The sequence below is a fragment of the Rana temporaria genome, chromosome 7 (genome assembly GCF_905171775.1).
Source record: "Rana temporaria chromosome 7, aRanTem1.1, whole genome shotgun sequence".
Lineage (NCBI taxonomy): Eukaryota > Metazoa > Chordata > Amphibia > Anura > Ranidae > Rana > Rana temporaria.
Window position 1 is genome coordinate 23063500 of NC_053495.1, and position 72089 is coordinate 23135588.

At 43.6% G+C, this 72089-nt stretch overlaps 2 protein-coding genes across 2 annotated transcripts; one reads left to right on the forward strand and one right to left on the reverse strand.

The window, feature by feature from the left end:
* Nucleotides 1-21272: 21272 nt before the first annotated feature.
* Nucleotides 21273-23153, reverse strand: GPR27 (G protein-coupled receptor 27). The gene has a single exon (XM_040358595.1). It carries the CDS (start codon nucleotides 22942-22944, stop codon nucleotides 21850-21852), a length of 1095 nt encoding a protein of 364 aa, XP_040214529.1. The 5' UTR covers nucleotides 22945-23153; the 3' UTR covers nucleotides 21273-21849.
* Nucleotides 23154-35026: 11873 nt separating this feature from the next.
* Nucleotides 35027-53693, forward strand: EIF4E3 (eukaryotic translation initiation factor 4E family member 3). The gene is made up of 7 exons (XM_040359071.1): nucleotides 35027-35258; nucleotides 44412-44484; nucleotides 46833-46927; nucleotides 47091-47151; nucleotides 49552-49618; nucleotides 50971-51126; nucleotides 52689-53693. Exons 1-7 carry the CDS (start codon nucleotides 35047-35049, stop codon nucleotides 52733-52735), a joined length of 711 nt encoding a protein of 236 aa, XP_040215005.1. The 5' UTR covers nucleotides 35027-35046; the 3' UTR covers nucleotides 52736-53693.
* The last annotated feature ends 18396 nt before the right edge of the window (nucleotides 53694-72089 follow it).

The following is a 72089-nucleotide window of genomic DNA, read 5'->3' on the forward strand; positions in this document are numbered from 1 at the left end:
GTCAGGAATGGCTCTTTGTGACCAAGAGACCCAATCTCCGACACTCTTTTGGCCGAGGTGATAGCGACCAAGAATGCCACTTTAGCTGAAAAGTCCTTTATAGAGGACGGGGAAGGCCCCGTCGTACTGAGACCACTCAGAAAATCCAGGACTAGTGGGAGATCCCACTTGGGAAATCTTGGCTTCCTTTGAGGTTTCAACCTTGATGCCCCTCGAAAGAATTGTTTAACTAGTGGGTGTACTGCCCACGAAATTCCAGAGAAGGCCGACAGAGCCGAGATTTGAACTCTCAGTGAACTTACGGATAAGGGAAGATCTAACCCTGTTTGGAGAAAACTCAATACATCTTGGATTTCTGGATTCCTAAAGGACCTGCCTGAGACCGTAGAGAATTCCACAAATTTAGCCCAAATTCTTCCGTAGACTTTATTCGTGCTTGCCCTTCTCGAGCTCATCAGCGTGGAGATCACTCTAGAGGCGCAACCAAGGGATTCCAGCCTCTCCCTCTCAAGAACCAGACCGTCAGTTTCATCAGAGCCGGACAAGGGTGTAGGAGTGAACCCTGAGAGAGAAGGTCCGGTCTGACTGGTAGAGGTACTGGGTCCCGGTAGCTCAGTTGGACCAGGAGAGGGAACCATGGTCTGTTCGGCCAGTAGGGGGCCACTAGTGTCACCTCGACATCTTCTGCTTGAAGTCTCTGTAGGAATCTCAGAATTACTGGGATCGGGGGAAAAGCATATGCTCTCTGAAAACTCCACCGATCCGTCAAGGCATCCGTCCCGATCGCCTGACTGCAATGACCTCTCGAGTAGAACTTCACCATCTTGGTATTGTGCTGTGAAGCAAAAAGATCTACTTGGGGACTGACTCCCAGAGACAGGATCCATTGGAATGTTTGGATGTGGAGAGACCACTCGTTGATGTCCACCTGAGTGCGAGAAAGAAAGTCTGCCTGGGAGTTCTGTATTCCGGGAATAAAGACTGCTGTCAGGTTGACCAGGTTTTCCTGTGCCCACTTCATGATGGGTTCGACTTCCCGTAGAAGAGACGAACTCCGTGTCCCTCCTTGCCTCTTGACATAGGACACTGCTGTGGTATTGTCCATCCTTAACAGTACCGACTCTCCCTTCAGGAGTTGGGAGAAGGACTGGAGGGCACACCAGGCTGCTCGAAGCTCTAGGATGTTCGAGCCCGGATTGCGGAGGCGAGCATCCCATCTGCCCTGTGCCATGTTTGTACCACACAGGGCCCCCCAGCCGTAGCCACTGGCATCGGTCGTCACTGTGACCCAGGAGACCGGGGCGATGGAATGACAATTCCGTAGATTTTTCGGCTGGAGCCACCAAAAGAGGCTGTTCCTCATGGAAGTTGAGATGCGAATCTGCTGATTCTTGTTGCCTGACTTCCACTGCTTGAGGAAGCCGGACTGGAAGGGACGTAGTCTCCATAATGCCCATTTCACCATGGGGGTTGTGGAAACCATTGTTCCGATGATTTTTAGACACTGGAATGCCTTCAGGTGGTGGGTGTCTAACGCTCGAGAAATCCTCTCTTGAATCACAGGGATCTTTTCCACCGGAAGAGAGATGGTTTTCTTCACTGTGTCGAACTGGGCTCCCAGATATACTAGGTATTGAGTTGGTTCCAAATGGCTTTTCGTTAGATTCAGGAGCCAACCGAATTCGGACAGGATCGAGATTACCTGATCTCTTTGCGCTAAGAGCTGTGTCTTGTCCTGGGCTAGGACAAGGAGGTCGTCTAGATAATGATAAAGTCTTATCTTTTTCAGTCTGATAAAGGCCACCACTGCTAATAGGGTTTTGGTGAAGACTCGCGGTGAGGTTGTCAGCCCAAAGGGTAGGCACACGAATTGAAGGTGTTCTTGCCCAACGTGGAACCTGAGATATTTCTGTAGCTCGATTGCCACCGGAACGTGGAAATAAGCGTCCTTCAGATCTATCGAGATCATCCAATCGCCTGGCTGTATGGCTTGCTGGATTGTCGACAGAGTTTCCATCTTGAACCTTCTGTGTTTTATAAATTTGTTTAGATAGGTCAAATCTATGACTGGACGCCAAGCACCGCTTTTCTTCTGCACCAAGAAGAGGGGGGAGTATATTCCATGAAACTGTTCGTCCTTTGGGACGCATACTACTGCTCCTTGGGATTTGAGTAGATCCACATATGTTAGAAGAACCTGTCTCTGTTCCGCTGACTTTGGGAGAAGGGTGGAAATGAATCTTGGAAGAGGAATGCTGGAGAATGACCATGCGTGGCCTGATGTTATTGTTTTGATGACCCAAAAGTCTGTGATCGAGGCCGCCCAAACATGCCGAAAGAGGAGCAGTCGAGCTCCCACCCGATCCGCCTGGGCGGGCGTTGTTTCAAAAGGACTTAGGCTGATCGCGTCCACTCGACGCTTGGTTAGAAAACGCTGGTTTGCGAAAGGATGCACGGCCTCTACCCCAGTTTCTTCTGAAGTTCCCGCCAGGTCTGTAGGCGCGAGCCTCTCTAGTGCGGTCCGGACTATACCTTCTGAATTGCGGTTTCTTCTTACCGGACTGACGCCTGTCCTGGGGGAGAAAACCCGATTTACCACCTGTAGCCTTAGAAATGGCGTCATCCAACTTGTTGCCAAACAAGGATGATCCCTCAAAGGGAATCTTACACCAATTTTGTTTGGATGATGGGTCAGCGACCCAGGGGCGCAACCACAAGGCCCTTTTGGCTGTAACAGAGGACAGCATAATTCTTGCCAATAGGCGAATTAAATCAACGGATGCCTCCCCCAGAAAGGCAACTGCTAGTTTAAGTTCTGAAGTAGCAGAACTACTGGCCAGCTCTTCAGAGACACCCTTAAGGAAGGAGTCCACATTTTCCGTCCAGGCCTCCATTGCTTTGGATAAAGCTACCAAGGCCAAAGCAGGTTTGCAGGCTGTACCAGCCAGACCGTAGATTCTTTTGAGGTCTTGATCCATCCTTCTATCAAGACCGTCCTTGAAGGACACTGAATCAGCCAATGGAAGTGTAACATGTTTGGCCAGTCGTGTCACTGCTGCGTCTACCACAGGAATATTCTCCAGGTGTTTAACGTCATCTGCTTTGAAGGGATACAGTCTGGAGGCCTTATTGGCCATAGAGGACCTCTTGTCCACTTTACTCCATTCTTCCTCGAAGATGCCCTTCAATTCGGTTAACAACGGAAAACTCGGACGTTCCTTCCCCAGACGTTTGAAATACTTCTTTTGCTTAGCTGGAGAAGTAGATTGCTCTTCCCACAAGAGAGCCTCTTTGATTGCTTTGATAAGTGGTGTCACTTGGGAGAAGTCGAACTCTAGACTCTCCTCATCGCTTTCCGGTTCACCCTCCTGGGAATCTGGAGAAGCAGCGCGAGGCTGGGAAGGACCGGGATCCTCAAGGACCTCAATGGCCTGAGAACCAGACCTGACGGTACTGGCTTGATTTTGCGTGTGGGAGATATTCTCTCTCAAAGATTTTTGTACCACACGTTCCACAAGAGACTCGATACGACGATCTTCAGTCTCCTTTTCCCCAACCGCCAGGGCATAGCATTGGTCACATAATGATTTGCCCTCCGGGACATAAGTATCACATCCCCAGCAAGCTCTGCGATCAGAGCGGCTTTCATGGCGGTGGGAGCGGTGTCTGGAGGAGGAAAGGGAACTTCTCCTCTGATGGGAAGATGTAGACGGAGATCTTCGTTTACTCTTTGATTTAGATTTAGAAGAAGAACGATGATGTGGCCTGGCAAGGTCTGCGGACTGGATAGCGGCATAAGGATCAGGACCGGAAGGGCTAAGGAAAAGGTGAGACATACGTATAGGGGGAATAAGTCAGATATAAAAAACATACAGAGTATGAATTCCACCCCTATGCCCCTCTCACCCGCACATACCTTGTGCGTGAGGGCTGGCCACCTGTAGACGGTGACTGGTCCGTGGTTTCTTGGACCTGCATAGTAACGTGATATATATATCCAAAACAACTGAAGAGATCCTAAGATGCCAGATAAAAAATAACAATATAAGAGTACTGCCCCTTTAAGAAGAAAAAACATTTTTAAAACCATATAGAAAAAAGTTCAAAATGTTATGCAAGAAAATAAATACATTTTAAAATCGATTTAAAAAATTAATCTATGCAGCATAAGATACCAGCAAAGACAATAAGCATGTAAGCAAGTTTAATAACAGGGGGGATCTATGCCTATAGCGTAGGCAGATCCCTCACTAACCTGGTAGAATGTCAGAGGATCAGCTGCTCGCCTGACAGGAAGAACCCCAGTGTACATCGGCGAGCAGCTGATTTTTGAATCCCCCGCCGATGACGTCAGACGCTGCCCACGTACGCGCCTGCGCAGTGGTGGATGGCTCAACGGCGCCTGCGCGGCCGCCGCGAGTCCCGTCCGACTGCGCATGCGCGAACCAAGCCTCGCTCTGGGATTGGGTACTGCGCATGCGCGAAGGGCTCTGGTGCTTACACCAGGAAGAGAGCAAACGGCGCTGGAACGCAGAAGCGCTCCAGCCGCCATACAGGCAGGAAAAACACACATGGGGACATACAACATATAGGTGACTGCCATGGAAAAATATATATAAGACCTTGCCAGCCAGGAAGTCCGGATCTTCAGCACACGCAGCTACTACCGCACAGCGGAGGGGAAGTTTCTGCAAAGCTCTCCACCCGCCCATGGCTGGGATCCGAGCTGCACCGCTTAAAGTGTGCCATCCTATTTCAAGTAAGTCCTTGTCTTGCACAAATCAGAATTTCCTAAAGTTGGTCCATGGAGGAGGACAAAAAAGGAACACCAGTACTGGGCGGTGAGTAAACCTTTATGGGTATGGGGTCCTATCAATGGAGAGGAGGAGGCGGGATTAACCCACACGTAGGCTGCCATGGAGTCAGTCAGGAAAACCTCCTTTGAGCTCTCACCCGAGGGGGTTACCTTGCGTGCACGCTCCTGTGTCATTTACTCGGCGTATGATTGACAGCAGCGGGAGCCAATGGCTGCGCTGCTATCAATCTATCCAATGAAGAGCCGACAAGACGTGGGGAAAGCAATGCGGGATCGCGTCCACTGAAATAAAGGGGTTGTAAAGGTAAAAGTTTTTTTTTATCTTAATGCATCCTATGCATTAAGGTAAAAAAGACATCTGACAGCACTGCCCCCCCCCCCCCCGAGCCCCCGTTTTACTTATCTCACCGTTCGAAAGTCCCGGGCGCATGCTTGTCATCTTCTTCGGTTCCCAGCCTGGCCATTGATTAGCTAGGCTGGGCTGATTGATAACAGCGCAGCCATTGGCTGGCGCTGCTGTCAATCACAGCGGATGATGCGGCGCGCTGGGGGGCGGGGCCGAGTGATACAGTCGGCGGCTATGGACGCCGCTGTATCACGGGAGCGCGCTCGCAAAAGCTTTCCACCATGCGAGCTCGCTCGCATGAACGTGGAAAGCTTTTGCGAGGAGGAGTCGAGACAGCTGCCAAGGGACCCCAGAAGACAGGATTCGGGGCCACTTTGTGCAAAACGAGCTGCACAGTGGAGGTAAGAATAACATATTTGTTATTTTTGAAAAAAAATATTTCTGCCTTTAGTGTTCCTTTAATGCATAGGATGCAAAATACAAAGATTCACAGACAAATGTTACAAAAGGAAAGAGCTTGAAACATTAAAGGCGAATGTCAAGAATATGAAAAGAGAAACACTCCTTCAAGATAAAAAAAAGATGGTGTGAACATTTGCCTTCCTAACTGGGTTCAATAGACAATAGAAAAAAGTGGAAAGTATTATAAAAACACTGGCCCATATTGAAATCAGACAAGACACTGAAGAAGCTACTCCCACAAAGACAAGAGTTTATTTACAGAAAGGCATCTACCTTGAGGAACAAATTAGTTCACATTGTTTTGGACAAGGAATACAAAATTAAGGCATTAAAAGCATGTACAAGGGGGAACAGAGTGTGAGCCTCCAGGGAACAGAGTGTGAGCCTCCAGGGAACAGAGTGTGAGCCTCCAGGTGTAGTGAACATCCCTACAAGGGTATCAGAAGAAGAAAAATGGGAGCATGGATAGGTGGGTGATCTCCGGAGTAGGTGTCAACTACTCCTCAAATATTTTATTGTATAAAGAGAACATAAATTAAACAATGTAGAGTGGATGTAAACTCGAAATTTTGTATTTATTTATTTTGATGTCACAATGTATAGTATAAGATTTCCTATCATCTGTACCCAGTCTTGCCACACAGAGTTAATCCAGCTCTGAGCAATCCTCTTTTATTGTTCAGTAAAATAAAACGGACTTACAGAGAAAAACCTTAGTCCGTTCCGCCCCCTTGCTGTGAGAGACAGGTTATTTACATATCACATGCACTAGCTTGGAGACAGGCATTATTTTTTCATTCCCACCCCCACTCCTTTTCTGAAGTCATGTGGTTACTTTTCTGGATTTTGCCTGGATGTTAGTGATCATAGCAGAATTTAGTGTAAGGGGAGTGTAGAGGTGGGCGGGGAATCTACTGACATCACGACTCTACCCACAGAATCTGCAGTTTTTCAGTTCTTATAACAGACAGGGGGGAAACATTTTACAGGTAAGGATACATGCAGGAGGCATCTATATCCTTATAGATCAGCACTATGGGAGTAGTTTAGAAAGGATGAGAGTGGCTTTACATCCACTTTAAAGAATACAGAACAGCATTCATATATATGTGCATTTTATATCTCTCTTAAGTTTTAACTTAACATAAAAAAAGCAATACACACTTAAAGCCACTCAAGTCAATAAATAACAACACAAATTTGTTCATTTGTAAATTGTTAAATTATTTTATTGAAAATGCATAAATTTGAAACAGCATTACAATGGCACAGTTATTAAGTACGGTTTATAATATTGAAAAAAGTTTTTCATATTCAAAAATGTATCCTGGTAATAATAAGTTACATTTCAGGAGAATATATTTCCAGCTTATAAAAAAACGTCAACTCATTCTAAAAACATTAGCAAATATCGTTTAGAAAACAGCAAGTCGTGGTTTCCTTATAACAATGCATAAAAGTAGAAGAGAAAAGAGGAAAAAGTCATTGAAATCCAACAAGTGAAAAATATTTGTAATGTTCTTTGATGTAATGTTCACTAATATACACTCAGTTACATATTTACAGTTATCAAAAGCATATCTGCAAAATTTTAAGCATCACTATACTGAATAGATATTACATTTACTGTCACAACAGGTCACATTGCACAACACAATTGTATGTTTAAAAAAAAAAAATCACATATGTATGGTACAATTTTTTTTTTAAAGGCCAGTAAACATAATTTTAAATCAGTGCCTTACAAAAAAGTAATAAGTAATGTTTTAAAATACGGTATATTGTATAACATAAAAGGGTCAGTCTACCCAACTGAAAACTGGTAAGTTGGGTCAACTATTGGTGACTTATATCTCAAGGGGGTCTGACATTAAATGTTTGGAGTGTTCTGAAATGATAGGGAATAATGTCCCAACCCTATCAATCATTAACTCAACACCAACCCATTCCTTGCAGTGTACAGAAGATTAGTATTACCAGTACGGTGGCCCTATACAGGCCACCGTACTCTCTGCATATCATCAATCAGCCTGTGAAAGAAATGCACAACAGTGTAAGCCAGTCTAAGGCATTGCACAGTGCTATGAATTAAAAATAAAATGAGCATGCAGAGATGTCCTCATCAATGAGCTGATGCTCCTTCACTATCCAATCACAGACTTGGAAGAGCGCGCCACTGACCTAAAGAGGAACTTCGTCCAAATTGTAAAAAAGAAACCATTAAAAGTGTTGTAAAACATCAATGTAATGCCAAAATGATGTTTACTGCTAGACTACATTTACACCAAACAAGTGCGACGGACCACTGCACATTTCCATGCGTCAAATGTAGGGCAAGCCCAATTATTTCAAGAGACTGCCCTACGTGTGAGAAATACACACAAGAATTCCCTGACCCTTTTTCAAAATCAAGCCACCCTAAACCATACATGAAAACACACATGTTAGCAGGTGAGTGGGGGTGTCATTGTGGGGGAGTCATTAACAATGGTACCACTGGGCCTTAGCTAAAGGGCAGAGCATTTCCATGCTCGTTGGGAAAGTGCATGATTTTGCACATGTTCCTGACATGCACAAAGTGTAAACCTAGCCTTGAATGCATCTTTTTTTTGTAATACTTTTAAACTGTCATATTCCCTGATCGTAGCCTGGCGGGCATGTGTAGTATGGGCAGAGAATCCAAAAGAGCAGCCATTTTCAGTAAGGGCAAAGACCTGAAAGGTACCCATGATTACATTTTTACAACATTTGTAATGGTGCCTTTACCAGGAAGTAAAGAGAGTGACAGATAATCATCTGTTACTTTACTTCCTGGTATTCTGTGCCACCCCCAACGAGAGGATGAGTTTAACAATCTACTGCCTGTTCAATCGCTGACCCAGCTGGTGAACCATGTTATTTTCTATTTTACTGGCACTGTGTTAATAATATATTTCCGCAAGTAGAGTGCTGGGTTTATGTGCAAAGGCTTAGCGGAGCTTGTTCATTCAGTGCTCTAGTTGGGGAATCATATTGTTTACACTTGACATGGTATCAGCCTTTCCCAACTTTTTAACAGGAACCCTTGAAATAATTTTCAGGTCCTAGGAAACTGATAAAGATGTTGGGATCAATGGGAAAAATGTCCCTTATATTAAGGATCAGTAGAGAATGCTCCCTACGTTGATGGTCATTGGGAAGAATGCTGCTTATATTGGTGATCAATAGGAGGAATGTCCCTCTTAGGCTCCATACACACCTAGGCGTATTTACGCCCGACGCTCGATACACTGGAGGGGAGAAATACCATTGCCCTCTATGGAGATGGTTCACATCTCCACGCTGAACGCCTGAAGCTCAAAACAAGTCCCGGACCCTTTTTTTCAGGCGGCTTCAGCGTTCGGCATAGGACATGTGGACCTGGGGGTTAATGGGGGTTAAAATCGTGGCGTTTTGTCGCCGCAAATCACGGTACGAAACGCAGCAATTTGTCGCCGCAATTCGTGGGACAAAACGCAGCGATTAGGTGTGAATGCAGCCTTAGAGTGATATTTAGAATGCCACCCTTGCAGACAGCTAAAGAAATGATTGGTGTCATGCAGTTTGGTCTGCCAAGTGGCATTGGCCTGGGAACTATTTAGAAACCATCAGATGGGAGGTCAATAAGCCACAGTTCAAGGAACCCCTAGAAACCTCTGGAGGAACCATGACTGAGAATGGCTGTAAATAATAGAATTTTGCTGAGTGCACATGCATGGGATTGCAATCATCTGCTCACGCAACACTCTCAGGCCCCATACACACGATAGAATCCATCCGCTGAAAAATCCCAGCGAATGGGTTTCACCGGATAGATCCTATGGTGTGTACACTCCAGCGGATCTGTTTCAGCGGATATTTATCCCCTGGGATGGATTCCAGCAGATCGAATATTCGCTGACATGCTAAACAAATCTATCTGCTGGAATCCATCCCAACGGATGGATCCGCTGGTCTGTATAGACTCACCGGATCCATCCGTCCGAAGGGATCCCCCGCATTCGTCGTAATGATTCGACGCATGCGTGGAATTCCTTATATGACAGCGTCGCGCACGTTGCTGCATCATAATCGCGGCGACAGCGCGACACGTCATCGCCAGAGGATTTCGGCGCGGATTTCAATGCGATGGTGAGTACACTCCATCGCAGAGAAATCCGCTGAAATCCTCGAGAGGATTTATCCGCGGAATCGGTCCGCTGGACCGTATTCGCAGATAAATCCTCTCGTGTGTATGGGGCCTTAGAGTTGCCTGAAACTCCAGGCATATATGACGCTGATATGCCAGGAGTGTGCGGACAGTACATTTAGATGAGAAAGGTAAAAGTACCAGGATGAAAATGTCAGAAAAGGTATTTATAAAATAAGATGAATATGCAATTATGTTAAAGGAGGGGATAAGAAGTACGATTAAGGAATGTGCAAAATGAGGGCAAAAATTTGCTTAAGTGGAGCGAAGATAATAGTTAGGGCATGGTTATGGTGTTTGGCAGAGGTGCGTGAATTTCAAAAATGACTGAACAGAATTACTTCTATAATACTTTATAAATAGGGTCTCCTTGCTCTTTACTTCTTCTCCAGCTCTAGGCATTAATGATGCAGAGAGCTGTTTTTTTTTTTCCTCTTGTAGAGGTTGCAGCAGGCATACTGCATATTGGCCAATGTCAAGAGAGGCAGAGTAAAGATTCACATTTTCTGTAAGAAATTATTGCTACTATACTACCAATACTATTAAAAATAAAACATATTAATAGCTGTAGCAAGGACAATTATCTTAACAATGGTATGTACCTCTTACATACCGAATAGTTAATTAAAGTACTGCTACCTTTGAAGCTGAAGGCAGGGTGGTGACATCATGAATACAAGATGTTCTGTGAATGGTGCCATTGCCCACTGAGCAACCCCCTGTGGTTACTATGCAGAAGAGAAGCTGCTCAGCCCTGGACCTTTGAGACCACCACGGCTATCACTGCAGTAGCGCCAACTACTATAGTGATTTGCAGCTTCCAAAGGGATCACTCAGTTCTGAGATAGGCATACTTACATTGATCCAAGCTGGACCAATGTAGCTATACAATAAATTCATACCTAAAATTCAACTTTGAAGACGAATCCCATGCAAACATTTAAATACACAGATAAAATGGAAATTAAATGAAAGATTTACATCTGTTCAGGCAGTTTTATGATCCAGACACTTCTACCACACAGCACTGCTATATCCTGGACCTCTCTGCTAATTGAAATTGGAGTTAGCGATATTCAATATACCCTACTCCAGGGCCCATCTAGCCTGTGACTAGACAATGAAAGAGCAGCAGCATACCATGCTATCTCCTCCTGTGAGCATGTTCACATTGATAGGGCTTGTGTCAATGGGCTTTTAAAGTGTCAAAAAACTGCTTCCTATACAAGCCAATGGCAAAGACAAAGCACTTTGTAGCAGGTTGATACCATTTAAAAGATGCAGGTCAGAGGGAGGCCAACTGTAGGTCAAATGTGCTTGTCCAACTCTCAATGATCTCAGAATTGTCTCAAACTGATGTCAGATGCAGGTGAAATGCACTTAAAGCAAGCTTCATTCGCTTATGGACACAAGCCCAAAGCGCACCAACAAAGACCCTTATGCTAACCATCAGGGATGAGCTCAGCCCTGATTGGACATGAATCTGAACCCAGGAAGCTGTCACTGCAGGCAACCAATCGTATGTGGCCATAGCATTCCCTGCCCTGCAGCCGCACATATGCTCTCCACGTTGATATGTGCAGTTGCAGGTTGGGAATTGCCTTGGATGCTTATGATTGACAGCCCGCTTCCTAGCAGCATAGCTCATGTGGGTTGGGAGTGGGACCCATGTCTGAACCCATCCAAGCTCATCCCTATTTACATGGCTAAAATTGTTCAAATTTCTGCTGAATTGGCCGAAAATCGAACTGTGTGAGACCCAGGTTGGCACAATTCTGCTCAATAAAAAATTGGCTAGTTTTAGAATGACAGCACTATGCAGAACAATAGGGCCATGACTAGTGCTGTGCATGACATTGGCCATCCTTCTTCCAGTGCTGTGCAGGAGACTATGGGGAATAACATCAAGATCGATTCAGGTACTTATGCCAATTGTATGTATAAATAGATTTCTTTAAATACATAATACATTACTGGTGGAATGGTAATTTGAAATTTAGAACTCTATCTATCTATTCATCTATCTACCTATCTATCTATCTAGCTTTAAACATCTATTTCAGACAATTACAATCAGTTAGTGGACCGCTGAAAACAGTATGCTAGTTTTTTAAACTTCTGGTCACTGTACACACTCATGTTAAAAGATTCTATGTTAAGCCCCTATTTCTGTACTAGGGATGAGAGAGTCAGAACCAGAGAGCTTTCTGTGTTGGCCATAACAGCCAAGGGTATGCCTTCTTTCTTGCGAAGAGGGAATCTGATTGGTTGAAAAGGACTACAAATGGAGCGATATTTCCTAGAAAATCTCATATCACACCAAGCTACTTAAAGCTGATTTCTGGGAATTACATGAAATCTATCCTTTAATTGGGGTCCTTTGCACTGAAAATGTTGAATGCTGCTTTTAATCTAGGGGTCATTCTTAGTTCTGGCAGGTCCCTCAATCAATGTGAACATTCTCCTGCAACATCCTCTCTAAAGGACCGTACACACGGTCGGACTTTTTGCCAACAAACTTCAAAATCAGCAAGTTTTCAAATTAGTCCGACCGTGTGTACGCTCCATCGGACCAACTTTTTCGGGTTTCATCGGACAAAAAGTTCGGTCTGCAAACGGACAAACTTTTCGGCAACAAAAGTCTGATGGTGCCTAGTCCGACCGTGTGTACAGCAAGCTATCGGACTTTTGTACAAAGTGCAAATACGCATGCTCAGAACCAATGTTAAAATCAACCAAAAATAGCAGAAGTTAACCAAAGGGTGGCGGTAAAGAGCAGAAAAGAGCAGAAAAAGCATGTGATGTTGGGAAAGTTTTAGAAAAGTTTGCAGAAAAGTCAGAGCGTGTGTATGCTATGGGTGTGACCAGACAACTCCCTTCGGACAACAATCCAAGGGAAAGTTTGTTTGATGTCCGACCTTGTGTACGAGGCTTTAGGCAGCTTCAAGCTACTGTTACAGGCTTGCCTCATGTACAATGCAGGGTTAAAGTTTTACTAAACCCAGGACCCTGCATGCATTATATCTGATCTCCCACGGTACGCAGAACCTTAAAATACAATTATTGTAGTAAATATAAACTGCTAATTACCTCTTTTGATCAGTAGTATATAGCAGTCATATGACTTCTATCAGTGCCGAGCACTGATTAAAGCTTTTTTTCATTCCCCTCTGACTTTTCTATGAGGCTGCATGACCCCTGTCCCTCTGTCTGGACAGTGCGATTGGCTCTGTGCTGATCGCATGCACCCTTCCAACAAAAAAATGCTCTAATACACACCAGACTGAGCATGTGCAGAGTGCCTTCAAGGCTCTGTACTACCAGCAGATGGATTGGGGACAGTAAAAGAAGGGGAGGATCAGAAGAACAGGATCAAACAGCCTTTTTTACACTATGCAGAGGATTAACCCCTTAGGCATGCTTTACTGCATATACAGATTGATTTTACTGTTGTGGGTGTAGTAACACTTTAATAACTCTACAATGCACGTGATGATGCCAAGGGACCATCCACAGCCTGGAGTTGTGATTGGTACAAGAGCTCATCCCCTCCAGCGCTCACTGGAGTGGTGGGCTGTGGAGGGGATGGGAGCATCTGGCTGAGCCAGTTGCTGGTTCAACCTTCTGGATGGATCCTGACTGTAAAGTCAGGATTTTTCCAGAGCCGTTAACAGCTGAGTGACTTTTTCAGAGACAATATTTACAATTAAGACCAGTTTTAGGCTTAAAGTGGAAGAAACCTCTGGCAATCTCTGGAGGAGAAAATAAAAAGGAGGGGGCAACGACCTAGTGTATTACCATTTAAAAGGTTTTATTAGATAAAATACAAGCAATAATCTTACTCACAAAGGGAGTTGCAAAGAACGCTTGTCAAGCAATCAGACTGGTACACGGCACCGCCAGCAAAACCTGAAAAGCCTAGGACCACCTAGGCTCTAAGGAAAGGGGTACGCCCCAGAAACACGTCAGCCATTTTTGCCGGCTTGATATCATCCGATTCCTGTTGTCATCAGGTTTTGCTGGTGGTGCCGTGTACCAGTCTGATTGCTTGACAAGCGTTCTTTGCAACTCCCTTTGTGAGTAAGATTATTGATTGTATTTTATCTAATAAAACCTTTTAAACGGTAATACACTAGGTCGGTGCACCCTCCTTTTCCTTTTCTTTTTTAGTTGCATGAATTCCCATGGTTCTGAGGAGGGCTGCAAGATTCTAGACTTTGCCTTAAAATTGAAAAAACGTTGCCCCCTAGCGCAGTGGTTCTCAACCTGGGGGTCGGGAACCCCTTGGGGGTCGAATGACAATTTGCCAGGGGTCACCGAATCCTGGGCTGTTTCTGTAGCCCGCACTGCTTTCCCAGCCTTTTCGCAGCCGATTGAGAGAGATAAAAGGGAAAAGGGAGAACAAAAAGAGAGTGATACATCCGAAAATATACCATAAGTGGTTTTAATACTGTACGAGTGGAAGAGACTCAGGGAGCGCTAAATGTCCGTGGGTTAGGGGCGCAAATTACTTGTCTTGCCTGACAACTCACGCTACAAAAATGTTACTGTTAGGAGGAAATTTTATCAAGGGGTCACGGCACTAGCAAGGTTGAGAACCACTGCTCTAGCGGAAACACCAGAACGCAGGAGATTTTTTTGCGTGCTATAATCTCTGGAGGAACCCTAGGGTTCAATGGAACCCTAGTTGAGAAAGGCTGTCCTGAACCCCTAGCAATGCTGCAGGAACCCCTAACAACCTCTGAAGGAACCCTGGTTGAGAGAGGCTATCCTGAACCCCTAGCAATACTAAAAAAAAAACTTAGTATTCTCTAAATAAACGCTAGGGTCCCATGGAACCCTGGTTGAGAAAGGCTGTCCTGAACCAAACAATCATTATATGTTCGTATGAAAATAATAATTTTCCCATAAAATGTTTAAAAACAAAATTCAGTATTGATGAAACCCCTGTGCACATAAAAAGTTACATTAAATGTTACAAACTTTCCAAATGGAGTCAATATACAGTGTATTTATTAGTATGTATAAAGGAGGAAAGAGTCCTTTTGTGAAGAGTAAAAAAAGATGTTACAAAACAAGCACATCGGGCGGTTTGGGCTTTTTTGAGCGTTTCTATTTCCCATAGAAAGTAATGGAAACACTCAATTCAAGCGACTAGCGCGACAACAAGCGTTTTCTACGAGGGTTTTGTCGCTTTAATCAATAGAACATTTCACCCAGGCAGAAGATAAAAAAAAGCTACCAACATAGCAACAAGTGATGAAAATATGATAATTTTTCCTATTAGCTAAAATAAAAAACGTTGAAGTACAAAAACGTTGGATGACGCTGTATGCAAACGCGCAAATAAGCATGAATACGCGCGAACGACCTACGCTCAGGTGTGAATGCAGCCTTACACAATGATAAACACATTGCCAGCATTTACAATCATTTAAAAACCCGTCTGCTGTTGAGTATCCAAGCTAGGCATTAATAGCATTGGTAAATTGTATTGGCCACAACAACCCCATAAAGTGATATTTATAGAGCTGGACAGTACCAAAAATTCCTAAATTGCAAAGATATTCTTTAAAATTATATCCTAGAAAGCTGTGAAAATATGAACAGTTAGTGTTGACCATAGATCCATTTTTTTTTTAGCATGCTGATCTTTGTAATAAAAAAAAGACATGTCCTGGGACACATTTCAGTACCTGGAACCTGCCAATGTTGTGATGTATACTAAATGAAAATCTTCATAAGTTCTAAAAAAAAAAATTATATACACCCATCATTTAATAGTCCAGAGAATTACAATAGTTAAAGAAAGGTTGCCTATAAAGTGCATATAGAGTGGGGAAGGGTAGGAAAAACTGTTGGGTTTTACTGCTATCCATTACTTTATTACAGGGATTTACCCTCAGTTCCTGTATTGCTAACAATGATTTAATTAAAGCGGAGCTTCACCCAAAAGGGGAAGCTCTGCTTGTTTGCACCCTCCACTGCCACATTTGCCACTGTTTGGGGGGAGCGGGTACCTGATTTTGACAGGTACCCACTCCCTGCTCAGATCGCAATGGTGATCTACAACGGTGTTCGACCTATCCTCCTTCCCCTCTGCAGCCTTCTGGGACACCCACAAGTCCCAGAAGACTGCGGGACCATTCAGAAAGTGCAGTGCGACTCACGCATGCGCAGTAGGAAACCAGCTGTGAAGCCAAAAGGCTTCACTAGCAGTTTACGTCTTGTAGGCCTTGTTCACTAAGAACAACTATTAGTAAACAAGGCCCGCAAGGCAGAAACGCAATTACATTTGCTGTCTGATGCTGTGTCTTTTATGGAGAGCAAATACATTTTTAAGATTTTAAGGCGCAAGCAAGGAGTGGAGGACTTTCTCTTTTCATGATTTCCATTGCAGCTGTGTGACTGACTTTCTGCACCCGGTAGCTCTGAAAATTCCCTCATCGTATTAGGTAGTAGTACCCCACCTCTGCTTTATTTTAGGCTCCATGCACACTGAAGCTGATAAACTGCAGTTTATTGGCGTTTTGGCTTTTTTTTTTAAAGCCCATAAACTGAACTCTATGCTAGCCTATGTGCCCATGCACACCTGGGCATTTTTTAGTGTTAATGAGCTTTGGAGTTTTTTGGCTTTTTTTCTGAACGCCCGAAATTTGCGTTCAAAGTGCTGTTTTTCGGCGGGGAAAAATGCTACAAAACGCCGAAAAACGCAAAAAAAATTCCAAAAACGCTTAAAAACACTCAAAAACGCTGACGCCAGTGTTTTTTTGTCTATTGAAATAATTAAAAAAAAGAAAAAGAAAAAAGGTACACTCAAAAATGCTGATTAAAGCTATTGCAAAAACGCAAAAAAACTTTGAAAGGCTCCCTGCAAAGCCACTGGCGTTTTTTTATAACTTTTATCAGCTTCAGTGTGCATGGAGCCTTATTCTCTGCCGGTTTCCCTTACCTAACATGCCTGGTGCCTGCAGCTGAAGCCGATTAAAAAATCAGCTTGGGTGCCGGCATCGCCGACAGGTAAGTGTCCTTGTATTAAAAGTCAGCACTCGCAGTATTTGTAGCTGCTGATTTTAATTATTTTTGGGGGTGGAGTGGGGGGGAGACTGGAGCGCCTCTTTAAACAGGAAGTGATGGAAAATCTGTAACACAGACAGAAATATGAATCTGGAGGAATTTATAAGAGGCGCTAAGATCCTCTACTGTTAATGTCCAATATTGCTTTTGACCATCTTATTAGTTGAGCTGAAGGTGAGGATATGGCCATAAAACCAAGAATTCTAAATGAAAGAGAATGGGCTGAGGAAAATCCAGTAGATACAGTGTTTCCCCGAAAATAAGACCTACCCCGAATATAAGACCTAGTGTTTAAAATGTTTGTAACATCCTATAATCCACTCTATGACAGTAGTATTTAATGTGCAATATAATTGCGGGGAAGAGAGCTCCGGCGGGTCACAGAAACGCAGAGCGATGCTTTAACGAAGGTATTTGGCACAATTATATTCCAGAAACACACACATTGTACATTATATACTACTGTAATAAAGTGGTTTATAGGATTTTACAAGCATTTTAACTCAGTTCACACTTGAGATTCCTGCCAGGCAGGGAGAGAGAAGGGGAGAGAAGAAAGCACATTACATGTTAAGACCTACCCTGAAAATAAGCCCTACTGTGCTTTTGTTGCCAAAATAAATATAGAACCAGCCTTATTTTTGGGAAAACACAGTAGTAAAGGGGGGGGGGACACCAATGGAGACAGAGCCCAGAGAAGTTAATTATTAGAAGTAAACACAAGTGGTTAGCACTTCTGTCGAGCAGCATTAGGGACGTTGGTTCAAATCCCCAACCACAGCTGCACTGCCTGGAGTTTGCAGTCCCCAGTCATTATTAATTTTGGCTCTGAGGAAGAAGGTTCGTCTCTTGAAATGCGTAAGCTGCATTGGATGCTGAAAAGTCTTTCCAGGCTACCTATTGAACGGTGTGGATTTGGAGGCAGTCTCATCTATATTTTATGATACGCTTGTCACTGTCATGCGTTTGTGAGTATATTACTTGTTTCATTTATGAATAAAATTGTGTAGCATTGATGCACTAGGCCGGAGTGTCCTCTGTTGTTTTGTAGTGTTACATGAAGGGATTTTCACAAGTCCTGAAGGGGGCAGCAAAACACGTCAGCACTACATTTGGAAACCGGCGAAGTGGACAGTTTATCAAGTTGTAAAGTAGCACATTCAAGCCCAGAAGGTTCTTCCTGTGTTGGTTTCCTCCCACACTCCAAAGACATGCTGGTTGCTTAATTGGCTTCTGTCGAAACTGGCCCTTGTATGTAAGAATGTGAGTTAGGGACCTTAGATTGTAAGCCCCTTGAATGCAGGGATTGGTGTGTACAATGTATATGTAAAGCTTTACGTAACATTTAGGTACCCATAATAAATTAATAACAAGATAAGAAAGCCAACCTGTTTCAGGGGTTCTCAAAATTCTCCTTATCAAGGTTTGTATGTTATGTCCTTCATGAATGCCTGGCCTTCACATCCAATCAGGGCCGTTTTAAGGAATTTGGGGGCCCCAAGCAAAATGGGGCCCCCAAGCACCCCCCCCCCCCCACACGCAAAGCTTTTGTTAGCACTGCACAAATTTTTTACACCCATGTTCTTACCCCCCCCCCATAGTCCCTATGTTTTTCTATTCTCACCTCCCCTTCTTCCCTGTAGGCTGCCGCTGTAGCATGGCCGAGCTCCTCTTCCTCCTGTCAGTCTGGTGTTCTATCATTATGGGTCCCCAGTCCCTTATCAGATAGTGCCCGGGCCGGGCCGGGTACTGCGCGGTACAGGAGATTCAGTTTCCTGTGTTCCCGGCCGGACTGAAAGGAAGTGAGCATTCAGTGTGCACTTCCTGTCAGTCCGGCCCGGGAACAGGAAACTGAATCTCCTGTACCACGTGCGGTACCCGGCCGGACTTACAGGTCTCCAGGAGGGAGGAAGAGGAGCTCGGCCACGCTACAGCCTGGGAAGGATAAGTTGGGGGCCCCATGCCAGCTCGGGGCCCCAAGCAATTGTTTGTTTTGCCTGTCCTGTAGCAACGGGCCTGCATCCAATACTAGCACCAGCAGGTAATCCAGCAAGAGCTTATTGGATGTGAAATCCTCAAACGCATTCAAACCTTTCCGTGTCCAGGCATTCCTGAAGGACATAACATTCAAGCTCTGATGAAGGGGGAGTTTGAAAACCCCTGAAACGCGTTGACTTTTTATTTTATTTTGTTGATCCTTTAGTAATAAACTATTCAAGACTCTATATTCATTGATGTAGTGTCCTTACAGCTATCAACAGAAATAAAAACCTGACAAGGGTTTTAGACTTTCCTTGTCTACTAACAAGAACAATTGCATATCTGTCTGTGTAGCCCTTGGAGATTTACCATTAATTCTCATCTGATGAAACCTTTATGAGAGGAAATCTGGACAGCAGTAAAACCAGACAGGGGTTCTAATCTTTTCCCACTCTATTTGAAAAAAATTGTCTGAACATACACTTTAATACTTCCTTTACCAGATTCACAACATAGGCATGTGTGCATTAACATGTGCGATTCTGCTGCTGTGTGCTGCAATTTTACACGACATAAGGGACTTCATTCAACTGAATTGAATGGAATATTGCAGGTCAATGCATCACAAATGCAAAGGACTTTTTTTTTTCTAGTGTACCATAATGCAAAGGGGTTGATTTACTAAAGGCAAATAGAATTTGCACTTTGCAAAGGTCAGTTGCACTCTGCAAGAGCAGTTGCTCCAGGGCTTAGTAAATGAGGAGAAGCTCTGCTGAATTTTATCATCCACTCATGTGCAATCAATAAAGCTTTTTTTATTTTTTTATGCCACGTGATTGGGTATGCTTTGCAAAGTAAAGGTTTGTCTAATTTACTAAGCTCTGGCGCAACTGCAGTTGCAAAGTACACAGTTTATGACTAAGCATCTATCCATGATGTGAAACATGTTAGCTTTTTTGTCCCCTATGTCCACTTTCTACCATTGATTGCAGTGTTGCATGAATTTTTGGATGTTATACAGCTTTGGATTTTATCCTTTGTTCATTTTGTTTCAATAAATCGCCTATCAAAGTGCGGCAGTCCAGGAACATTTCTTTTTTAAACAGTTTATTTGCCTTTAGTAAATCAATCCCACTGGGGGTTATTTACTAAAGGCGAATCCACTTTGCACTACAAGTGCACTTGAAATTGCACTTGTAATTACAGTCGCTGTAGATCGCTGTATATCTGAGGGGAAGCTCTGAAATGAGGGGAAGCTCTGCTGATTTCATCATCCAATCATGTGCAAGCAAAAATGCTGTTTTTTATTTTCCTTGCATGTCCCCCTCAGATCTACAGTGACTGCACTTCCACTTGTAGTGCAAAGTGGATTTGCGTTTCGTAAATAACCCCCACGTTGTTGTTAATGCATGTCAATGCATTCCACCTGTTGGAAAATACCACAATGCCACCATAGTGCATTGCAGCAAACAGCTTATGACATATGTACGATTTGGGCCATTTTGGTTTGGTGGAGGCCATTGATTTCAATGAACAGGGAAAGGGAGTCACCGCTCCAGGTGGGTGTACTGAGCAATCATGAACCTCTCAGGAAACCAAGGGTGCCGGCAATGCACAAGGCAAATAGTGAAGACTTCAGAAGAATGGACAGCCGCACTCCAAAAAAAACTCTTGAGTTGTCTTTATTGTAAAATCAATGGTAAAATGCACTACAAAAGGCAGCAAAAATGAGTAAAATAGCCTACGCGTTTTACACTGGATCAGTACTTAATCATGGCCATGATTAAAGTGAAGGTTCACCCAAAAAATCTATTTTTAACATTAGATTGAGGCTAATTACGGGAAGCAGAATCAGGTGTTTTTTTTTAAATCAATGCAGTACTTACCGTTATAGAGATAGATGTTCTCCGTGGCTTCCGGGTATGGGCTGCGGGACTGGGCGTTCCTATTTGATTGACAGCCTTTTCCGACCGTCGCATACAGCGCGTCACGGGTTTCCAAAAAAGTAGCCGAACGTCGGTGCACAGGCGCCGTATAGAGCCGCACCGACGTTCAGCAACTTGTGCTGTATGTGGACCGTCGGAAGGCTGTCAATCAAATAGGAACGCCCAGTCCCGAAGACCATACCCGGAAGCGGCAGAGAACATCTATCTCTAAAACGGTAAGTACTGCATTGATTTAAAAAAAAAAAACAGCCGATTCTGCTTCCCGTAATTAGCCTCAATCTAATGTTAAAAAAAAAAATTTGGGTGAACCCCCGCTTTAAGCACTGATCCAGTGTGAAACGCATAGTTTATTTTCCTCATTTTTGCTGCCCTTTGTAGTGCATTTTACCATTGATTTTACAATAATGACAACTCAAGGTTTTTTTTGGAGTGCGGCTGTGCATTCTTCTGAAGTCTTCACCATTGATTTCAATGGGCTCCGGTAATGCAATGCACATTAACCTATGATCTAATGCTCATTAAAGCATGTGCAATATGTAAATGGGCCCTCAAACAATTATAAAAAAAAAAACAATCATGAGCTTCAAATAAAATGCCTGGATAAATCTGGGACATGCATTATATGTATGTGTCACTATGCATACAGTGTCTATTCGATATCATCTGGGTGACCAGGCCAGAAGAATATTTATGAATGACAGGAGGAGGACAACATCAGGAGGTGTCCAGCAGCAACACATACAGTATATTAGCAACTTAAATTACTATAAGGTAATTATTCTTAACTATGTTGGCTTCTATGCACTACATTGAGACAATGCTGCTTGCATACAACACTGCAGCCACCTTGCTAAACAAAAGCACCCTAAATACATCATCAGTGCAAGATACAGTTGAATGTTGCTATTGTCTCACCTAAATCCTGGTTGCCTCTAATTGAAGAGGCATTCGATCTCCATGGCAACCAGAACTTTGCATATCCCAAGTACAGGTGTCTATAAGGGGGTCCCAATACTTAGGTGTCGATATAGGGCTCCCTTTGGGTCTGGGTGTTCCTGCAAGGCAGATGAGCCCTGAAAGACATCCTGAGCTCTTTGTTCAACATGAAGGACACAATGGGGTTCACACCTGCCTGAGCAAACGTCAGCCACACAGCAACAGTAAGAAAACCCTGAGGCAAGGAGGTTCTTGAGAAGATCCTCAGATAGCAACTCACTAAATAGGGGCCCCAAAAAAGGAGGAACAGAAAAGTGATGATATAGAACATCTTGCAGAGCCTCTTCTCTTGCTTGAATTCCTCCAACACCAGCAGCCTCTTGATCTGATGTTGGGTGCTCTGCCTCATGCCCACCAAGGTGGGTGGTGTGGGTCCCCTTCCAAAACCTGCAATCCAGTTGGCAGCTGCTTGGCCAGCTGCCCCTGGCCCATGGAAGCTCCAGTTTTGGCTGATGGCAGGGGTCAACTGAGCTGGCTTCATTTTCCTGTGGTCATAGATGAAGAACAAAAGCTTCATGTAGATAAAATGGGTGGCAGCCAAGATGAAGGCCAACATGAGCAGAAAGCCAAGGCTGTCGTTGGCTTTGACATAACGGTGCTCAAAGGTGCATTGGTCTTCTTCTCTGATGAACTTGTAGGTGCCCACCTCGAAGACAGGGGGCAAGGCCATGGCCATGGAGAGGATCCACGCCATGGAGATGACCAGGGCACATGCCCAGCCGTTTATCTTCTTGCAGTAGAACCTATGGTGGGCTATGGCCATGTACCTGGTCAGGCTGATGGACAGCAGCATAAAGGCGGCGTGGAAGCAGAGGAGCACCGTGCCAAATGCCATGACCCTGCAGCTCCTCTTGCTGTAGGTCCAATGGGAGCCGCTGCTGATGGATTTCAGCACCAGAGGGAAACAAAGCAATGAGCGCATGAAGTCGCCTAGGCACACATCCAGCAGGAGATAATAGGGGGCTCTGTGCAGGCTCCGGTCTCGCAGGGTGATGAAGGCGAACAGGAGACTGCCAAGCAGGCTGACGCAGGCGATCATGCCCAGGGATGCCAGCTTGATGAGGTCGGCGGGGAGAAGGGATGCGTTGCTTTTCTCCAGCTCCTGGCCAGCCATGGAGACAACAGCTGCTGCTGAAGCAGGATTCCCCTCCGACTCATGTGCAGATCAAGGATCTGATCAGACAGCAGCTCCAGTAATATATGCAAGGTGAAGGAACAGCAAGCTGCGTGCTACATGCACAGAGACCACGTCTGAATGCAGAGCTGCTATGACTTCCATCGCTGGTCTGTGGACAGCTGCAGTCTGTGTCATGAAGGCAGGAGTCGGGCATACAGCAGGTACAGTGATGACATATCAGGGATAAATCACTGATGGCTCACAATGGGCACTGATATCATTTATGGGCATTATATGCAAGGATTGTTGTGTATCAATCAAATCACATCATCTCATGGTAATTTATTCCACTACAAACCATACATATGAAAAATACTGAGCTAGAGATGACTAATAAGGGCTAAACTGGGTTTGGTACGCAGGAGATTTCAGAAAAGATGGTTTAATTACATTCTTTCCTCAATTGAAAGGAGCCTTTCTCAATTAGGGGTCCTCTAGAAGTTTCTAGGGGTTCCTTGAGAAATGAGCAATGTATTTTGGAAAATCAGTAACCACTAACAACAGTGATCTTTTTTAGCCATCCATAAGGGGGGATTTTACCCACTGACCACCAATAAAAGGGGCATTCTCCCCACTGACCACCAATAAAAGGGGCATTCTCCCCACTGACCACCAATAAAAGGGGCATTCTCCCCACTGACCACCAATGTAAGGAGCCGTCTTCCTACTGACCACCAATGTAAGGAGCATTCTTCCCACTGACCACCAATGTAAGGACCAGTCTTCCTACTGACCACCAATGTAAGGAGCATTCTTCCCACTGACCACCAATGTAAGGAGCAGTCTTCCTACTGACCACCAATGTAAGGAGCATTCTTCCCACTGACCACCAATGTAAGGAGCATTCTTCCCACTGACCACCAATGTAAGGAGCAGTCTTCCTACTGACCACCAATCTAAGGAGCATTCTTCCCACTGACCACCAATGTAAGGAGCATTCTTCCCACTGACCACCAATGTAAGGAGCAGTCTTCCTACTGACCACCAATCTAAGGAGCATTCTTCCCACTGACCACCAATGTAAGGAGCATTCTTCTCACTGACCTCCAATGTAAGGAGCATTCTTCCTACTTGCCACCAATGTAAGGATCATTCTCCCCACTGACCACCAATGTAAGGAACATTCTCCCCACTGACCACCAATGTAAGGACCATTCTTTTCACTGACCACCAATGTAAGGCGCATTCTTCCTACTGAATACCAATGTAAGGAGCACTTTTCCCATTGACCACCAATGTAAGGAGCACTTTTCCCATTGACCACCAATGTAAGGAACATTCTTCCTTCCAATGGCCACCAATGACAGAGTCAGTCTCCCCATTGATCTCCAATGTAAGAAACATTCTTTACATTGATTAAACTAAGGGGCATTCTCTCCACTGACCACCAATGTCAGTACCATTCTTCCCACTGACCACTAATAAAAGGAGAATCCTCCCCACTAACCACTAATGTAAGTGCCATTCTTCCCACTTAACACAAATCTAAGAAACATTCTTTTCACCGACCACCAATGTATAAGGGCATTCTTCCCACTGACCACCAATGTAAGTGGTATTCTTCCCACTGGCAACCAATGTAAGGGGTATTCTTCCCAGAGACCACCAATGAAAGCATCATTCTCCCCACTGACAACCAATGTAAGGAACATTCTTCCCACTGGCCACTAATGTAAGTGCCATTCTTTCCACTGACTACCAGTGTAAGGGGCATTTTTCCAGGTGACCATGAATGAAATGAGTATTCTCCCCACTGACCACTAATGTAAGTGCCATTCTTTTCATTGACCACCAATGAAATAAACATTCTTCTCACCGACGACCAATGTAAAGGGCATTCTTTCCAGTGACCACCAATGTAAGGTATAGTCTTCCCACTGGCTACCAATGTAAGGAACATTCTTCCCAATTTTTCAATAAACATAAAATATAAAAGAATATACATATATAAATATATACATATTTACACACACACAAAAAAAGAAAATAAATATAGCAAATTCTGCCATTAACATAAGATTGCTTCATAGCAAAAGCAATGAAGATATCATTACTGGGGATAAAAAATCTTCCTATTACACCATTACACCCATAATCAAACCTTCGAGGTCAAGAAACAAACCCACCCCAGTCATGCATGCTACCCTTCTTCAAATAGAAGATACTAACCAACAAAAACTAAGGGAGTGTAAAGAACAGAGCTTAAAGTGGAGGTTCACCCGAAAAGTTGATTTTTAACATTAGATTGATGCTCATTTTGTCAAGGGGAATCGGGTAGTTTTTTTTAAATCGAAGCAGTACTTACCGTTTTAGAGAGCGATCTTCTCCGCCGCTTCCGGGTATGGGCTGCGGGACTGGGCATTCCTATTTGATTGACAGGATTCCGACGGTCGCATACATCGCGTCACGATTTTCCGAAAGTAGCCGAACGTCGGTGCGCAGGCACCGTATAGAGCCGCACCGACGTTCGGCTACTCGTGAAGCGATGTATTCGACCATCGGAAGCCTGTCAATCAAATAGGAACGCCCAGTCCCGAAGACCATACCCGGAAGCGGCGGAGAAGATCGCTCTCTAAAACGGTAAGTTCGGCTTCGATTTAAAAAAAAATACCAGATTCCCCTTGACAAAATGAGCATCAATCTAAGGTTAAAAAATTTTTTCGGGTGAACTCCCGCTTTAAGAAAAGAGATCCTCGCCCAGTGTTGGACAGTTCACCAAAGACATCTCTGATATTCCTCCATGCCCTTACCCAGACCACCTGAGGCTCCTGTCCTTTTCAAGACATTGAATCATCTCAGTCTCACCCAGAATATCATGCACCACCTCAACAGGGAGGAAATTCTTCCACAGGGTAATCTGGCACTGTGCATTCCACGTGAAGTAACGGGCAACTATACTAACTAGAAAAAGTGTATCCAATTCAAACTTCCAGAGAGACAGGAAAGCCCCGTACAGTCACTCATAACTCATGCGATGATGGAGGGGGATGCCTAGAACCCTCCCCACCCTGTTATACACCTTTATGTTAAAGGGACACTAGAGCAAAAAGTGGTCCATAGACTTCAGTTTACCAACACACTGCGCTCTAGGTTCCTTCTCACATAGAGCATTCCTTGGAAAGCGAGACAGGCTAATGCCAGCCTAAACTTAATTGGAATTTCTCCAAATTAATTAAATGCAACCCCTCTCTCATTTTGGAGCCTGGGCCATCCGTTAAAGTCAGTGACACACTGAAAGCACAGCTCAAAATCATTTTCTCCAAAAGTTTCCTTGGGAGCGACCTGATATCCTCCACTGTCACATGCCAGTGCCAAATTTTTTTTTGGACACGGGGCAACATAAGCCAGGAACTCACCATGTCTAACTCTCAGACTTTTTATTAGCCCACCATCTTCCCGGCATTGCAGAAAAGGCCTAAATCCAAATTGAAAACTACCCAACCATCCCAGTGGGGTCTCAGCTTAATAAAAAAAAAAACACAACATAAAAAACTATCAGGTTGACCATTCGTATGCCACCCTGCCACCTGGACAAGTAAGTTACATTGCATTTGATCAGGTTCAGCCTATTTCCCCATAACAGTTGGAAAAAGCACCTGTAGACCCTGGCATAGAGAGATTCAGATACAGATGAAGCTAACATCAAGTCAACCCTCTCCCTCGAGGAAGGCTTCCTTTTCTTTCAGATTGCAATTTTGGCATTGGCATCCACCAACATGCTCTCTCAATTTCAATGACCATAGTCACCAGGACCAAATTTGATTCCCAACACTTTAATTTCCTGCTGGGTTCTGGCAAGGCTTCCGGAAGTTTGAAGCTTTTACCCTCCGAGTCCTCACCCATCCAGAAACATTCTTCCCAGTGGCCACCAATGTAGGAGGTATTCCCAGAGCCCCCTTTGTTTAGTGCCTGGAGCTAGGCTTTAAAAAAGACCTGGTGATCCTGCTGTTAAAGTGATTGTAAACCCTAGAACCGTTTCTTCAGTGCGCATGTGCCAATGACATTGGCACATGCGTATACAGTGAATATCTTCTAAACTGTGCAGACTTATTATAGGCTTACCTGTTACCAACTGTTTGTAAAGGGTTTACAACTACTTTAATGTTCTTGTTTAGGCACTTTCAGTTAAAGCGGAGGTCCGGCGTCACTGTAGCTGCTGACTTTTAATAAGGAGACTTACCTGTCCAGGGTGCCCGCGATGTCGGCAGCTGAAGCCGAGCAATCACTCGGGTCTCGGCTGCCCCACTGTCATCCTCGGTGAGGGAATCAGGAAGTGAAGTGTTGCGGCTTTACTTCCCGGTTCCCTACTGCGCATGCGCGAGTCGCGCGGCACTTTGTGAATGGGCGGATGTCTCCTGGGACACACACAAGGTCCCAGAAGACACCGCTCCCCATTTCCCAGGAGCATAGGTGTGCGTAGCCTATTGCATTAGGGTGTGCACCCCAAAGCTCAAACACATATGCGTGTGTGTGCATGTGTATATATATTGACAGTGTAAGTAGAGCAGTGGACGGTGCATGGTAACTGCATATTTACGCTGGCCGCTAGGGGCGTGTACGCTGATTTACGCTTAGAAATATGTAAATCTGCTAGATACGCAAATTCACGAATGTACTCCCGGCCGACGCAGTACAGATACGCCGTTTACGTTAGGCTTTTCCCGGCGTAAAGTTACCCCTGCTATATGAGGCGTAAATGCGGCGTACCAATGTTAAGTAAGGCCGTCGTTCCTGCGATGAAATTTGAAAATGTTACGTCGTTTGCGTAAGTCGTCCGTGAATGGGGCTGGACGGAATTTACGTTCACGTCTAAACCAATAAGTAGAGCAGTGGACGGTGTCAGTAGTGTAGAGATTGGGGTCAGTAAAGTAGAGGTTGGTGTTGGTAGAGCAGTGGACAGTATCATTATTTTTTCAATTTTATTATTTATTTTTTTATTATTTTTACAGAATTTTTTATTTTTTATTTTTTTTAGGAGCATCATTAGAGGACTTCGGTGAAATATCATGGGTCCAAACAGAGGGAATCCGCGCCACACTGGTGGATTAGGGTGTGTCCAGGCACACCTGGCACACCCTGTGCGCACGCCTATGCCCAGGAGGCAGCGCGAGGAGGAGAAGAAAGAAGACCACCGCGGACGAGGAAGTGGCAGATTAGGACAATCTGCCTAGTTACAGCCACTTCTGGTAAGTATATATGTATATATATTTTGTTTTGTAGCCTTTTTGGCTATTTCTTTTTTTTTCTTTTTTAGAGTAGACCTCTGCTTTAAGTTATAATTTTAATAAATTCACTGCTCTCTAAAGACAAACAAGCATTTAATGGTGACAAGCCCTTTTGCAACACACGTAAAAATGTAAATTGATAAAAATAAATGCATTGCTCTAATTCAACAGGGAAATACATTTCACACCACCAAAATATAAATATCCAATGGCCCAGATTCACAAACGAGATACGACGGCGTATCTCCAGATACGCCGTTGTATCTCTGAGTTGCGCCGTCGTATCTATGCGCCTGATTCTTAGAATCAGTTACGCATAGATTTCCCTTAGATCCGTTACGTCGTTTGCGTAAGTCGTCCGTGAATGGGGCTGGACGGAATTTACGTTCACGTCGAAACCAATACGTCCTTGCGCAGTATTTGAGCAATGCACACTGGGATATGTCCATGGACGGCGCATGCGCCGTTCGTGAAAAACGTCAATCACGTCGGGTCATGGCTATTTTACATAACACACGCCCCCCTGTTCCAAATTTGAATTAGGCGGGCTTACGCCGGCCGATTTACGCTACGCTGCCGCAACTTACTGAGCAAGTGCTTTGAGAATATAGCACTTGCCCGTCTAAGTTGCGGAGGCGTAACATAAATCGGATACGTTACGCCGCCGCAAAGATACGCCGCTGTACGAGAATCTGGCCCAATGTGTGTATCAAACTCTCCTATGTCAGAAACACATGTAACAATATTCCCAAGTGTTATAAATAAATAAAATGAACTCCTTATGTCAAAAAATGCAGCCTTGATTGTATCCAGTAAATGTTTTGTTACAAATGTTGCAAAAATGTATAAACCAGTCTTTCTGTCACAGTTCAAGCAAGTCTTTTCCAATATCCAGTAGATTCCATGTATACTGCCTCCTCCAATTACTCCATTCATAAGTGCTGGTTCACACTGGTGCAATTTCTGATGTGACTTGAGTCACACAGAATCGCATTAGACAAGGGAAATCACCTTATTTTCAATAGTGTTCACATCAATGCGACTCTCTGCGGTGTGATTTTGAAAAAAAGGTTCATGTGCTACTTTGGTGCAATTTAGAATATGCAAACTACATCCAAAAAGCAACCAAAGTCTTATCAAAATTGCACTACATAAACACACTGAAAATCGCATCAAAATTGCATTGCAGTAGTGTGAACCTTTGCTAAATGATGCTGATCTACCACCTAAAATTAAAAAAGGTCCCCATGCCATTTTCAAAATCGCAGCTGCAGGGAAACCGCATTGGGTTATGCAGTTCCCAGCACGAGAAAACGTTCTAGGTCAGTGGTTCTCAACCTGGGGGTCGGGACCCCCTCAGGGATCAAATGACGATTTGCCAGGGGTCCCCGGATCCTGGGCTGTTCCTGAAGCCTGCACCGCTCTACCAGCCTTTTCGCAGCTGCCCCTGGAGTCTGTGGCGGTCCAGCTGGGCTGTTCCTGGAGCATGTGGCCGCCCACTCAGCTTCATTGCGGCTGCCCACTCAGCTTCATTGCAGCCGCCCATTCAGTTCACGGCATGGCTGGGGGGTAGAGACTAGAGGTCAGCTGACTGGTGAGGAATGTGAAGTGGGAGGGGCTGGAGGAGACCCTATCTCCTCATTTCGGCATAGGTGTCACTGCTACAAGTAACCACAAAGTCAGAGACACAGTGAGTAACACTACCTGTGATTATAGTTGCCATTAAAAGCCCCCACTACAGTTCTCAGATCAAGTAGAAAAAAAATGACAGCCTGTGCATTCAGGAGCAATAAAAATGAGCTGTAAAACACCCCCCAAAAAAACGCGGCTAAACGCGTCAAGCTACGTTTAGCCGCGTTTGACCTTTTTAGGTGTTTTTACATTAAAAGAGTGATTTTAATGAAAAACGCTAATGCAAAAAAGGCGGGAAAACGCCCAAAAAAGCGGGGAAACGTGCAGTAATGCTAATGTAAAACGTGGCTAAATGCTAGCGCTGGCATTTTTAAAACGTCCTGTGTGCATCAGCCCCTATAACCCCAGCCAGATTTTCGCCAGCTGCATCTCCATGGGGAGATTTCACTTAACTTCCTATTCCATAGGCAAAACAGAAAGTGAGGGGAAATCCCTCTAGAGGGAGGAAACTCTTGTCAGTCCTCAGGGTCACCAGAACTAGTGTCTTTCTTTTCCTGTTCTGGTCACAACCCAACATTTGAGATTTTCTTTCACTTTAATGTGTTTCTAATGCCGCGTACACACGATTGGATTTTCCGACAAGAAAAGTCCGATGTGAGCTTTTGGTCGGAAATTCCGACCGTGTGTAGGCTCCATCGGACTTTTCCTGTCGGAATTACCGCCAACAAAAATTTGAGAGCTGGTTCTCAAATTTTTCGACAGATAAAAATTCCAATGGGAAATTACGATCATCTGTAGCAATTCCGTTGTGCAAAATTCCGACGCATGCTCGGAAACAATTCTTAATTAATTCTTAATTTTCTCGGCTCATTGTAGTGTTGTACATCACCGCATTCTTGACGGTCGAAAGTTTAGAGAACTTTTGTGTGGCCGTGTGTATGCAAAACAAGCTTGAGCGGAATTTTTGGACAAATGTTTGTACGAATATTCTCAATTGCACATCTGTACGTGTAATGCCCCGTACACACCATCACTTTATGTGATGAAAAAAAACGAAATTTTCTGTGAAGTAAAAAATTACGTTTTGAAAAACGACACATAAAATTGAAGCATGCTTCAATTTTTTTTTGTCGTTTTTTACAAGACATAAAACGACGTTTTTCCCCACACACGGTCATTTAAAGTGACGTTTTTAAAAACGTAATTTTTTTTCATCACATAAAGTGATGGTGTGTACGGGGCATAATGCCCTGTACATACGACCAGTTTTTCCGTCAAAATAAACTCGGATGGTTTTTCTGATGGAATTCCGCTCAAGCTGTCTTGCATACACACGGTCATACCAAATTCCGACGGTCAAGAACGTGGTGACGCACAACACTACAACGAGTCGAGAAAAATTAGGTTCAATGCTTCCGAGCATGCGTCGACTTGATTCCAAGCATGTGTGGTTTTTAGTGCGTCGGAATTCCATACAGACAAACAGATTTTCCGATAGGAATTTTTTCCGTCGGAAAAATAGAGAACCTGCTCTCTATCTAAGTCAGTCGGAAATTCCGACGGAAAAAGTCTGATGGGGCATACACACGGTCAGAATATCCAATGAAAAGCTCCCATCAGACTTTTTCCATCAGAAATTCCGACCGTGTGTACGTGGCATAAGGCCATCATAAGGAGGAGCACAAGTTTGGTCCAAACTGGGGTACCAAAAAGAAGCTTTCACCCCCACGCACTAAAGCCCAAATAATTGTGGTCAGGGCATTCCCTGCCCCGCAGCAGCATGTACACAAAGGGACAGGGATTCTCATTACATCATTGTCCTAATATGGCTGCGTGGCCATATTCGGCTTCCTGTTGATTCCATGGGAGTAACAACTTCCTTCCAGGTGCAGTCTGAGCCCAAGCTGAGACCCAATCAGTGCTTGTATATTGCAGTCACCTTCACAGTTCCACTTTTTTTTCTATTGAATTTCAAATGGTATATTTATACAAAACAAAGCCTATTTTGCATACCCGGGCTTAAACAAACATAATTTGACATAACAAAACAACCTAACACAAAACACACTTGAAATGGCAACCGATGCCCTAGGGCAAAATAATTTGCTCCATTGAATACAAAGAGGATTGGTCCTACAGCACTCTAAAATGAGCCATAACCACTCTCAAGAAAATACTACCAGAAGTGCTAGGGGGACATGAGGATGGAAGCCACCGTCTCCTTGGATTCAGTCCAAACATTCCAGGCCTTGGAAAATTTATAAGGGAATCCTCTAGACCAGGGGTCTCCAAACTTTTTTAAACAAAGGACCAGTTTAGTGTCCTTCGGACTTTACGGGGGCCGAACTGTGGCCAGTGTGAGTAGAAAATGTCCCGGCATCAGTAGGAGTAAAAATTGCCCCATCATTAGTTTTAACATTTTTGGTTTTAGCAGGAAGAATAGTGTCCCATGGTTGGTATCAATGGAAGGAATAGTGCCCTGTCCAAGGTGTCAGTGGGTGGAATAGTACACCATGGTTGGTATCAATAGAAGCGATAGTGCCCCTTTAACAGTGTCAGTGGGAGGAATAGTGCCCCATCATTGGTCTCAGCAGGAAGAGTAGTGCCCTATCGATGGTGCCAGTGGGAGAAATAGTGTCCCATCCTTGGTGTCAGTTGGAGGAATAATATCCCAAGGGCCAGATAGAGGCAGGCAAAGGGCCACATTTGGCCCCCGGGCCGCAGTTTGGAGACCACTTCTCTAGACTCATATGTACTGTGTCTTGTAGCAACATCCTAGAATTTTTCCAATCGGGCTTCATGAGATATGTAAATGGCATTTGCCTATAGCAAGGGCATGATTTGGCTCTAGGCCCCTTTGAAGCTAATGGAATAATTAGGTCTGCATGTTCGTTTTTCAGGCGGGCATCGATCGGACCACCCATTGTTCTTTATGGCGAGGTGGATGTAAACGGACATATGTCACATGCCAGGAAACCGATCTGGTCTGGGCCACCAAAAACAGATGGAATGGGATCCATTCCACATCCATCTAGCTGATTGGATGACAGTTGAATGGAAATGGATTTAGTTTCCATCCAACCTCCCCATAGAGAACAGTGGGCTGTGTCAGTGTCCATTCTGCATAAGAGAAGTGGACACGGACCTGTCACCTGTCTACTCATCAGGGATCATCGGACAGATTCCCCTGCTGAACAGGTGGATCCACTTGAAAGTCCACCTTGTGTGAAAGGGGTCTTCGCCCCCCCATTCACATAGGCGTGATTTGTCACGCAATTTTATTGCAGTCTATTGTCAGAAACGGCATTGTCCTAATTGATGCGACACTGACTTTGTGGCACCGATTTCTAAAAGTACTTCCTGCATTGCTTTTGTCAAATTTGTGAATCCGCACAGATGTCTGTCAAGTCGCCCCCGAAACTCTCACTGAAATGCGGATTTAAAATGAACTCACACGATTTCAAGCCCGCCTTCAGTGTGAACAAGGGCTAAGTCCTAGGGCCAGATTCTCGTAGATCCCGCGTAGTGTAAGCCATTTACACTACGCCACCGCAACTTACTGGAGCAAGTGCCGTATTCCCCAAGCACTTGCTCCGTAATTTGCGGCGGCGTAGTGTAAATGGCCCGGCGTATGGCCGCGTAATTCAAAGGGGGCGGCTTGTATTCAAATTAAGCGCGCCCCCGCGCCGATTGAACTGTGAATGCGCCGGGCTGAAAAATAGCCCAGTGCGCATGCTCCAGCTCACGACGGAAAACGTCAATGACGCCGACGTGAGCATCATTGACGTAAAGTCGTATTCAAGAACGACTTACGAAAACAACGTAACCGACGGAAAATGCCGACGCGGACCCGACACCATACTTAACATGGCATACGGCGGACTGGCGTAAGGTTACCCCTCATATAGCAGGGGTAACCTTACGCTTACGGAAACGATGTACGCGACGACTACGCGACGCAAATTCGTTCGGGAATCGGCGTATCAGGCTCATTTGCATAAACAAATGAGAACTGAACGTAAACGCCACCTAGCGGTCGGCGTCGCATTACATCTAAGATCCGACGGTGTAAGTGACTTACACCTGTCGGATCTTGCCCGTATCTATGCGAAAATGATTCTAGGAATCACTCGCATAGATACTCGGGCTCAGAAACAGAGATACGACGATGTTTCCTGAGTTACACCGTCGTAACTCTTTTGAGAATCTGGCCCCTAGTCTCATTATTTGAGACAACACTCCACAGTTTGGGCCGGATCCACAAAGAAGTTACGTCGGCGTATCTATTGATACGCCGCGTAATTTCTAGGAATGCGCCGGGGTATCTTTGTTTTGTAACAAGATACGCCAGAATGTGGGCTAGATCCGACTGACGTACGTCTTAGTACGCCGTTGGATCTTAGGTGCATATTTACGCTGGCCGCTAGGTGGCATTTCCGTTGATTTCCGCGTAGAGTATGCAAATTAGCTAGATACGCAGATTCTCAGAACGTACGTCCGCCCGGCGCATTTTTTTACGTTGTTTGCGTAAGGCTTTTTTCGGCGTAACGTTACCCCTGGCTCTATGAGGCGTACGCAATGTTAAGTATGTAGGTCGGGACAGCGTCAAATTTTCCTTTGTTTCCGTTGTTTGCGTAAAACGTTTGCGAATAGGGCTTTGCATAAATTACGTTCACGTCGAAAGCATTGACTATTGGCGACGTGATTTCGAGCATGCGCACTGGGATACCCCCATGGACAGCAAATGCGCCGTTAAAAAAAAAAACGTCATTTACGTGGGGTCAAGATTAATTAACATAAAACACGCCCACATCTTAGTCATTTGAATTGCGCGCCCTTACGCCGACACATTTACACTACGCCGCCGTAACTTACGGCGCAAATTCTTTCTGGATACGGAAACTGCGCTCTAAGTTACGGCGGCATAGTGTATCTGAGATACGCTACGCCTGCCTAAAGATAGGCAGATCTTTGTGGATCTGGCCCTTTGTGTTTACATTTGTGTATTGGTTTATTTAGCTTATTCCATGTTCACTGCCCCTTTAAATAATACTTTCAGGCAGCCAAAGCAATGATGAGCCAATCGCCTGGCGCCGGTGACGTCACACGCCCGTGTTGCTATAGCTGCCGCGGCCGCGCGCAGCATCAGAGATAAATGAGTCAGCACGCGGCGGCTGGGTTGATGACGATGCCAGCGAGGGTGGAGCTAAAGCGGCGCTTCCACAGGAAGATGGCGCTCCCCGCGGCTGCGGACCGGCGGCTCAAGTCTGACACCGACGAGCAGCAGCTGTGCCTCAACAACCACCGGGATGACCTAGGGGACCTGGAGCTGCCGCAAGAGGTCGAGAGCGAGGGCATCCCGCTACACACGACCTGGACCTTCTGGTTGGACAGGTAACCGGGGAAGGAAAAAGGGGGGAGGATGGGGTACGAGGATCCTATCCTCCGGTGACGTGAGTGGTGGGTGAGCTCCGTGATGTTTGAGAGACCGCTCTGGTGTTCTACCTTCCCCCACTGTGCAACCCCTAATGTGTCCCCTATGTGTCCTGGTATCCCCCCACTGTGCAACCCCCTAACGTGTCCCCTCTGGGTTCTGGTAAACTGTGCAACACCCTAACGTGTCCTGGTATCCCCCCCCCCCACTGTGCAACCCCTAATGTGTCCCCTATGTGTCCTGGTATCCCCCTAATGTGTCCTGGTATCCCCCCCCCCACTGTGCAACCCCTAATGTATCCCCCCACTGTGCAACACCCTAACGTGTCCCCTCTGGGTTCTGGTAAACTGTGCAACACCCTAATGTGTCCTGGTATTCCCCCCCCCTCCCTTACTGTGCAATCCACTGTGTCCCCTCTGGGTTCTGGTATCCCCCCCCTCCCACTGTGCAACCCCCTAATGTGTCCCCTCTGTGTCCTGGTATCCCTCCCTTCCCCCCCCACTGTACAACCTCTGGGTCCTGGTATCCCCCCTAATGTGTCCCCTCTGTGTCCTGGTATCCCTCCCTCCCCCCCCCCACTGTGCAACCCCCTGTGTCCCCTCTGGGTCCTGGTATCCCCCCTAATGTGTCCCCTCTGTGTCCTGGTATCCCTCCCTCCCCCCCCCCCACTGTGCAACCCCCTGTGTCCCCTCTGGGTCCTGGTATCCCTCCCCCCACTGTGAAACACCCTAATGTGTCCCCTCTGGGCCCTGGTATCCCCCCTGTGTTTCCTGTGTCCTGGTAATCCCCCTCCCCACTGTGCAACTCCCTAATGTGTCCCCTCTGGGTCCTGGTATCCCTCAGCCCCCCCCCCCCCCCCACCACTGTGCAAACCCCTTCTGTGTCCTTGTATCCCTCCCTGTGCACCTCATGTGTCCCCCCACTGTAAAACTCCCTAATGTGTTCTGGTATCCCTTCCCCTGCTATGCAACTCCCTAATTTGACCTCCCCACCCTGATGTGTAACCCTAAGTTCCTGGTATCCCTTGCCCAACCCCCTAATGTGTGTGTCCTGGTAAATCCCCCTGCCACCTGTGCAACCCGCTAGTGTGTCCTTGTGTATACCCCCCCCCCCCCTGTGCAACCCGCTAATGTGTCTTCGTATCCATTCCCTCCCACACTGTGCAATCCCCTGTGTCCCCTTTGTATCCTGATATCCCCCCCCCCCCCTCATCGTGCTCCCACTGCCTTGATATCCCTCATCCCACCCTTGTGTCTTGGCACACCCCCCCCCCCCCTCCACTCTGCAACCCCCTAATGTAACGTTTTGGAGCCATACAGGACCCCTTCCTCGGGCCATCACATGCCTGAGGAAAGGGGTCCTGCTTGACTCCGAAAGTTGCACTACCTGTTCTGTGATCGTGCATCAATAAAACAATAGTTTGGATGTTACTTCCTGTGGTGTGCTGGCAAATATCCTCATTGTGGCTTCCTGATCCAGTTTCCAGCTGGTGGTTGCTGCAGCACCCAAATCTTCTAGAGTTTTGTCCAGGAATGTGTGCGATGGGAATATAGAGTATTATCCCCCTTGTGTGTGTCCCCCCCCCCCGTCTCCTTGTATCCCCTCCCACTTTGCAACCCCCCCTAATGCATCCCCTCAATGTGCTGGTATCCCCCTCCTCCAGTGTGCCACCCCTTAATGTGTCCTGACATCCCCAGCCTCCACTGTATAACCCCCAAATGTGTCCCCTCTCCTCCACTGTGCTAGCCCTAATATGTCCTGACACCCACCTTCCCATTATCTGAAATCCCTCCAGTGCACCCCCCCTTTCTTTGTTGCTTCTCCACCTTTGTGTTCTATAGTGTTTTCTGTCCTGTGCCCCTTGTTCAGTCCCTTTGCATGGTCCCCTTTCACTCTGACCCCCTCCCCCATACCTCTTTGCTGTATGTGCCAGCTAGCTGTCCCTGTATGTGCAGCTTCACTCAGTTCTACCCCCCCCCCCCCCCCATTTCCCATGTCCCTGCCTCTGTGCTGTGTATCTTTGATTGTTTACCAGCTTCTCATTGTGTCTCTTGTTACCCCGTTTCCCAGCATCACTATCTATAGCCCAGCTCCTTTCCTTGTATTTCCCATCCTATGCTGTTAATCATTAACAAACATCTGAGGTTATATTGTATACAAATGGCCAACAAATTAGAAGTTCCTTGGAACAGACTCCTAATTCTCACATTCCTGACACCGTCACTCGGCCTCATCCCAGTAGAGCAGGAAAGTTGAGTTGGCCGTGGTGTTCAGATCTTTGCCTGCCTGACTGTTCTGCCAGCCGGTGGGCACAGGCTGACCGTACAATGTTCTCAATGTTTGCACAGACCTGTCCCAGTTCCGATTTGATCAGAGGGATTTTCTAAAGGGATTTTCCAGCATGCTGTAAAATGGCTTGCAGCAAGTATTCTGTCCCTTTAACCACTTAAGACCCGGACCTTTATGCAGGTAAAGGACCAGGCCAGTTTTTGCGATTCGGCACTGCGTCGCTTTAACATGACAATTGCGTGGTCGTGCAATGTGGCTCCCAAACAAAATTGGTGTGTTTCCCCCCCCCCACAAATGGCTTTCTTTTGGTGGTATTTGATCACCTCTGCGGTTTTTATTTTTTGCGCTATAAACAAAAATAGAGCGACAATTTTGAAAAAAATTCAATATTTTTTACATTTTGCTATAATAAATATCCCCCAAAAAGATATAAAACGTTTTTTTTCCCTCAGTTTAGGCCGATACATATTCTTCTACCTATTTTTGGTAAAGAAAATCGCAATAGGCATTTATCGATTGGTTTGCGCAAAATTTATAGCGTTTACAAAATAGGGGGTAGTTTTATTGCATTTTTATAATTTTTTTTTTTATTTTTTTTTTTACTACTAATGGCGGCGATCAGCGTTTTTTGTGACTGCGACGTTATGGCGGACACATCGGACAATGTTGACCCATTTTTGGGACCGTTGTCATTTTCACAGCAAAAAATGCTATAAAATGCACTGTTTACTGTGAAAATGACAATTGCAGTTTATGAGTTAACCACTAGGGGTTGTGACCTCATATGTGTTTATAACTGTAGGGGCGCAGGGCTGGACGTGTCTATTCCCTGATATATGGAAAGGCGATCAGTGACATTGCCACTGAAGAACGAGGAAGGTTTGTTTACACACCTCTCCCCGTTCTTCAGCTCCTGTGACCGATCGCGGGACACCGGCGGCGATCGGGTCACGGAGCTTCGGACCGGGGCCCGCGACCCACAGCTGGGCACTTAAAGGACGTACCGGTATGTGCCTGTGCCATTCTGCTGATGTAAATGTGCAGGAGGCGGTCCTTAAGTGGTTAATAAACATAAAAAAAGTCTGGAACTCTGCTTTAAACTGGAATGTGGATATGTATTAAAAGATGAAGAAGCTGCATACTTGGTGATTTAAAATCAGCTGCTGGATGTGCTTCAAGTAATAAACCTTCAGTTTTAATGGCTAACCCCACCTTTTAAAGCGGTTGTAAAACCTGCATATAATTTTATTTTTACACCTGCAAGGAAAAAGCCATAATGAGCTAGTATGCACCGCATATTAGCTCATTATGAAATACTTGCCTCGGAACGAGGTAGGGAACTTACCTGGTCCACGCCGAGCATGTCTTCCGGGTATCGCCGCTCCAGCGCTGTGATTGGCTGGAGCCACAATGACGTCACTCCCGCGCATGCGCGCAGGAGATTTCCTTTCCGGCATGGGTCGGCGGGGCCGGCCCTTCAGCCGAGGATCAGCGGCGCATTGCGAGGGGAATATCTCCTAAACCGTACAGGTTTAGGAGATATTCTTTATACCTACAGGAAAGCCTTATTATAGACTTGCCTGTAGGCAAAAGTCAAAGTGGGTTTACAACCACTTTACAACAATGTTGCACCCATATTTAGCAGATTTACCAAAACTGAGGACCTACCAAAAAAATTCTATTTATATCTAGTTAGGCAGACTCTAATACTTAGGGGGTTATTTACGAAAGGCAAATGCACTTGAAATTGCAGTCGCTGTAGATCTGAGGGGGACATGCAAGGAAAAGCAGCATTTTAACTTGCACATGATTGGATGATAAAAATGTGCAGAGCTTCCCCCTCATTTCAGATCTACCCCTCAGATTTAACAGCGACTGAACTTCCAAGTGCAATTTCAAGTGCACTTGTATTGCAGTAGATTTGCCTTTAGTAAATAACCCTCATAGTTGGGAAGATTGTACGGCCAGACTAGTGTATGGCCAGTTATAGGATGACCATGCATGCACTAATGCAAAGACTGGAAATAAAGTGCTAGTCACTGCACATTTTCCAAGGCTTCATTGTTGTAATTGATCAATTTGGTTACATTTTGTTTTTTCAGTTCTTCCATGCAAGAATTTTTTGCACAATGTAGTCCTTTGTCAACCATATATTGTAACAGCCTCTGGTGCTGAAGGTTGCATTGTTTATGGTCATTTCACGCGTGGCTTCTCTTTCAGGGCCCATATTTCCTTATTTTGTGTGTTTATTTATTTTTACTGCCCAAGTATCAAAGGTGGCATTTCTCAACCTTTTTTTCAGTCCTGGCACCCTTTTAAAAATGTATGCGAAATCTCGAGACAGCCCTCTAAAATACTTTTCGCATATTCGTGAGACATCTGGGCCTGGGATAATGCACATTGATCCAATGCTTAATCATCATCTACGTGACTCTGTTGGTGTGATTAATAAAAGGGCAATCGGTTTTTCTTTGAGCAAGCGGCGGTGCCCGTGTGAATGGGGCCTTGCTACACTCACTTCGGGTGCACTCTGGTTAGTCTGAGTAAGGCCCCTTTCACACAGGGCGGATCAGTAATGATCCGCCCCGTGCACCTCCGCTTGCTCAGCGGGGATCGCTCCCTTGATCCCCGCTGAGCCGGCGGATGACAGGGCGGTCCCCGCACACTGTGCAGGGACCGCCCTGTCTTTTCTTTGCTCTCCCCTATGGGGGATCGGATGAACACGGACCGTCTGTCTGTGTTCACCCGATCCGCCAAACGGATGAAAAAGTAGGTTTTTCCTCCATCACTTTGGCGGGTCGGATGTCAGCGGGCATGTCAAATCCACGGCTCCAAAGAGGAGCACGGAGCGCGCCCGTTCAGGTTCGCAAAAAAGAACTGGCAGGCGGACCTGAACGGGCCGCCCATGTGAAAGAGCCCTAACATTTTTTTAGTATTGACCCATAGTGCTGCAGGTAAAATGTGGTGGTTTGTGATCTTAATTATGAAAATAAACAAACAGGATGTATACAACAAAGTAGTGTTTGCAAACATGCGGAGTGACGTGCCCAGGGTACGTAGTGGGCATGTCTGTGTTCCCTTAATATACATGCAGCTAAAAATATCCTGTCATTGCTGACCTATTTCGAAATTTGCAGCATACAGACTGACATCAATGCCCATTACATCCATTCACATGACGGCTGGCAAGCTCATTATACAGTCACAATTTGTAGACCCAATAGTTTGCTGCTTTTTGAACCAAAATGCACTGGCCAGTCTTTTGATCCCCAATATTGTATATCTGATAATATTGTGGATCACATACATGCTTTTGTATATAATGGGATCACACTAGACTGTTGCTGATATAATTGCACACTGGTCCGTTCGTCCCCATCTCTTCTCTTACCTTCTCAGCTTCACACCATGTGGCACAGCCAGGGACTGCCGGCTCCTCTGCTCTGTTGTGGGTGGGACTGAAGGAGGGAATGACATGTTGAGGCGTGCCGTGCTCAGAACCTCATTGGCTGGAAGCGCCTGGCACACTGTTGGCAGCCAGGCTGCAGCCTAATCGTATTGGCAGGGTCTGGTGGTGGCAAACATCAACCAATCCAGTTTGTGGCCAGGTAGCACAGAGATGACTGTCCATGTGAGGCCTGCACTTGAATGATCCCATGGCACACCTGCAATTCTCCTGCTGCAGTTTGAGAAACACTGGCTTAAAGGTATAAATTTCCCTGTTGATGTGCTACATCTAGCCTGTCCCTAATCACCAAGGGGACAAGACAACTTCTGTTCTAGGTCACATGCTGTGTCCTTCCAATCTAATTGGCTCTCACCTGCACTAGACCCAGGGATTGTGGGATATATAGTTTCTTAAGCTGGCCACATATATTATACAATTTTCTCATACTATTGCCTTTAAATTTACCTTCAGATATGTAGCACAAGGGGCAGCCTGATTGCATACATATTGAAAGGGTTTGGCCTCATGGTTTTAGTACAACTAAAGAAATTGTAAAAGTAAACTGTATAAGGTATGACCAGCCTTATAGTTCTTGGACTAGAGGTTATGCATTAACCATTGCAGTGCCTTACCGCTTGCCTTGTTTCTGAAAATGGCTTCACTCTTTAGCTGGGATGAACTTTGAGATTTGTAGTGTGAATAGAGCAGCGTACATGACCACGACAAACGCACACTACTCATTCCAATGGATTTGGTGCTGAAGCATTACAAGGAGACAGAAAATTGCAGTAGTGGATGTGTAGATTATTTTGGAGAATATTTTTTTTGTCACTTTATATCCCTGCCCCCTTTCATTTATCCATCATATGCCAAAGCCTCTAAAGCCCACATTGAGGGTCTGACATTTGATTGAATGAAAATGGATAAGACTTGATCTCAACTTGGAGAGGAGCTTGAACCTGGGCCTATAATCCAGCAGGGCTCCAATGGAAGTCTGGTGGAAGATCAACTCCATAGGATTTACTGGAGTGTGAATAGCACATGTGCAAGTCCAGAAGATTTTGACAAGCATCTGTGTTTTTGGAACCCTCACCCAGATGCTTGTTGTTGCAAGGCAACTGAATTCCAGTGGTGTTGCCTTAGCTTTTGACCTGGTTCATGTTTAAAGTGTTTGGCTTTGTGGTCTAGCAGCTAATGTGTCCTGGATGCAAATTGCACTAGAGACATTGTTTGCGTAGTGCCTACATTTAGATTTAGGCTAGGTGTCGCAAAAATTGCATGAGAAATTTCTCACCGACCTCAAACATCAGTGAGCCAAATTTTTGGTTTTATTGCAAAGTGTAGCGGTTTTATACATTCTTTAGAATGGATCGCCCATTAGTCAATAACGGATAGGAAGGGCGGCAAAGTATCTGCCTGGTAAACTTTCAATTTTGATTGGTGTTTCTTAAACGACTCATCAAGCAGTGTTTGCAACCCTTGGAAGACAATGGGACAATTGCGTAGAATTGGCTAGGCATTTTATAGACTGTAAACTATTGGCAATTGTTCCTATTATGTTGGAGAAAACATTAGATCACTTCGCTAGCAGCTTGGCCTTGCTTTTAATGGTTGGGTGCTTTTTAGAACAATTGTTTGACTTTGTCTGTCATCAAAAAGGGGTGCGAGGCGTAATGCCACATTTTGCTGAAATATCAGCGATCTAAACAGTCCCCTGATGTGTCGCTTTTGAGACAAAGAATGCCTCTGCTGCACAGAATGAATAAACAGAAATGGCTTTGTGCAGAGTTTCCTGTTCATAAATTTGAAGCATAGCAAGCACAGTTTACTGTTCGGTTATGAATCGGCCCAGAGAGTGATTGGTAACTGATCACTTGCTGTTCAGTTAGAAAGCTGGGGTTGGTAAATTGCCTATTTACCAGCTCCTTCCCCCACTTTCCATCCTGAAGATCCCTTGCAGCAACCAGCTGGATAGGGAGAGGGGTTGCTGACCCCCGCTTCAGACTTCTCTGGTCTTTTGACCTGTGTGCTTGTCAGTGTACAGTATTCAAATGGGGACATCACTATGGCAACTAGCTTTTTCAAAATGAGTTTAAAAAGCCATTAAACTGTAGATTAGCTTTTTGTCTATGGCAGCAGACGCCCCCTGGACAAATGCACTGGAGGAGAGATCTGTTGAACAGGTTTGGATACCTTTTTGTGATCTTTGTTTTGTTTTTTACCCTGAAGAGAAGTCAGACTGTACATGTCTGCCTGCGCCCCCTCCTCCCTGTCCTACTTGCCATAAATCTATACTCCTGTCCTGTGTGGGGCTACACATAACATGGAGTAATATAGATGACGTTCACAGGCTGAGGGTTTTTTCCCTGCACTAATACAGGAGGTGTTGCTAGACAGATCACCAAGTGAAAATCAAGGGGAGGGAGCCTCAATCCAAAAATGTTGTTTTAATTTATGGCAAAAAACAATATGAACATCCCCACTAAAGTGTTCCGATTTGTGATTTGCCTTCACTTTGATCACCAGGTACAGAGCAGCTCCAGTTGGCTCTGTATTTTGTTTTCTGACCTGTCTGATGGCTTAGATCAAAGACCTTTATGGGTTCAATGACAGCCCTTGTTTTGTAAACCAGACAGTTGCAGTACATGGCAGTAGTAAAGTGGTTAATTGGGACATGGTTTACAGGAAGACCTGCGTACGTGAGCACTTACTGACAGCCAGACGATAGACATGCACATTTGCCCTCCCTTGTATAGCTAGTTTCACTTTCTATTGTCTAGTTAACTGCAGGAAAATGGTCCTTTAATGTGTATACACTATGGTTGGGTTCAAGTCCTGAAAAATGCTTAACTAGTGACATAGCACTGAAATTATTGATCATTAACCTATATTGGCATGTAAACCCTTTGGACGTCATCCAAGGGTATTTTTAGTTTTGGGTGGCATACTTAAATTACCAGTTGCCCTTCCTTCCCAGCTATAAATGCCTATGTAATTATGTTTGCTCATTTTCGTTGTATGATTCAGACAGCTGTAGGATCTCTGACATACCTGTTCTCAGATTAGTGCTTTAAATTTTAATTGTATCAATGTGGAATTTGGGTTTTAAAGCAGATGTAATGTCTTTGAAAAAGTGCCAACAGGTAGGTTTTTTTAATGACAAGACTGAAGGTCCTTTCAAAAAAAATTTTTATCAGTTCAATCTGTCAGTTTTTCTGGCAGGCCTGATCTGAAGGTCCAACTTGTCCTATAGGTACAGAAATGGCAATTCTCTAACTTTCCTGCTTTATTGGAGGGGGGGACACGATTGGCTGGAGTTGGGCTTTAGTTGGCTGTGCAGTCTGTTCTAACCTCCTTCCTTGTAATTTTTCTTTAGGTCTCTTCCTGGGACAACTGCAGCAGAATGTGAATCAAACCTGAAGAAGATATACACGGTGCACACGGTACAGGTGGGTATTAATAGGAAAATCGTGTACCACAATCTCTGCACAAATTTTGATGTGATTTGTTTTATCCTAAAAAAAAAAAAAATCACAAATATGATTACTTTCCTGGTACACTTCTATCCCAGTGCTTAACTTGCTTTTCATGTGAGCCAATCTCTATTGGCCAGATTAAAAGTCCAATTGAACCTGTGTTTTAATGGGCAAGATACATTCAGGATGGCTTAAAAGTGTAGGAATCCTGTGCTGGCAGCACACTGGGCATCAGACCACAAAACCTGCAAACTGCATAATGTTACTCGGTGATCGATTGTTGTAGTATTTGGGAGGCATGTTGGATCACTGGAGGTCTAGACTGATGCAGTCTGTAGGAGAGCATCAATCTGGTTTTCCATCATGCAGGGCTTTTTGATGAAGTATTAAGGCTCGAACATCCTGAGGCCACATGAAAACCTTTGGGGCCCTTGCGAACAGTCTTACATAGGGGTTGACAGACCAGTGAATGGCCAAAAATTCTGTCTAAAATTAAAATCCGACACGTTGTGTGCATCTTCTACAGACGCAAGTTCATCCCGTTGCTCTCCAAGGCTCCTTTCACACGGGCTTGTCCATGTACAGACTCTGCTTTGCTCAGCAGGGATTGATCCCCTGAGCAGGCAGGTGACTGGTCCGTCTCTGTACACTGCAGAGATGGACCTGTCAAAGCCCCGCTGTCCTCTATGGAGATCGGATGAAAACAGACAGCCTGTCTATTTCATCCGATGCTCCAGCCGGATTGAATATGGGGGTTTCCATCTTTCTGGATTTCAATGAGATGATCAGATATCGGCAGACATGTCACCGCCGCTCCATATGAGTGCATGGAGTGTCCGATCAGGGCTGCCTGAAAAACTGACAGGTGGACCTGATCGGAAAGCCTGTGTGAAAGGGGCCTAAAAGCACTGAAGGATACAAAGTTTCTCATCTCGCTTTCAGTGCTGAATGTTGATCAACATTACCGGTGTTAAATATTGAATCCCCATCAGATAATGCCATAGACAATCTTCGCATGCACAGGATGCAATCGTCAGAATGTGATCGGATTCTGCCTGCCTCTCTGCTCTCATGCAGGAGAATTGACTGATCACATTACAGGCAGATTTCAGTGTTTTGCACGATTCTCCCTTTGCAGATCAGATGATGCCTCTGACTATCTGCAAAGATCTTTGGAGGAATTATCTGACGGGATGCAATTTCTGATGGAACACTTTTTTTTCCGGCTGTGATCAGGAGAACTGCTTTGCATGAATTTTGGAAATGCTGGATTAAATCGGTGGGGATTGAATCGATCGCAATTTTTTTTGTTTTACGATTGTGCAGGTCTGCCCTTTGTGATGTTACTTTAAAATCTTCAGTGGACACATGACTGAATAAACTAAGAGGGGTGGGGGAGTTTGCGCAGTATCTGCTCACAGTACAATGCGCTGTAGTGGAACATACGCAGCAACCCAGTTTCTGTGTGTAACACTTAAGGTTCAGTTTTTTTTTTTTTTTTTAATAGTGGCTGGGTAGCTTTGTCAGTCTGGAGCTGGAGAAAAGTTCACAGGGAAATGGCACAACTTTAAACTTTTAATTGATCATGTGTGCATATTTTAGAAATTTTTATTTTTTCCTGAGAAATCCCTGAAGCTGAATTCCTGGATTTCAGACACTTTGTAAAAAGTGAAGGAACACTGAGTTAAGTCCAAGGAGCTGCATGACCTCTGGGGCTTATCTCCATTTAGGTTTAAGTTTTTTTGCTCTGATGGGAGAAAAGTGCAGAACAGCCATGCATGGCTACCCATTCACAGAAGCCTTGGTATTTTGTGAATGTGTTCACCTAATACCAGTGCTTCTGTGAATGGGCAGGACGGCAGTTATAGCAGCTGCAGCGTCTCTCCATTTCAAGATGCATAGCTTGGAAATACAGCGATGGCTGTCTTCCAAGAGTACTATAAAGCTGTTAAATATAGAGATAAGCTTGTGCACCTTGCTGGAGACTTTCTCAAATCCGCAGGGGTGGGCAGGCAGGGCAAACCATGCTGTCCCAGGCATCATGGCTTGGGTGAGAGCCTGCTGCTGGGCCCACCAAGAAGCGGACCCCAAGAGTTTCAGGGCTGCTCTGTGCAAAACAATTGAACCCAGTGGTATGTTTTTTTTAAATAAAAAGGTTAAGTATTGGGCCAGCCTGCAAACTAAGCTTGCATCCTTATGGTGCTACTCAAGAAGTCTACAAGAGTAGGATAAACTTATCTGCAACCTCAATTCTCATGTCGGTTTTTTATGTTTTTTAATACTTAAAATCAAGAGCTATCTTTGTCCTTGTTCTGTTGCAGCGTTTCTGGAGTGTTTATAACAACATTCCTCCTGTGACAAACCTACCTCTAAGATGTAGCTACCACTTAATGAGGGGAGAAAGGAAACCACTATGGTAAGTTTTAACTGTTTGCCTTTTTTGTCTGCACAGCAGCAGGTCTGGTGTTTAAAGGGGTTCTTTACAAAGTGAGCTCATTAAGTTATAGTTGACAAATTAAATTTAGATCTCTGCTTGGTTGGCTCCCTGGTGTCATCTCAATTTCACCTTTTTGTTTCAGGGAGGAAGAATGCAACGCTAAGGGAGGGGTATGGAAAATGAAAGTTTCTAAAGACAGCACAGTACGTATGCCCTGTTTTTTTTTTATCAAAATGCTTTGTGATTTATTTCCAGTAAAATCATATATTGCTGTATTTGAGTCCCTAGAGTAAAACATTTTTTTATCCATAAAGACTTTATTGAGAAAAAAGGGAACAATGTTGCATATAAAACGGCATCATCAACATATGACAAGCGAACACAAGAGGAGCTACATTGCATTGCTACACAGATCTAGGCACAAACAAAACATGTATGACAAAATTCACAAATTACTTAACAAATTACTTAACTTATGACCAACTGGCTCCTTGACCACATAATTGGGTCCTATATCTGTCACTGAGGTCCTCCTGTTACGAACAGGGTGGATGGGTTGGTTCAAAACCACCCCTAGAGTAAATTTAATCTACAGAGCTTGTAGTGGTGTTTTGGTCATTACAAAAACCTTGCTGCAGACTTCGTGCAACACTTGAAATGTTAATACTTTAAGGAATCCTAGCATGAGAAGCATGGAGGCTGCCGCTATAACCCCTCGTTTTATCAGTTACCTAGATGTCGCGCTCGCCCACCCTCTGGTTTTAGCCAAAAAAGTGTAACTTGGTCAATTTTTTATTTTATTTTTTAGTTAAGGCAGTGCTCACAATCTCTGCCAGCCCCTCTGCTAGAATAACTTGTAGTTTACAGTTTAAAAAAATAATAATCAACCTTATTTCTACTCGCTGATCAACGGCCATGTAACTGCCCATCACCCACTTCCTGTGTGTAGTACGGAAGGAGGGGCTGAGATCTCCCTCTGACCGGCGGTCACATGACCTCCCTCTGTATTGCATAGATTGCGGGAAGAGGGTGACGGGCAATCACGTGACCTCTGATTGGCAAGCAGCAGTAAGGGCTTTATAAGATACATTTTATTCAACATACACTGTATACTACATGTTATCCAAACAGAGGGGTTGGCAGTGAATGTGAGCAGTAACTCTGCACTGTTCAGAATGGTGCTAGAAGGGGAGGGCAGCTTATGCAGAGCTGGTAGGAAAGGGAAGGAGTGGACAGGGGAGAGCTGCAGGTGACTGAGGCATGTAAACTGACCATGGTGTCAGGGATCAGCAGCCATGGTCAAACTGTGGTCTGTTTACAGGGGAGGGCAGGATCAGCCAGGTATTTTAGGTGATTGGGCCAAATTAAAGCATAACGGTGCTTGTGCAATGTAAAGCAACTTTTTTTTTTTTTTTGCTTTAAAAAAAAACCCTCAGGTTTTGTCTCTGCTAGATTCTTCCTCCTTTGTGAAGGTGACCATTATCACTGAAGCAGCCGGTAAAGGAAAATCTGAAACCGTTATGTTCAATCTCTTGTATCTTATTAAATGTGGAGTGTTGGCATACAACATATCAAAACACCAGACATTTGCCCTGACAATCTGGAGCAAGTACAAAATAAGAGAAAGAAAGGCACAGAAAACAGACAAATTAAAGTGGATTGTGCAAAAGAAATGAAGCAATATTCCAAAACAAGGACATTTCAAAGAGGCTGGTAGGAGTGGTACAAAATTAAAATGGGCCAGAATACCAGGAAGATAATGACAAGTGTTGGAATACAATTCGGTCAATCTTGAAATGGGGCAATAAACATGTCTATAGACTCTCGACCACCCCTAAATTCTATCACCAAACTGGCTAGCAGAAACGAACTATAAAGCCCTGCCAGGGTCAAAAGGGGAAGAATAGGCAAAAAAGAGAACCCAAGGAGGGGGTGCCTTAAGGCACAGGAGGCATCTAAAAACCAAGCTTTAGAAGTCAAACAATCGGTGTGCTCCAATGTTTACAAATTGGCCAGAATCTTCAGCACTTGTCACACCTGCAGACTATAGTTTTAGATCTGTAGACTCGAGTCCCTAAGGCACCCGACACATGTACAGCCAGACCTGATGAGGATTCATATGGAGAGGCTGTAAACATTCAAGCAAGCAGTGACTGCTGAAGGATGCAAGATGTAGGGAAGTTTTGGTGCCGATTTTCAGAAGCGCTAAGGAGTGGATTGGTAAGATGCATATCTCGGCTCAGAGCCAAACCAGGGTCAGCATTACAGCTGGGCAACCAGAATTTCCAAAGGGGTTGAAGGCAGCCTCTGAACTTCCTTCATGACCTTTTTTTTTTTTTTTTTTTTTTTTTTTTTTTCTTTAATGCAGTCTTGGTTCATAAGCATTTGTCAGCTTCTGCCTTGAATTCGTTGCAGAGACTGTGGTAGGCACAGCGAAGGACCCTTGATTACAGTTGCTATAAAAATTGGAATGGTCATTGGCGACCATGCAGCAATGAGCTCAAATGGAATTTCAGCTGTTGGCACTATGTATTGACTATAAAGTTCTTCCCACTTTCTTTGCATGAAGGTCTTAGTATTTTTACCCATTTTTTGTTTTGCAGGCATTGGTTTGGAAAGAATTGTTGCTAGCTACTATTGGAGAGCAGTTTACAGATCACTGTTCAACAGGTAAATGAGACCCAATCTTGCTATATATCTTTGAAATTGTGACAGTGTTTTGAAAACTTTTGATCTTAAGCCAAAGCGTCCTGTTCCTGATAACAAATAGACGTGACAGCACTACCAGTTCTTTTCAGATGACTTATTTCAGTAAGTATAGAGCATGGGCATGTGTCCCAAACTGAATAACTGCTCTACCTGGTAAAGAAGCTAGTATATTCTTGCCTCTCCTCCTGATCACTGCTCTGCTGAACACATTTCTCTTAAGCTGTAATTTAGCCAATTTGTAAAATGTGCTGGCATACTGCGAGTTAAGTCCAACAAGGTGCATGCCATCTTGTGGACTTCTCGTTGACTTGCATCTGACAGCTGTGCTGCAGCAACTCCATAACTATCTCTTCACTCCCAGAGTTCTGACAGGTGTATTTCTTACACAAAGCATCTGAAGAGGGTTGCAAGGCCAAGCTGCGCTGTCTGTGGCTTCATGGATGCACCACTCGGGAGCACGCACTGTGCCACCATAGCAAGCAACTTGCTATGGGAGCACACAGGAGCAGCCAAGATTGCCAGCAGGGGACCTCAGAAGACAAGGTTTAGGGCCCTTTCACACCAAACCTGGTTGTATGCATTTTGAACTGCACTCCAACTACAGACGGCTCAAAATCAAGGTAGCCCTATGGAAGTTCACATTGCAGCGCAGTTACTAAAGTAGAGCATGCTGCATTTTTCCACACTGTAAATGCAGGTAATGCGCTTCATACTCGTTGCACCACGCCCCTTTAATCCAAGAAAGCCAGGCCCAAAAAACATTCAAAAATGCACTGCAAAACGCTTTTAAATGCATGTAAACATGCCATCATGTGCAGGTTCTCATGTGGATGGGCCATAAGGGATGTTCTGTGCAATACCATTGCAGAGCAGGTGAATAGAACATGTGGAGTAGATGGCTGTTTAACATTCACTTTCCTCTGGTGTGTAGGCATGCTTTAGTCTGGTAGGGTGTTTGAATGTCCTAGTTGCAGCATATATTGCATAAATAAGATGGGGGGGGATCTTGCAACACTATAAAGTTGAACCACAGGGTCATTAAATGCATAACTGATTAACAAAAATAAAAAACTATGAGGAGAAATGCATATACCATGCATGAAATGCCCTAACTAGCATCTGATTTATAATTCTGTATCACAAACTTTGACCTAGTACCTGTGTCAATGTAAAGTTGAGCTGGCTCCTTGTCATTGGTATAGTCATGATGGCACTTTCATTCTGGAGGCTTCTAATGCATGTTTCTTTAACAACCTTTAAATCAACTCTTTTAATGCCTTTTGTAACTTATTTTCGTGCTTCCACCCTTTTAGAAGATGAGGTGATTGGTGTCAGTGTGAGTGTACGTGACCGTGAAGATGTTATCCAGGTATGGAATGGAAATGCTACCGTAGTTGGTGAAGCTAAAGTCCTAGAAAAGATCTACGCGCTTCTGCCAAACACAACTTTTAAAGCTGTATTTTATAAACGTAAGTGTTTACTGTCCAAGTTGACAGATCTGATTTATTTGGTTTACAACCTGCTGTCTTATTTTCAGTGACTATTACATCTTGCTTATATGTATATCTATATCACAAATGTTGATGGGTGAACTTCAGTTTGTAGGTGTGCAATCATGCCATGTACAAAATGATCCAGATGGAATTGCTGCACTCGATTTACTGGAAAAAAATAACAAGCCACATGTTCCATGCAAGTGTAACATGGAAGTACAAACTCCTTGCAACTGGTTTTCTGCAGTAATTTGCCATAAAATGTTATTTGATCTTAATCTAAGCCATAACAAACACAATGTGCTTAAGCTGATGACCTACAATTCTAATTTATCTTTACTGAACACACTCATTAAACATTCACTATGCTTTCTTTTGTTGGTATTTGATCAACTCTGGCTTTTTTTTATTTTTTATTGACTGCGACATGTTTGACACATCAGACACTGTTGACACCTTTTTGGGACCATTGTCATTTATATAGTGATCAGTGCCATAAAAATGCACTGATTATGGTATGACACTGGCAGGGAAGGGGGTTAACACAAGGGGCAGTCAAGGGGTTAATTGTGTTCCCTAATGTGTGTTCTAACTGAAGAGTGGTGGGACTGACTAGAGGAAGAGATTGTGACTATACATTGTATGAACACATGATCAGTCTCTTTGCCCCTGAGAGAACCAGGATGTGTGTGTTTACACACATCCCTGTTCTCAACGAGCAATCGTGGGTGCCCAGAGGTCATCACGACCGCCTGGCACTCACATTGGCTCTGGGGACACGCTTCGGGCTAGAGGTGTTTTTAAAGAGCCGACTTGCAGCTACGACGACTTGTGCAGGGGAGCCAGCCTGCCACAGTGTAACTGCAGAGGATGGTTTGGAAGCGGTTAAAGGAAGTAGCGATCAGATGGCTGCCCCTCTAACCACCTTTTTATCAAATTACTTGTACATTTCCTGTTTTTCACAGGATTCATTAAAATGTACTGTAAATTGGGAAAAGGCATGCTTGCAAAAGAGCCTGAATATTTTGGGGCAGTGCAGAGTTCGGCATTCGTGTCTATGGGCGCAAATGCTGGACTCTGGAGCGTGCCTGCAAGGTAACCCCCAGGGAGAGAGCTTCTCCTAGGGGGTTATCTGATGCAGGGAGGACCCCAGAAGACGGTGATCAGGGCCACTCTGTACAAAATGAGCTGCACAGTGGAGGCAAGTATTAAATGCATGTTTTAAAATAAAAATTAAAATGAAACAAGGGTTTACACTTCAAGGTTTGAACGTGCACTTCAGACACAAATTTTGCTATTGCGATATAAATTTGAGTTTTAGTCAGTATTTTGACTGTTTGTTTTTAGTTTTATATTCGACTAAAATGGCATTTGATCGACACATATATTTTTGTCAAAATCGACACTGCCAGGAAGCCTATTTTGAATATGTAGTCTGTCGTAACAAAATTTTATTTTTTTTCTGAAATGTATATGTAAATTTTATCATAAGTTATGAAAAACCTGTATTCAAACCACCCTGGTCTCTCTATTTGCAGCTCACGAAGAGCACCATGCATTCGAAGGTGGCCGTTCAAGACACTAGCAGTGACCTGGCAACAAACATCGCAACCTTTAACCATCAGAGGAAACCACAAATCAGTGTTGCTGGTACACCACCGTACAGTAAAGTGGGTTAGAACCTGGCAAGAAAGTCCAGGAACTGGTTTTAATGCTGAACTACACTGGTCATCTTTTTTAGAAAAGTTTAAGAGCTCCTAAATGGGCAATAGTAAAGTCCAATTCTCATTTTTATTTTTATTCTTGCTTTGGAAACTCTGATGGCTTTGCTGCTATAAAAGAACAAATCTTGCTGCCCTATGAATCTTTAAACAGACTTGATCTGTTAAGTAACTCAGGGCTATTTCTGTGAAGTTTGTAAAGCTGTCTTTTCCTTTAAAAACAAAATGGTTATTTTTGGAAGAGTTTTCCTGCACATAAGTTTCCAAGAAGAATGAACCAGTTTGCTCTACAAAGTACTGTGATAACCCAGCACTTTTTCCCATAATGCTTTGCAGTAATAGATGGAACTCTTTTGACATGAAACTTTTATGCAGAGGTCTGTATGCACAATCATGTTGTAGTACTTGGAAGTTTCCATCGCTGACATTCCTGTGATGGTCCCCCCGCCCCCCCCAACCCAATAGATCACTGCACTGTAATTTAATGAGATCTCATCTTGCGTGGACTGTATTGCACGAGAGTGCCCAATTTTACCTGTTGTGTTTTACCAGCCTATGTAATTTTAAGATGGCGTTCTTGTCAGAAGAAGATCTCTAAATGTGTAGCTATTATTTTAGCAGTTAACTCCTTGGCTTATTTAAATACTTGTCCACTCTAATTGCTAGAACTATTTTTTACAAAGGCAAAGCATTGCCATGTGCCCATTTATTTTCCTGCTTATTTGAGGATCCGTTGTATGTCGCTGACCCCCAGGTTGGGTTCTAGGTGCTCGGCATGCAGTGAATGGGGTTTTGGCAGTGCTTGGCCTTTATAAAGTTGTAGCAGTTGGATTTGCTTTTAAAGGTTCTTAAAGTTTAATATGTCCACTTTAAGGAAGCTTGTCATGGGAAATGTATGACTCTTTCTAAAAATGATTTCTAGATTGCCGGACCCTGAACAAGTATTAAGGAATTCTAGTTCTGATGTATTGAAGCCATACTGTCTGGCAACTAGCCGATTTAGAGGCGGGGGGGGGATGGAACCCCACAATTTTACTCATGACGTTCATTGATGTTCAGCCATCCACTCATTGGCTTCCACTAGAGCTCAAGGCTGTGAAACAAAAGCCCTTACCTGAAATCGGCTAAGCTTCAAGTGACTTATTGAAGGATGTTCTGACCTGTACTAAAACAATGAATTAGAGTTTTAACAGCAGTCCCATTGCATCCAGCCCTTATCAATGTAGATCAGGGGTCTCAAACTGGCGGCCCTCCAGCTGTTTCGAAACTACAAGTCCCATGAGGCATTGCAAGGCTGACAGTTACAAGCATGACTCCCACAGGCAGAGACATGATGGGACTTGTAGTTTCACAACAGCTGGAGGGCCGCCAGTTTGAGACCCCTGATGTAGATGGTTTCAGATAAGTACCGAGGTTTTACACTGCTTTCCTTCAGTGGTTAATAAGCTGAGAATTGTAAATCACTGGCATCCTTTCTGCATTTTTACAGTAGCAAACCTATTTTCTGGAGAAGCTCTTCATTGTGTTCAGAGCAGCTGTGTTCAGGAAATCATTGCAGCCAATCATTGTTCAGTCTACTTTTAATTGCAATGAATTCCGGTGATGCTTCATACACTGCGCTTTTTTTTTTCCTATTAGACTTTTATTTGTAGTAATTTATATGGTATGATTGTAACTTAGCGGATGAATGATGTAACCTCACAGAAGGCAGCCAATGTAGAAGTCCAACAATTGTATGCAGTACAGTCAATTTGTCTTTACACATTGTTCTCTTTGCAATATAACCTAATGTATTCATACTTTTTTTTTTTTTTTTTTTTTTTTTTTAACACTTATCTATTAAGACCATGGCATTTCTTGGATATAGTCTAACTTGATTTAAGTGTCACCATGATTACCCTTGAGTAATGTCAGTCTTTAACAATTCAGACATTGCTAACTGAGTTAATTTGTCCACCTCATCGGGATTCAAACTATCTTAATCATGTAGAACCAAAGATTTAGTAGCGTTCAAAAGTTTAGCGGCACATGTACAGTAATTCAATCACTTTAGGTGGGCCTATCCTAGATCAACGAGTTATTTTGCTTTTTAAAACTAAGCTCTTTATAAGCACATGGTGAGATGTAAGGAACATAGTACTGGCAATCTGTTTACGCAAAATGGCTATCATTGGTCATGTGACAGGTCTACTTTTATCTTATCCTAGTATGGTTTCTAAAATGATCCCTTTCTCATGACTTCTGGCTATACCTGTATCCAGCTGTGTAAAGACAGTTCTGTTCTCCGTATGGAAAAGATTGCACTGACATCACCGTATCGGCCATCAGATCCTATATATATTTTTTTTTTTTCTTTAAACCCTTTATGCTTTCCATCTGTATTTATAAACTGCTTATGTGTATTCAGTTGTATTGTGAATAAAGATTTTTCTTAATTCATCATGTGTAATTTAATGCATCTGTCACATTGGGGCCCATGTGGGGGGGGGGGGTAATGTTATGCATTCACAGCGCAGCCCTGGTGGAACACTAAATGCTGCACGTTTTCCATTTCATAGAATATATGACAACCTTCTGCCTTTACAACCACTTTAAACTGTTTTTGCCATGTTCAATTTATTTATGGTCTTGGAGACCCATTTGTAGGTGAGGTAATCTCTCACAAAAATCTGTTGGACCCAATGAATCAAGTGTGCTCATTGGAAGATTTCCTTGAATTCCTGTTCTGGTGACAACTTTAAAATTCAAATTTTCCTTTTTTTATCCCTGTAACGGTCACCAGGGCAGGTTAAATCTCGGTGCAGACCGCAATAGAAAACCTTGGGAAGTAAGGGAAGGTGTGGGCCCCTGGATCTATTAAAGCAGTTGGTGTTCTCAGGTCTTGAGCAACCTAGAGCAGAATCTCCTGAAAATCACAATGTTGCAATCTGACCATATAAAATCACCTTGTAGCTCTAGTGAGCAGTAACGCTCAAGGACCTGCCTTGTATGGTTATAATTGGTGTATTAAAATGTTTTGTCAACTCTAAGGTTGATCAAACAGATTTGTACAATTTAGATTTTAATGTATTGTTGGCCTAAGATGACTCTCCCAGGATTAGTGGCTGAAGGTCCACCCTTTGTGTGGGTAGGGACTGGATATGCAAGAATGAATGGGACTCTGGCTTAAGCAGCAATCATGCTAATATCTGGATCCCTTTTCAAATGTTTCAGTCAAGTACACATCATGGTGGGGCTGGTTTTTAGCATAGGGAACTGGCAAACTTCAAATCCTTGAAGGATGAATGAAATTTTTTTTTTTTTACCAAGACATTGATAAAAAAAAAAATCAATCTAATGCCATCTACCAGAATGATGAAGCTGAAACCAGGGTGGAAATTTTAGCAAGATAATGATCCCGAACACAAAGCCAAGGAAACTCAATTTGTTTCAAAGAGAAAATAAAGCTGATAGAATGGCCCACCCAATTGCCTGACTTGAATCCAATAGAAAATCTATGGAAAGAGCTCAAGATATCAGTTCATAGAGGCCCACAGAACCTTCAATATTTGAAGACTGTGAACAATGGGACAAAAATCGCAACCTTAAGCAATACATGTGACTAGTTTCTCCATACAGGAAGCGTATTGAAGCTGTCATTAACGATTTTGTAAAATAAATACATTTCAGTTAGCATGCTCAATACTTTTTTCCCTGTGTCAAAACATTTTATTACACAGCTTCATTTATACACCCCCATACCAACAGTGAAGTTTGGAGGTGGTAACATCATGGTGTGGGGCTGTTTTTCATCATACGGTACTGGAAAACTTTGTATCGTGGAAGGATGAATGGAAAAATGTACCAAGACATTCCTAGTAAAAATCTGTTGCCCTCCACCAGGATGATGAAGATGAAATGAGGGAGGACATTTCAGCAAGGCAATGATCCCAAAAACTAAGCCAATGGAACTAAATTTGTTTCAAAGAAAGAAAATAAAGCTGCTAGAATGTCTCAACCAATCACCTAGTCAATATTCCAATCGCACACGTTCCTGGACTTTGAAAATGGCTCGTAAAAAGAACGGTGCTGAAACGATCACCAGCTGGGCACTGGAACCATCGGACAAATAAAAAATATTCACCAGCACACCATGGATCGTATATAACGTACAAAAAAGGCATTACAGAAAGTACAACGTTTCGAGACCATGCAGGACCTCTTCGTCAGGCAAGTAGTTGCTTGCCTGACGAAGAGGTCCTGCGTGGCCTCAAACGTTGCACTTTCTGTAATGCTTTTTTTTTGTATTGTATTTTTGGACGTTATTTACGATCCATGGTGTGCTGGCGAATATTTTTTTTATTCAACCAATCACCTGACTTGAATCCAATAGAAATCTATGGAAAGAAAAAGATCAGTTCATAGAAGAGGCCCATGGAACCTTTAATATTTGAAGGCTTGTGGAAGAATTAGGGAAAATTGCACCTGAGCAATGCATGTGACTAGTTTTGCCACACAGGAGGAGTCTTGAAGCCGTCATTACCAACAATCTAAGTGCAGTAAACCTAGGCTTACTGCACTTAGATCGGCGCATCTTGTCCCCTTTTTTCTTTGATTCCTTCAGAGGTTTGCTTCTGCTTCAGGTGCTGCCGCCAAGTGTCCCCTACAGCCATTCATACTATTATTTTCCAGGACTTTCATGGACATTAGTTTTTATATATAGACTTGATTGGATCACTAGACTATTTTATATACCTCATTGTAGTGTTATATGCTCTATTGGATCATGCGCCACATACCCTCTTTTTCGTCATTACCGACAAAGGATTTTGAACGAAGCATTAAATACATTTCAGTTTGCATGTTTGATACTTTTTCACCTGTGTCATTCCATTTTATTACACAACTTAATTTCTGAACTTATTTGTTATGGTTTCTTTGTATGGGTTGTTACCGACGTGGTGAAAAATTTCTTTCAATGGCACCTTAAATATATTTACCTAGAAAAATGGTGACGTGTTCAATACTTATTTTACCCGCTGTACATAAAGTGTAAAAACATTTTACAATGCTGTTGTAGTTATTCTGTTTGCATTGTCCCAAATATACTATATAAAAAAAAAAATAGAGATTGAACCTGTGCAGGTTGGGGCAATACAAATTTCTGGATACATCAAACTGCATTCCAGGCTTTTAAAATGTCATTCTTTATGCCAGTGGTCCTTCTAAAGTGGCCAGCGACCTCCTGCTCTGGGTTGGTGGGTTGGCAAGCCCAGATCACGGTTTGCCAATCTGCCATCCAAGAGCATCAGTTTTGTGAATGAAGCCAGTGGTATCGCATACAAGCGGTTTCGCAGCAGAGCTGCATAAGCCAATGCTTCCTATATAGCACTGGCTCCTGTCATAGGCGGAGTCATGCCAAATGCACTTTGCCTGGGGCCACAACAGCCGGTGATACCTGAATGGAAGACTTTATTATAAAGGTAAGTTTATTACTAAAATCACAGAGTATATATGGGCATATCTGCTTTCAAACTGATGGGTTACCTGCACTGAGCTACAGGCTTCTGTTTTTTTACCTGTGGGTTTGGTCCTGTTTCAGAAAGTGCACCACACCTGCAGAATATAATATAATTCTATGGCAAAGTGCAGCTTACCCGCAGGAAAGCCACAGGTGGGGTGTGGGTAAACTGCAGCGCATCAGTGTGAAAGCAGCCTTAGGCCCCTTTCACATGATCGGGCCAACCCTCCATTCATCCCTATGGAGCGACAGATGTAAACGGTCATATGTCCCTTCCATCTGGGCTGATTGGATCAGAGGGCCCATAGAGTAGAGTGGGCTGTGTCCTCTTTCCATATGCAGAGTAGACACAAGCCTGTCTTTCACCCGCTTCGCTCATTGTGGCCCGTGACCGGTTACCAAGTCGCTTAATTGGCCCTCGTTCTTTAAAAGGGTGGGCACCCCTGCTTTATGCAGTCTATTGCAATCAATTCCCAGCCTTTGTTGGTCCTATTTATTAATACATTGAAAACTCATATAGTTACTGCAACCTCTAGTGTGATCTCTGGGCTCAGAGCACCATCTGCTGGTAACAGTTTAACTTTGTTTTACACACTAATAAGGACAAACTATATTGGTTTGTGATTTTATTTTTTCTTCATACTAAAACTTTACCCTGCTTTGGTGCTGGAAAATTTAAGGGTGTTGGTGTGCTGGTTATAGCTGTCTCAGTAATCAACCTTAAGGGCCCATTCACAGTCTGTTGTGGTAACTTGTATTGGTGCGATGTATGCGAGATATGCCTTGCCAATGGATGTGCAACACAAGAAATGTCAATGCACTGCCAAAAATGCTACATGTGCCTTTGGTCCTTTTTTTTTTTTAATACAATAATTGTATTTGAAAATTACAATAATAAACAGAAACCTGGCAGCATTTTAAGGTAGAAAAACAGCAGGTGCTTTAAAAAAAAACAACCAAACCTGATTTGAGTCTGTGTTGTGTTTTTTTGTGGATTAATCGCACCACAGCTTAGTACCTGCAGCTATAGTGGTCATAATCTAGAAAACAAATAATATTGTTTATACTGATACATTTTATTATATAACAAGTCCGTTCTATTTTTGTGCATTTAGAAACAAAATATAACTAAGCTTTCAATGCATTCTTAAATAGGACTAAAGAAAAGGGGGCTAGGAACTAGCTGAATGGGTTGTCTTAATGCAACAAATTCAAATGAATGGATGTGAACACACTGCAATGGTGTGCACAGGTTCTGGCCTCACATGCCTTTTATGAGGCTTATAGCTACAGCATTCAGGGACTGCCCACCTCCAAAACAGGAAGAAGACCCCTGACATCACATCATGGGACTGAAAGACCCTTTTTCAGAGCTGTCTACTGAGCTCTTACTGCAAAGAACCCTTTAACCCCTTCATTCCTGCAATCTGTACATTAAAAGGACATTGTGGTGGGGATAACCAATACATGTCTGCCCTTTGTAAACCCATCCTTCCCAAGCCAACACTGCATGGTTGGTGGTTCTCAATCCCAGCAGTCACTGATCGCTCTGGTCCCTACTGACAATTGTGAACCAATTGTAGTGTTCTCAATCTTTTATGTTTACTAGGACAGTTATAAGCTGGCTCCGTTTACAAAATGAGCTTTCAGCCTGTAGATAGCACTGCAAATGCCACTGCTGCCTGAATGCGGCAGTGTTCATCTGTTTAGTATTGTAATAATCTGATACAATTACAGTATTTACAAAATATTTTTTTTTTTTTTTTTTTTTAGAGCTTTGCATATGATCAACCTATAAACAGGGTTTTTATTAAAACAGTGTATCCAAAAAAAGCACATTGCAGGAGTATCTTCTCATGAGATTTGAGATCCTAGATTTGCCAAGGATCCTGGTATATGGCCCATGATGCCACTGTTGACCAAATGCAGTGGGTGGAAGCCTTGGGATATAAGACAAGTGCATTTCTTCCTGGTGTGTTTTTTAATGTGATAAGTGGTGCTTTTAAATTGGGGGGGGGGGGGATGATGAGCAAGCTGATCTTGCATTTTGACGCAAGGTCTACTTTAAAGTTGCTGCTAGCGTCCTTAACAATAGCTGGTTGTTAAGGAGCGGGCTGGCAAGCCAACCGCCCTATCCTTAACAACCTCAGCTGTCAGAGTTCTTCACTGGCAGCTGAATGGAAAAAATAGATTTTGAGCAAACCGCCCACCAAAATTTCTAACAAAATGGCGTGCTCCCCCCCCCCCCCAAATTTCCTTACCAGACCCTTATCCGAACATGCTGTCTGACAGGCCAGGAAACGGGAGGGGGACGAGTGAGCGTACCCCAAAACCATACCAGACCACATGCCCTCAACATGGGAGTGTGTTGGGTTAGGGCCCCCCAAGCACCCTGTCCCTTTAACAAGAGGGCTCCCAGATCCTGGCCCCCCTATGTGAATGAGTAGGGGGTACATTGTACCCCTTACTCATACACCAAAAAAGTGTCAAACTAAATAAAAATTCAGAGACAGTTTTTGACAAGTCTTTTATTAATAATAAAAATGGCCACAATGAACACCGGCTGCCAACTAAAAAAAAATGGTCGGCACCTACCAAAGTTTCCCGCCATCTGACGGCTCTGCCATCTCTCGCCACTAGATTAACTAAGAAAAGGGGGCACCCGATGATGTCATGTGGCCCTGCCCCTTGTGAGGTCATCGACCTGGGAATGTTGGCATGTGGCCTGGTATGGTTTAGTGGGGGGGGGGACGTTTACTCATCCTGCCCCCCCTTTCCTGACCTACCAGGCTGCATGCTGAGATAAGTGTCTGTTATGGATTTTTAGGGGGGGGGGCCCACACTTTCTTTTTTTATTGGGCCTAGTATAGATTGGAGGGGGGGGAGACCCCCCACACTGTTTTTTTTTTCTTCTCAATTCGTGTTCAGAAGTGATGATGTTCAATTCAGAAGCATTCCTATAGAATTCAATGAGCCTGGAATTCCCACCTGAACCCCACTGCAATGCCAGGAAAACCCACAGGACTTTTTTTTTTTTTTAATTCGCATTGCAGATGCATTGTATATACGTGAACAGCTTCGAAGGAAGCCAATGTTATTTCACATGTCATGTGAATCCTATGCAGTTCAAAACACATCCAGTTTGCATATATGTAAACCAGGCCTTCTATTCTCTCCCCCAAAAGTATATGAGTTACAGAGATTAGAGAAACCATTTAACACTGTCAGGGTTGCTTACAATGACCAACTTTGTTTGTTTATCTAAAACCTTTATCCCAAAAGGGAAAAAAAACTGTTTGCTGTAACTGCTTATAAAGTGTGAGCTGGAGTTCAGCTTCAATTTGTTAGTGTATTTAAACTTTATAGTACATCTAACACTCCACGCTCTTTTGACTGATAATGCTGCTGTCCCAAGGTGGCCTGGTGCTCCTTCATTCAGAGTGGGGGACGGGGGCTCTAATACAGGAGGTGCGTAACTGGCCAGATCACGCGGTGAAAACAGAGAGGAAAAAACTCTGAAAAAAAGAAAACGAATGCAGCCACCGTGTCTAATGATTGGTAAGCTATGGACCCCGAGTGTATGACACAGAAGCGTGCCCGCAAGTCAACCCCCTGGGGCGAGAGCTTCCCAGAGGGGTTTGTCTAATGAGGGGAGGAGCTGCGAGAGCTGCCGTGGGACCCCAGAACAGGAGGATCCGGGGCCACTCTGTGCAAAACGAACTGCACAGTGGAGGTAAGTATGACATGTTTGTTGTAAAAAAAAAAAAAAAACAGGAACCTTTTAGTGTCACTTTAACACAGGAGTGTCTAACTCAATTTCATCGTTGGCTGCATCAGCATTATGGCCCCCCTTAAAGGGCCAGTTGTATCTGTAAGACTAGATGGCAAGAGCACTTCCCAAGTTTTCCAAGCGTTTGTAAAATCAAATAATTTTTTTATTTTAAAATAACAAACATGTTATACTTACCTGCTCTGTTCAATGGATACACATACTGAAACTTTTTTATCTTAATCTAGGGAATGCATTAAAGCGAAGTTCCACCCAAAAGTGGAACTTCCGCTTTAACCATTTCTCGCCCCCTTACATGCCACAGTTGGCATGTGATTTTTTTTGGGGGGAGTGGGAGCTTCGGTAGGAGTGGGACTTCCTGCCCTGTCCCACTTCCTCCTTCAACCCAGGGACCGCCTTGGCAACTCCTCTTCTCCTCTTAGGCGACCCCTCCCAGCATACTAAGGACATTACATTTCGGCAGGTAATTTTTTTTTTTTCTCCGTACATACCTTTATATCCTGATGTTGTCCAGGGCTTCCGGTTTCCGATGACTGCAGGACTGGGCGTTCCTATCCTTCCGTTCGATGATTGACGTCTTGTGAAACAGGTGACCTGTCGCACAACACGCGTCACCAGATGTCTGGAAATAGCTGAGCTGCGAGTCGGCACTATACGGCGCCTGCACAGTCAGCTCTACCCGGCGGGCGCAGGCGCCGTATAGTGCCGACTCGCAGCTCGGCTATTTCTGGAAATCTGGTGATGCGCGTTGTGCGACAGGTCACCTGTTTCACAAGACGTCAATCATCGAACGGAAGGATAGGAACGCCCAGTCCCGCAGTGATCGGAACCCTGAGGCTGGGATAGGAACGCCCAGTGCTGGAGTCATCAGAACGCGGAAGCCCTGGACAAAATCCGGATATAAAAGGTAAGTACAGAGCAAAAAAATAAATAAAAAATGCCGAAATGAAATGTCGTTACTATTGTACTAAAAATGTAAAAATTCGTTTTTAGGGTGAACCTCCACTTTAAGTTCGCCAATAAACTTTCTAGTGATCCTTTAATGAAAATGTATCAACTGCTGCCATCTAGTGGACAAACTATAATACACCATCCTCCCCCAAGATCTTAAAGAAGCTATACAATTAAGATGCAAATAAACAATAAAAAAAAAAAAACACAGATCTGCTAGGGGCTTTCCAGAGGGAAAACCAAGCGACATCACTGTATTAAACTGCAGGGAAGAATCATATTTATACTAAATGCTCAAAACAGTTGTTGGCAGGACAACGCCGTCTCTTGAGGGCTCTCACTGTGCAATCTCATCATTTTCTAATTTATCAATATAACAGAGCTGGGAACAGCTATTCCCCATGATGATGAATTGGCATATCAGCAAAGACCAGACATTTGCAGGCAGCTGGAAAGCATTTTTATAAAATCTTCACAGAGCCCTATTATTATTTGACCTGGGGATATCAATAAACATGTTTAATTTTAACCTTCAACAGCCTGAATACCTTTTTATTTTATCCAGTGGGTACAGTAAGAATCGCCTAGTAATGTATATATTCAGATCCTGATCCAATTGTGATGCATTTTAGATAATAGAGTAAACAGGTTGTATTTCACAGCCATTACAGTATATATGTATTATTTATATTATATATATATATATATATATATATATATATATATATATATATATATATATATATATATATATATATATACTGTATATAGAGCAACTGTCCTGAATTTCAGGACAGGTGTCAGGTCTTGGTAATTTGTCCATGGTAATGTCACATGCACTTAATTTACAAATTAGATCAGGATAATGTAGGATAGGGGTGGGGGAAGAATTTTGTTTATAACTAGTTTAATTTTCATTATAAAAATAATTAAAAAAAAAACAATAAGTGCTTTTTGGGTGACAGGTTCTCTTTATTACTCAAAATTTGTAAACGACAGACCCGCTCATACTACTTTATTAGTTATTTCCATCTAGTGACCACAATACAGTATTTCCTGATTCATTCTAATTTGTATAAATGAATAACATTTGATTTGGAGAGAAAATGGGCTAATGCACACCATCACTTTATGTGATGAAAAAAAACGACATTTTCTGTGAAGTAAAAAATGACGTTTTTCAATTTTCAAAGACGAAGTTGCCTACACACCATCGTTTTTCTCACAATGTTCTAGCAAAGCGAGGTTACGTTCTCACCACTTTTTCCATTGAAGCTCGCTTCTGGGCATGCGCGGGTGTAAAAACGTCTTTTTAAACAACGTTTTTTGCTACACACAGTCAATTTCTGTGAAGTAAAAAACGACGTTTTGAAAAACGACACATAAAATTGAAGCATGCTTCAATTTTTTTTGGTCGTTTTTTACAAGACATAAAACGACCTTTTCCCCCACACACGGTCAATTAAAGTGACGTTTTTAAAAACGTCGTTTTTTTTCATCACATAAAGTGATGGTGTGTACGGGGCATGATACTATTCAATTATGCCTTTAATTTCACAGAATGAATAGACATGCAGTTTCACAGGATGATAAGCTCTGAAAATTCCTTTTATAAATACACCCCTTAGTATTTTTACAAACAGCGCTGTGCAAAGCAGTAGAGCTTTATTGGTTCAGAGTGTTGCCCCTACCTTTTCAAGTGTAAAGCCGCATACACACGATCAGTCCATCCGATGAGAACGGTCTGATGAACCACTTTCATCGGTTAACCGATGAAGCTGACTGATGGTCCGTCGCGCCTACACACCATCGGTTAAAAAAACGATTGTGTCAGAACACGAAGTTCAATGCTTCCAAGCATACGTCGACTTGATTCTGAGCATCAGTTAGGAATCCATCGGTTAAATTTAAAGCAAGTTGGCTTTTTTTTAACCGATGGTTAAATAACCTATGGGGCCCACACACGATCGGTTTTGACCGATGAAAACGGTCCATCAGACCGTTGTCCTCTGTTTAACCTATCGTGTGTACGAGGCCTAAGTGCTGCTGTGCAGGGGATTATAGAGCATTGAAGGGATTATAGATCCACATCTTCTGGGGTCCCACGGTGGCTGTCTTGGCTCCTCCCCGCAAGAGCTAACCCCCTTCTGGGAAGCTCTCTCCCAAGGGGGTTAGCTTGTGGGTGCGCTCCTATGATACAGTCTGCGGCTATAGCCGCCAAAGTGTATCACTCGGCCCCGCCCCCCGGTGCGCCGAGTCATTGATTTGATTGACAGCAGCACGAGCCAATGGCTGCACTGCTATCAATCTTCAATGAAGAGCCGAGAAGACAGGGACGAGTAGCCAGCGCGTTCACGGCGCGGGACTTTTGAGGGCTCAGGTAAGTAAACCGAGGGCTGGGAGGCTTGTAAGCATCGGATGTTTTTTCACCTCAATGCATAGGATGAATTAAGGTGAAAAAACGCAAAGCTTTACAACCCCTTTGATCTCAAGACAGATTCAGGTACTTATAAGGGCCTGTTTGCACATAGCATTGGATTCCGGTGTGCATTGTACAAATACGCCGCAATGCGTTGTTACAATGGATTGAAGTGTTCGCTTTTTTTAACTTGATTTAAATGAAACTATATTGAACTCGTGCATTACTACACGTATGCCGCCATAATTTTATCACTGCGTTAAGCAACACTGCACAATGCAGCCCAACAGGGTTGGTAGGAATGAGCCCTAAATATTCTTTGTAAAACACAATCATTGATTTTGTAAAAAATACATACCTGAATTAAAGAGTACTTAATAGCTGCCTGGAGTTCAGCTTTAAATGACTCAGGGGACATAGGGGGTTATTTACGAAAGGCAAATCCACTTTGCACTACAAGTGCAAACTACAAGTGCAAAGTGCACTTGAAATTGCACTGAAAGTGCACTTGGAAGTGCAGTTGCTGTAAATCTTAGGGGAAGATCTAAAATGAGGGGAAGCTCTGCTGATTTTATAATTCAATCCTGTGAAAGATAAAATACGTTTTTTTATTTTCCTGGCATGTTACCCTCAAATCTACAGTGACTGCAATTTCAAGTGCACTTTTCACTTGTAGTTTGCACTTGTAGTGCAAAGTGGATTTACCTTTAGTAAATAACCCCCATAGTCTACCTGTTCATCCGGCATGGTATTGGTATTCGTAACTTCTAAATAAAACAAAGATAATGAATATCTTAGACTGACACTGTACTTACAAATACTTGAATGTCGACTGCTGAATATATTGTAATGCTGATTTGTTAATAAAAAAATCTTTCTGTTAAAAAAAAAAAAATAAACCAAATATTTCTACAGTTTTCCCAAATTCTGAGCTCTGCTAATATACTTCTCAATGAGTGAAGTTTAACAACACAAAATAGTTTAAATGTGCAGTGGTTTATATCAAATATTAATTAAAGTGTTAATAAACCCACAACAGTGAAATCAGTCTGTATATGCAGGAAAGCATAAGGCTGTATGAGCATGTCTTCTCTGATTCTGCCCTTCTTCCACTGTCCCAAATCCATCTCCTCATGGAACATAGCCTTGGGGCACTCTGCACATGCTCAGTTTGGTGTGTATTGCTAGAGTTTTGTTTTTCTTGGGAGAGTGCATGTGATCAGCACATAGCCAATCAGCACTGTTCAGACAGAGGGTCAGAGGTCATGCAGCTTCATAGGACAATCCAGGGTGAATGAAAACTCCTCCTATAAGCTTTACCCAGTGCTCTGTTAGACATTGATAGTCACAAGACTGCTAAATACTGCTGATGAGAAAGGGTATTTGGCAGTTTATATTTTCTAAAAAAAATTGCATTTCAATGTTCTGTGTACTGTGAGAGACCAGATATAGTGAATGCAGGGTTCTGGGCTTAGTAACACTTTAAAATGAATTTGGGTAGACTTTCTGACTTCAGTACAGTCACTGTTTCTAGATAGCATTAGTGGTCTAAACTATATTTAAAAACTACTAATGTGTATGTGGAATGTTCTGTTTTTACAGAGACCAGATTCCAAAGACATCATCCATGATAACAGGAAATATGTGAACATTTGCAAATGGCCTACCCCTACTGGGGTAGTAGAATGTATTTTCAGTGAGTACATCGTGTGAGTTGTTTTTGTTGTTATTATTATGTCACTTTAATATTACTTTTATATTTTTCATGTTTGTTATTGTGCTAAATAGAGAAATTTGCAAATGAACCGCTAGAGGGAGCTCTGTCCTTGATTTCGTTTTCAACCTCCCTGTTTACCAACTGTTGAGATTAGTAGGCTGGTTTAATTATTAGGAGTTAAGTGGGAAAGTTCACAAAATAATTTAATTAACCAATTATGTGCACATGAAATTAGCAAACAGGGCTTGTGTTTTCATGTGATTGGATAAATTAAGTGAATTTTCACACAATTTATTGTGTGAACAATTTCCAGTCTTCACAATCCCCCTAGCAAAACTAGGCTCATTGGTTCGAATCCCAACCACGGTACTACCTGCATGGAGTTTGTATGTTCTTCCTGTGCCTCTGTGGGTTTCCTCTGGGTACACCGGTTTTCTCCCACACTCCAAAGACATGCTGATAGGTTAATTGGCTCCTGTCTTAAATTGGCCCCAGTATGTGTATGTATGAATGTAAGTTCGGGTCCCTTGATTGTAACCCCCTTGAGGGCAGGGACTATTGTGAATGTGCAATATTTATGTAAAAGTGCTGTATAAATTGACAGCACTGTATAAGTACCTGTAATAAATAAATTCAGTCCACAGATATCAGCCACATTTATGATATTGCATTGTGGGAACGAGAAGTAAAACACAATCATTGTGTAGTTTTTAAAAGCAGGAATCATACCCTGTGTATATGATAACTGAATATAGCTCTGAGGAAGGGGGTGCGCCCCCGAAACGCATCAGTTTGGCACCACAGTGGCGGTGTAATTGTAGTACACACATCCTGCACTTTATGGCATCTTGTGGTTTATTGGCTTTTACTAGTTGCACTCTTGTGAGTATCTAGGTGCTTACGCCTTCCTGTTTGATTGTTTTTGTAGTTTCACTTTGGATTCCCCTGTTCGTGGAGTGCTGTATCTGTCAAGCATTTGGATTTGCTGTTCTATAGTACTATCCACCTGTGGAGGACCTCTTCGCACTGGAAGTGATTGCTTTGTTTTGTATAACTGAATATAGCTGCCCAAATGTGTGTGTGTATGTATGTATGTATGTATGTATATATATATATATATATACCTCCAAACGAAACATAAAACAAGGTATTTACAACGTTAACACTAATTGAAATTGTTTACATCTGATTGGCTTTTTTTAGGGGTAGAGTTTTTTTTAAAAAATATTTAAAGTACTGCTAAAGAGCTCCTATATGACAGTCTTAACAAGCACCAAATCCATGTTCTATATCAGGGGTCTCCAAACATTCTAAACAAAGGGCCGGTTTATTGTCCTTCAGACTCTTGGAGGGCTGGACTTTGGCCATTTTGGAAATTTTCCTGGCATCAGTGGAACTAAACATATGGTATTAGGGGGAGAAATAGTGCCCCATCGTTGATATCATAGGGAGGAATAGTGCCCCATTAGTGGTGTCAGTGGGAGAAATGGTCGGTGTCAGATGTCAGAATAGTGTCTCGTATCAGTGGAAGGGATACTATCCCAAGGGCCGGGTAAAGGCAAGAAAGGGCCACATCCGGCCCCCGGGCTGCAGTTTGGGGACCCCTGTTCTATATGATGCACAAGCCATATAAAGTTAACAAAAGTTTTCTTTTATTTTCCCCCGACTGAGCCAAACCTTTTTTTATTATTAATATTATACAGGATTTATATAGAGCCAACAGTTTGCGCAGCGCTTTACATGAGAGCAAACAGTACAGTTACATTACAATTCAATACAGAAGGAATCAAGAGGGCCCTGCTCGTTAGAGCTTACAATCTAAAAGGGGAGGGTCAAATGAAACAAAAGGTAATAACTGTGGGGGATGAGCTGATGGGGAAAATACATGTACAGTTAGATGGAGGCAGGATAGGCCTCTCTGAAAAGATGAGTTTTAAGGGATGGCCTAAAAGTGGACAGAGTAGGAGATAGACAATTTGGGGTAGGGAATTCCATTGGATGGGAGATGCTAGGGAAAAGTCCTTGAGGTGAGCATAGGAGGAGGTGATGAGGGAACTAGGGAGCAGGAGGTCTTGGGAGGAACAAAGAACGATTTGGTTGGTATTTTGAGACTAGGTTAGTGAAGTAGCTGGAGGCCAAGTTGTGGATGGCTTTATAAGTTATTGTTAGTATTTTCGAATTTAGTTTGTTGGGTGAGTGGAAGCCTATGGAGAGATTGGCAGAGAGGGGTAGCAGACACTGAGGGATTTGTAAAGGTGGATGAGTCTGGCAGCAGCATTCATGGTGGACTGAAGAGGGGATAGCTCATGTACAGGTAAGCCAATGAGGGGAAGTTGCAGTAGTCAAGGCGAGAGATGACCACCAGGGATTAAATTAGAAGCTTTGTGGTGTTATTGGTTAGGAAGGGGCGTATCTTGGAGATGTTGTGGAGGTTGCGATGGCAAGCTTTGGACAGCGATTAGATGTAAGGCCGAAAGGAGAATTCAGCATCCAGGATTACACCTAGCACCCTGGCATGTGCGGATGGGTTGATAGTTGTGTCATTGATCTTGACAGAGAAGTCAGGGGAACGGGCACGTGGGGAAGGTAATATTATGAGCTCGGTTTTGGATAGATTGAGTTTGAGGAAATGGTGTGACATCCAGACCGATATGTTGGTCAGTAAATTAGTAATTTGTGAGGAGACTGATGGATTGAGCTGAGGGCTATGGAAGGTGATCACCTTACCTTAATTTGTGTTTAACATGCCCCCCCAAAACACTGCAGCTCATAGTGCAAGAGTTTCAGCAACAGATGCATTGCTGCTATCTCAGATAGCAGAAGGCAGGACTAGATGTGGCCAGGTGATGATTGTCAAGCTAGAGGCCTTGCACGCAGCATTTTTTTCATTCCATTGTAGCACAAGCAGCACAGTCTACATAAGAGTGGCAACTTTGCTTTGAATTTAGAAGCAGTGCAGCATTGTTGCCACACAATCACAGCTGCATTAGGTAGACTTCACTGACAGGATCAAAGTGGAACTTTGCAGGGGGACTAGGAGAAAAGTGTAAGTTCAAATGCACTTATAATTAAGTGTTGCAGCTTATATTTATATAATAGGAAGCCATAGTTCTACTTTAAATTGTCTCTAAAGGCAGAAGATTTAAAAAAAAAACCTTCAGTGTGCAGCAGACCCTTTAGCCCCATACCTGAGCCCCATCTCGATCCAGCAATTTTGAACAAAAGCCTCGGCTGTCCGGGATCTCTCCCTCCTGATTGACTGAGACACAGTAGTGGGCGCCATTGGCTCCTGCTGCTGTCAAACAAAGTCACTGAGCCAATGAGGAGAGAAAGGGGGTGGGGCTGAGCCATAGCTCCGTGTCTGAATGGACACACAGATCAGCGGTTTGGCTTGGGTTTCCCCAGAGCAATCTGCTTGCTCTGGAGGCACTCGACAGGAGGGAGGGGCCAGGAGCGCCTGCGAGGGACCAGAGAAAAGGAGGATTGGGGCTGTTCTGTGCAAATCACTGCACAGAGCAGATAAGTATAACATGTTTGCTATAAAAAACAAAAGAAGAAAACAAGCCTTTAATATCACTTTAAGGACACTTACAGAACCACTGTGGGTGCAGGGCATACTACCTCCTGGGTCAGTAAGACCAGGTAGGAATTAAGGATCTTGCAATGCTACGTCCGGGCAGAAGATTATGTTTTATGACTCCTGCTATACCCAATTTTATGAAATAGGAACTGTCTGTGCTGTTTTACAACCAAAAAAAATATCAAAAACAGTAATTGTTTGCATTATCAAAGCTATGGGCTTGATCCACCCATAAAGGGTTAAACAGAGGGTGGAGCTTGAGTGGGTTGGGGGCAGGCCTTGATGGAAATTACACATGCATATGTTCATATATGTACACAGAAAAACTTCTAAATCAGAATTGATCTACAGGTGTTCTCTTCTCTGCAAGTTGAAACCTAATAATCCAGCAGAAGATCACAGTGATATATTGTAAGAGGCGGCCTGGGATCGGCCCCTTGGGCCCGGCTGGAAAGACTTATGTTTTTTGTATGAAAATTAATTTTGTTTGAGACATTATAAAAATGTCCCTGTTCTTCCTCTCGCAGAACAACACGTGCAAACAAACCTTTGATTCTTTGCTGGTGCCTGGAGCTAACCAAATCCATCCTTCAGCTATTTAATTAAATCAACAGAATAGAGGTCATGGTATGTGACCCCTTGTCTTTGGCAAGCTCCAACAGCTCTGTCACACAGTTTACAAAGCTAGACACACACCTGTATACAAATATATATATATATGTACCTTATATCTGTGATATGCATTCATGTAAAAGAACTGTAACTGATATCCTTAAAATGTACTTGTTAAATATGGATAAACATGTGATTAAAAAAAATATATAAGGTGTGAAAATTGTATGCCAAACGATGAATCAATCTGGAGATATAGAAGAAGGGAAACAATATCTAACGAGTGGACATTGATGGTCAGACTTTGAGGCCAAGAAAGTAAGTTAAAAAATGTTTAATTTGATAGCATATAAATACAAAAAATACAGAAATAATACAAAAAATTGTTATTATTAGTAGCCACTGTATATTCCTCAGAAGTCGCCTTCTGAGTGGCTACTAATAATAACAATTTTTTGTATTATTTCTGTATTTTTTGTATTTATATGCTATCAAATTAAACATTTTTTAACTTACTTTCTTGGCCTCAAAGTCTGACCATCAATGTCCACTCGTTAGATATTGTTTCCCTTCTTCTATACCTTACAGATGTGGCCCATGTGAGTGCTCTCCTTACGTTTCTTTCCCATTTCTTCTATCTTCTTCCTCC

Coding starts and splice junctions, on each gene's coding strand:
- GPR27 (XM_040358595.1), bottom strand. CDS start 22,944: ATGGCTGGCCAGGAGCTGGAGAAAAGCAACGCATCCCTTCTCCCCGCC.
- EIF4E3 (XM_040359071.1), top strand. CDS start 35,047: ATGACGATGCCAGCGAGGGTGGAGCTAAAGCGGCGCTTCCACAGGAAG. Junction 44,485..46,832: donor ACACGGTGCACACGGTACAG/GTGGGTATTAAT, acceptor GTTCTGTTGCAG/CGTTTCTGGAGTGTTTATAA. Junction 47,152..49,551: donor AAGTTTCTAAAGACAGCACA/GTACGTATGCCC, acceptor TTTGTTTTGCAG/GCATTGGTTTGGAAAGAATT.